The sequence below is a fragment of the Anomalospiza imberbis genome, chromosome 15 (assembly GCF_031753505.1).
Source record: "Anomalospiza imberbis isolate Cuckoo-Finch-1a 21T00152 chromosome 15, ASM3175350v1, whole genome shotgun sequence".
Lineage (NCBI taxonomy): Eukaryota > Metazoa > Chordata > Aves > Passeriformes > Viduidae > Anomalospiza > Anomalospiza imberbis.
Genome location: NC_089695.1, coordinates 6,630,820 through 6,702,908, shown reverse-complemented (window position 1 = coordinate 6,702,908; position 72,089 = coordinate 6,630,820). Strand labels below are relative to the sequence as shown.

Genomic DNA, 72,089 nt, shown 5'->3' with positions numbered 1-72,089 from the left:
ATGTGTTGATGCACCATAGGCACAGATGGTCTGAAGGGTACCTAATGTCTTGGGGCACATGGGAACTTATGGAATTGCAGATAATTAATAGTTTAAAATGTAAAATAAAACATTTAATTATCTGTCCCTGAAACAATGCAAAACTGATGTACTTTCCAATGAGAAGGTGTGTTTTGCAATGTTTTGAGTACATTCCTTTTAATATATAGGTACATTCTTAACTTCTGGATCTCTTATTTTGATATCATTTGTTTTTCTAACTTGCCAGAAATTAGATACATGCTTTTTTAAAAAATAAAAAGCACAAACCAAGAGTTATTTTTCATACCAATGTTTTGTTTCTTACATTATGAGTTCACACAAATATTTTTATAGATACCATCTTAAAACTGTACAATGTTTAATAACAGCTTAATTGAGAGATACAATATCTTTCTCAACTGCCACAAACTGAGAAGTGGCAAGAAGCGGAAATTACCTTATTTCTTTCTGGAAGATCGCTCTTGTACCCTAAATAATTCCTATTTCCTCCATTCCCCCATCACTGGAATGTTAGTTCCAGGAGGGAAGTATCAATATCATAATTTCAGTTTTCAAAGCTGACCTCCCAATGAGTCTGTGACTCCAGCAGGTCCACTGAAATGGGCTCCAAAGATACAGCAGCTAATAAAAAGAATGTCAGTGCCAACATTACCTCATTCACAGCATCTTGTGAGCCAGATGTTCCGTGCCCTGTCTCACACAGCCAACCAAGCCATGAGCAGGGAGATGTGGCTGAGCCTGGAGGCCAGATCAGATCCAATGACACAAGCATTTTTGCATTGATCCAGCAGACTAAATTTACTACTGATCTATGCCAGTTTTTATCCAATTTAGGATGAATCATTTTGCTCTGAACAGCTTACACTTACTCAGGATATTTCACTTGGCACATACAGGCATACCTGTGTGCCAGTGGAAATGATTTGAGCATATTCATTAACACAGGGTACAATTTTATCCCCAAAAAAATCAATTCACAGTAAGGTGACATAACCTTATTGAACTCAGTAGTAGTTTGCTGGGGCAACAAACAATTTTGGATGAGGAGAAGCTCCAGAAAATCTCTTCAGTTTGGCCAAATCGATGTGTCTTCGTAGCCAAAAAAGAAAAACAAACAAAACCCCAATGGTCAGGCCTGTTTTGTTCCTGCCGGCACACACAGATGAGCAGCCTTTCCAAAGGTGATTTTCCTTATCCTAGGGGACCCTCCAGACTGTCACAGCTGTCTTGATGTTTCTAATACAAGATCCTGGCTGCAGCCAGGGAATGCACTTGGGAGCAAAGAGCCAAGTGAAAGATCCAAGTTCAGCCTCTGCGACAAATCTTTTTTACTTGTCCCTATCCAGCTGTTGATGTGGAGGTGACTCTTCCCCTGAAATTCATCTTCTTTACTGCGTACAGAGATGCTGTCCCAGGACAATTTGAGACAAAACTGAATGACCCCTGATCCATGGGCAATAGGGAAGCTTTGTGAGACAAAGTGTGCAGTAACCATTTCTGAGTAACTGCCCCAGCATTTCCCAGCACTGTCAGGCACATTTCAGTGATTGGAGGAATGGAAATGTTAAAACTCCCCATGCTGAGAGCAGTCATAAGTTTTAATGGACAACAGATCTATTCCAGCTTGAGCAAAATATACAGATTATGTCACTATATTTTACCCTTCACCTTGCAGACTATCTCAATTAAAAAAAAACAAACAAACAAAAACAAAACCAAAAAAAAAACCACAAAAAAAACCAAAAACCCCACATTAGATAAGCAAGGTCCCTGAAAATTAATACTTTTTAAAAAATTCAACACCACAATGGTCTGTCGTTTCCTCAACAAAAGAAACCAAATAAATCAAAACCATCTGTTGCCTTTGGTCTTGCACTGCAAAAATGGTAGGTTTTCACTTCTGTGGAATATTCCTCGGGAAGGTAAGTTGTCCTTCCCACTCCTTTCTTTAGGCACTCAGCCAGTTCCAGGCTATCAGGCACCCAGCCTACACAGATTATGAATTTACGAACAAACACCATCTCCTTTCATTCTATGTAAATACAGATTTATTGCTTTTATGCCTGGGCTGCAGCTTTTTAAGCTACTGTCAGTTTTAATTTATGAAAGACAAACAAACATGCTCTGTGGGTTCATTTGCCTGTGTCACTGACTACCAATCACTCCTGAGGATGCCTCTGCAGGGCTCACCTTTGCCATTCCCAGCAGAAAATCTATAGATATAAAGTTTCGCAACAATGCTTGGAAATACTGCTCATTTTTAAGAGTCATATAAGCAAGGCAAGTAGTGCTTAAAGCCATTGATTGATAGAAGCTTTCATTTCAAGCTGAAACAGTGCACTGTAGGAACTCAACACATACCACTTTTTAGCAATTTCAGTAGAAGACAGACTTTGTTGCCAGGATTCAAGACTTCTAATATGAAAAAAAAAAAAAGCAGCAAAGCAAATCCTATCCTAAGCATAGGCTTGATATGAAAACACAGCAATTTGTGGCATAACAGGATAAAAACACTTGAATGGGTGATTTTTTCAGAATTATGAATGCATTTGAAAGTAGGTAGGAAATAAGATGAGGGTAATCATATACCTGACATTCAGTGCAGTGAATCATAAGGAAGCAATTTAGTTATGCTGGTGCACTGAGGAACAATGGATTAGAACTAAAGAACAATTGACTTGCTAAGAAAAATAATTGTAAGTTAATTCAACATACTATACACTTTCTATTAGCAAATAACACTTCATGTGTATGTAAAGATTTTTTTTCTTTTTTCCAGATCATAAATCCTGATTTATATCGATTGTACAATGTCTTCATTTCCCTCAATGACAACTGTCTACAACGTATCAATACAAATAATGCTACTGTGTAATTATGCAGTTAAATAAAACACTATACTTGGCCAAATGGCCTAATGCCGTGCAGCTACATCAGGACAGATATTATCACTAGCACTTAATGGATGTTGATTAACATAATGAAAGCAGGATATTAAATTGAAACAGTGTGCTGGGTTCCAGGAGGTCGTGCTAAAACAGCTGGTGAGGTTATGGTTTGGTTCCTTTGCATTATGATCACCACTTCATTTATGATAACAACACCACACATTAACATACACATTTTTGTGGTACCTTAAAGATCCATACATACATATAAAGGTCTAAGCATGACAACATTACAGTTCCAGTCAGAGATTAGCAGGACTCAAGAATTGAAGTTCTTTACCGTACACAGCATTTGCCTTCCAAGCCACCCTGCAACCTGTAACTTCTGAACTGAATTAAAAAACTTAAATGAAAAAAAAAAAAAAAAAAAAAAAAAAAAAAAAAAAAATCAGAGCCTTATTGTAGGCACACAGAATACTCAAATTATTTCATTCATACAAAGGATACAAAGGTTTTAAATGAAACATGTTCTCCCAACCAGATGTCTTCCACACAACTGTCAATTACAATTTAAACCTCAGCCAACACACAGGAGTATAAAGATCTTCCCTCATCTGCTTCCCCAGCTTCTCCTGAGCCTGCCCATCCTGCGCTGCACCAGGAACCTCAGGTGACCCAGCCTGCTCACCTGGAACAGGAACACTCCTGCCTGGCTAAATTTGAGATAAAATAGTAAAGTAGAACATGTACAGTGAGCCAAGTGCAGTGGAAAGTCACCAGGAGAAGAGTAAGAATGTAAATGGGGCTGAGGGGCCAGCAAGCAGAGGGGGCTGAATTAAGACCTGGGCAAGTGCAGTTGGAGACCTCATGGTCAGGGTTTCTCCTTGGAAGCTTTCCCCAAGCTCCATTACCTGTCTGCTGCCTTAATCAAAGCAGAAAGAGAAGCTCCCTGTACTCCTGACAGCATCTCATTACTTAAACATAAACTCAGTTTTACTCATGTGGGAAATAACAATGCAAAATTAAAGATCCTGGTAACACTCCTGATGAACTCTGCACTGAACCTGGGGAGGTGCACAGATTTCCACATGGAAGTGTTTGGCATCTGAAGCCAGTTTACACATCCATGGTTGAGGACCAGACTTTAAACTGCAACTGGCTGTTGCATATCTGTGGCCAAGTTCTTTTAACAAACAGAATTGTAGTTTCTTAATCAGATTTTTTTTTCCTATCATGACTCGGTGTTTGTATCAAACAGCTGTGTGTTTTGTCTCACAATACACAGGGGTATGCCATAAAAGAGAGAAACAACAGTGCCCACTGAATACCAGGCACTTGTTCAGCTGCATTTCTGATCTTAAGGACTTGTACAGGCAGATTTCTAGGAGAGGATTTTGGTAACTGGGACATCCTCAGAGAGATCAGCTGGAACCCAACCACATTATGCCAAGTACTTCTGGTGGACAGTAACATCATCTGACATATCCAAACTTTGTACAGGTGGTATTTGAAAGCTGAACTCAAAGAAACCTAAGCAATGCTATAAAGCACTTGGCACGCCTACAAAAATGCTCACTTGAAAAAAGACAGCACCATACATGCAGGAGTAAAGGAAAAATGCACTGATTGATATCACTAAAAACAATTGGTTGAGTTTGCAGCTATTTTTTAATCCTTGCTTTTACCAGAGATCATTAATCTCTCACACATTTCAAAGCATCACTCACTATCATACAAGCTTCCAGAGAAATCAAGGAACTAATCAAAGCAGATTAAATGGTGTTGCTTAAAATTGCTCTACATTTTAAAATAAGCCACAGTTATGGTGTAGTTTTTCAAGATGTCTAAAACTGTGAAAAGAAACTGAACAAGACACAACCACCCTAATATAATTCCTCTCATTTCAGAGAGTTATTTTCTTGGCATGTGTGTCATCTCCTCCTCTTCTATCCATCCCTGCCTGGATAATCAGCTTGCATTCTTTTGTTGGGGTTACAATTTTAAAAAAAGGTATTAGAATAGTTTTAATGCAGCTGAAGAGTTTGTGCCCAGCTTGTACAGGAAGTCACATATCATTAACCAGTCATAAAAATTAGTGGCCACAGCACTGATCACTTCATTCTGGCAGGCTAGCTCAAATGGGTGGGAGCCACTGGACCAGAAAGGGACTTGGTTTTGCTGATGTTTTTTTTTTCTCTTGCCAAGATAGTGAATCATGACCCAGATTATAATGAGAACACATCCAGATCATATAATTTCATTGATTTAATCTAAGATTTCTAGTGATATTTAATAGTCTTCCTCAGCCTTGCTCCTTCAAAAGAATAAAACAAAGTTTGTTTCTTATGGCAAGTACCACCACAGTACAGGCAAGCCAAAGTACTGGAAGCAGCTTGACTCTTTTCTGCCATAACTAAAATTGAATTCATGAAGAGAAAATCTAACAGAACAACAACCCTTCAACGAGCAAAACTGCAGTGTTTATGACTGTTGAAATATATTACTTCATTCTATAATTACTTAAGACAGCTAATTGAAATAACTCCATAAGCCAGCTTTCAGTAGACTACTTGCAAGTGAAATTACTTATGAATGTATAATTGAAAACTAAATTACAGTTTGATTTTAAACTGTTTAGTTTTTCACTTGACTTATGTGAAGATTTCAATATTGTCTCTGAAAGCAGCAAAGAACTGATTATACTGGCTTTCTTAACATGTTTGTATATTTATGTAGGAGCATGCATGTGTACAAACTCACATCCTTCATATATATACACCTCCTGAAAATTCAGGATAACTAAAAAACCGCTCAAGTGAAATTTTATTCAATGGTCACAAGCTCACAGACTTATTGTATTTACAAGAGAGTCTAAATGGATGTGAAAAAGAACACCAAGGTCCGTTGTCCTCTTTCAGACTTTTTGCTTTCTTATTCCACACTGTGAACTTCATATTCCCATATAGCTCTGATTTTCCTTGTGGGGAAAATTTCAAAAAAGCATTATCACCAGCAAAGCTGCAGGTCAAAGAGATGAAACAAATGTCCTCTTGTGGTACTTCACAGAAATCCTTTAGTCCATGCCCCTAGAAAATATGAAAGGGACATATTTCTACTTGAGCAGTTGATGCCCATGGAGAATAAAAACACTGAAAGTATTATTTCAGGTTCTGCTGTGGATTCTCAGAATTCAGCCTAAGCAGCAGTCTCCTACAGAACAGTTTATTTATATGTATATACTGAGAAGCTCTGAGTTGCAGAAAGGAAGTTAAAATACCTCCCTGTGTGCACCTCAAACTGTACCTGGTGGAACACAGCAAGCACATCTTTGATTCCACACAACTCAATCTATTTGTAAGCCAATATGAAAAGAAGAAATTAAAAAAAAACTTTATAAGAAACGCACCTGTGCAATCTCCAGAATAAGCATTAAAGAAATAATAAAGTGGGCTTTGACTCAGAAAACAAATAGATTTCTAAACAATAAGGGGTTTAATTGGAGGAAACATTTCATTTCCTCAACAAAGGAAGGAATTCGTGGGAGATGTCTAAGCAAGACCTCAGCAGCTGAATCAGAAAGGGCTTCATTATCTGCATTTCATATCTTGTTAGACTTGTATTTTACATTTTTAAGTCCTGCACCTGCAACAATCTTACAATCAGTGCAGTGATTAGTCCAGCTGTATTTATATTTCATGTAAAGTTCATTTTATTTCTCATTCCTTCTCTACATTCCAGCCTTGACAGTAAATTTACTTTGAGGAATATGACTGGGATTGGATTTGAGGCCTTCTGTTAAAATCAAACTACTAAAAAACCACATTCAGAAAAAGCTGAATTTGGAAATGAGACATGTTATGAACTGGCCTTGGGAATCCTCCCCTTACAAGAATGACAATGAAGAAATTGGCAAATCTATGAATAAGGATGGGGTGCAGGAGATAGTAGACAGCAGAGTCTATGAAATATTAAAGTCTACATCAGGAATAATTTTCACATTTTTAAATTCCCAGAAGAAAAAAAAATCCATGTTGGAACTCCTGGTCACTACTCCACTACATAGGAAAAATAATTTTAAACTATGTAGCTCCAGTATTTATTAAGGTATCCAACTGGCACAAAAAAAAAAAATTCTAATAGCAACCACTTGGTATCTCCTCCAAGACCAAGAGAGATGTGTCAATGGAGTGTAATTCCCTGCAGGTTCACTTGAGACTCCTGATCATCTCATTTTTTTGGTAACTCTCTTATTTCTCTCCTTGCTGGAAAGGGCAAGGCTTTGGCCAAACAACTGCACAGTATTTTTGCATATTTGTACTGAAAACGTATGATTAAATATTTCAGTACATCATTCTTCATCCTCATAAGTCAACAGCACCAACAACAAGGATCTGGACAAGGCTTCTGCCTTCAGCTGTATGCCTTGCTTAAATTATCCCTACTAATTTTCATATGAAAGCTAACATTGCAATAATTGTTAACTGGCTAGAATTGTTCATGCAGAAAGAGTAAATATCAGGAACTGGAAAGGCTGATTGATCTCTTCAAATGCCCCCAAAAGCAAATACTAAGGCCAACCTTCAACAGAATAGAAGGAATGGAAACTTTTCCAACATCAGAATTGTACTCAGCTATTTTTTCCACTTTATTTCCTGTTCTTCTCTTGCCTTCACAATTCATCTCTTCTGTAATTTGTCTCAGAATTACTGTCTACAATTGTTGGTGATATTAAAAATGAAAAATAGCAAAATAACAAGCTTCTGGCACATCACACTCTTCCTTTTCCCCTGAAGAGGAAAGAACAACCACACTTAATATCAATATAAGCTAATTTAAGACTAAATAAAAAGTAGCACAATACCCAATTCTTTAGCCACCTAAAGCAGAGCCTGTCATGACAGCAAAGTGATAAACCTGGGAATCAAATTTGTCATGATACAACTTCAATTCCAGTGTTGATTGCAGAAGACAGATCAAAAACTTGAAGAAAACTTCTGTTTAAAGAAAACTGAGTAAGCCACCACCAATCCATAAAAATGGAAAAAATAAATCTTTCCAGATACTAGTGCACTGGAAAATCAAGTGAATGCCTTTTTTATCATTGTTATTATTAAAAACTTGTTGTAGATGGAAGATGGAAATTGTTAGATCCTTTGGAGAACTCCCTTATGGCACAAGAACCTGTGATGAGCACAGCAGGGCTTTTTGAGGCCCCAGAACTTACAGGTCTCCCTAAGCAGCAGAGCCCATCTAGAACCTCTACTCCGAACTCTGTTCTGCTAGATTTCCTGTGTGACTTCAGAAACCTCTTCAGGACACAGGCTGAAGCACTTGGGCAATTTCCCTAAGTGTCTTTGGGGATCCACAAATCCTCACCCAGCTGTTTCAGTGGCTCCAGCTCCCAGCCTTCATCCAGAGCCATTTACATGCAGGAGGGTTGCTCCCAAAGGGAGCTCTGGTGACCATCTGGATCTGTGCACGCTCTTCTGTGTCAGGCAAGCCATCAATCCATGGCACATGTTCTTGCTGGTAAAATCCTTCTGTCTTCACTCAGGCTCCTCATTCCTTAGGTCAATAAAAACCAGAGCTAAGAGTCCTGGCCACACAGAACACCTGTAATGACCAACAGGCTGCAAGGGAGAGAGTGTCCTTATTCTAACACAGCAGCACAGGTAGCAATAAAAGAATACTGCTTGCAAGTCAAGTCTAAACCAGATTTCACTTAAACACAGTCATCTGTCGCAGCCACTTTTCCCAATCATTCTCATGGGAAAAGCTGTGGGTGAGGACAGATTATCCTGGAAAGCAAAGTCACAGAACTTCTGAAGTCAAGCCAATGATACAGCACAACTGCCTCCCTCTCTCTGGCAGTTCTTCAAACACACAACCAGGCTTCTTAAAGTTCCACTTGGACAGTTTACTCCAAGTGCTCCTCCAGTACAGCCAGTGCTCCTCCAATGACTTCCATTCAAGTATTTCAAAAAAAGGGGATCATGTGCCCTCAAGTGTCCCTAAGCAACTACATTCATGGGGCATGAGGTAGCACTTAAGGAACTTGAAAATGCATTCCTTAAAAAAATAGACCTTAGTACAAAAATGTATTTCTCAAGTTGTAGGCTTTATGTGCCTACGGTGAGGTTTGTACCTAGTATTTATTTTCTCCCCTGTAATTCAGCGTTAATTCACGTACAGAATTGTTCAGGGACATCTACTTCAGGCAAAGTCACTACACAGAAGCAAAGATCTGTGGAGACTAAATTTATTTTTTGATAAAATTATTCTAAATTCAAGATTAAACATTAACCAAGAACACATCAAGCAAGATACTTTGGTATTGCCTCTTCTCAAAGGGTACATCTGGATCTCATGACTAGTAGCATTACCTGAGTGCTCTTCAGAGACCTGCACTTCCTACTTTACTCTAAATAACTCCTTATCTTATTCAAAGCTGCTGAATCAAGGGGAAAAATCTTCAGGTTCCTGCCCAGGGAGATTTTCAATCAAGAGCTACTTGAGGAAATTCACTCTGTTCTGCTACTGCAAAGCCTATCTGCTACTCTCCAAGGAATCTGTACAACAAAATCCCCATTAACTGCATGTGTCAATGCTCACAGGTACTAAAATTCACTTAGCAGTTCTCCACTGTTAGTAGCTACAGTCTGCCTAAGCCAATCTGTAATTTTATTTTAAATGGTACTTCAGTAGGTGCAAAGTTCTCACCAGCTGTGCATTTTGGTCCCCCAAAGCCCTTCTGATCACAACTCCCAGCACACACTTTTACGAGTTAAGTTTCCCATCTTTAAGAAGGCAAGGGAAACTAAATCCTGGGGTGACACAAACCACTTTCTAGCACAAATGTGGTGTGACTACTGCTCCTGCCCTGCAGTGCAGTCCATCCGTGGGCTGAGCAGGGAAATGCCTGCCAGCAGCAGTGAGGGTGGCACTGCCCTGGCTTGGCACCCTCCCCGCCAGCACTGAGGCCACGTGCGCTCTGCCCAGCACTGCTCCTGATCTCCTCCAGGCTCCACACGAGACCTGCAGCCCAGGGACAGGTCCCTGTGCAGCTTTCCAGGTCAGCAGATCTCAGATGGTGAAGTGGCTGCTTGGCCCAGCCAAGTGACAGCAGGAGGCAGGCTGTGTGCCTGGCACAGCACGAGGGGTTTTGGGGTATGAAGATGTCAGCTACAATAAAATACCACTCAGGGCAGAGCAAGCCAAACTTGGCAAGCTCATGTTTCTGCTCCCAGACCCAGGTAGACTGTCCCATCAGCTGTGTTTGGCTGTTTCAAGCACAATCCAGGCTGGAAGTACCATCCTTGCTGGGGAGCAACATTTAGGAAGGCAAAGGAAGAGAGCCAGACTGAGGGCAGAGATCCCAGGCAGGCTTTGGTACTCCGTGCCTCTGGTTTAGGTGACCAAACTCTGCATGAGAGGATAGTCTACAGCATTGCTATTTCTACATCTGTGAGCACTAGGACTCTGCAGATGGGTATTTTATAAAATACACTCCTGGCCCCACTGGCAGGAGACCAGTTAACAAACCCTGCAAGAAAAGAGATGTAAAACCCTGATGATGCTTGAAATCATGCCAGAAGGAAACATATCTATCATTTCAAAGGCTTGCACTTGGGAGCGGGGAAGATGTTTGTTTGGACATATCATCAAAATTAAAGAAAATTTTAAAAAATAACAATCCAGAAGTTTTAGACACAAGATACCTGTGAAAAGCTAAAAAGGGTTTGTGGAGGAAGTTTTGTGGGTCTGGGGGTTCGGAGGATTTGGTTTGTTTGTCTGGTTTTGTTGTTGTTTGGTTGGGGTTTTTTAATTTTATGTCTTAGTTGTTGTGAGTTTTTTTCAAATACAGAACTACAAGGCTTTCTAGAATATATAAACAACTTAAAACATACTTATCATTGATTTTTTTAATTGTTACCATTAATTAGAAAACCTTGTTTTCTGGATTATGTGTTAAACAATCACACTAGTACTCCTAAAGGTATTTCCAATAATTAAATTTAAATAAACTATAATAAAGACTAATCTAAAGGAATACTCAATTTGTTCTCCATTTCCAAGCAATTACATTTAGTGGCTGGGAGTGGATAAGATCACTGACCAGTCAGAGAAACTCAGATTGCCCTCATTGCTTATCTCTGGATTTTGCCCGGCTCCAGCAGAAGGCTCCCGGCTGTTCTGGTGTGAGCCCAGGGATGCTCCTGCCAAGGGAGCAGCACCACTGGCTGCACAGAGCAGTTCTTTTTACAGAACAGCTCCAGGACAGTTGCACTGGCACAACGAACAGGCTGCAGCAGGCAAATGAGGACAAGTGGTCCAGGCAAGGAAAAAATTTCTTCACTGAGTGCTGTACCCAAGCCACATTTCCTCAAGTGGCACCCACAAGCTGCAGTGATAATCAGCCTAACATTTGTGCTGAATTGAAAGGGACAGTCCTGTCATACCCCAGTCCTTAGACAGTCTGTCTCCCCTGCCTCATGCCAGCTCTCACATTCAGCAGGCCAGGGAGCTTAAGCAGCCAAAATAAGCCAAGCCAAAACACAGAATGAAACCCCTACTCATTTTCAAAACCTCACTCTTATGTCACAGAAGCTCTCAACACAATAGGAGGGATGGGAACAAACATCCAAGGACACACATGGGAGAGTGATCTTCTGCACCACTCTACAGACTTATCAGAGCTGCCACCATCCTCACCATCTGACTTGTGTTCATGCTTTCGCTGCAGGCACGTGTGAGAGGGGAAGGTGGGTCTATCTGCTCTTCTCCATGACAGAACAGCTGGTGAAACAAATCTTTCCCTTCAAACCTGGAATATTCAATGCCAAACACCAGCTCAGTCAGATGGCAGTTCCTCACAATTCCATCAATAAGTATCACTAACCAGCCCTCTCCACAGTGTGCTCATGTAACTGAAGTACTGAGACCTAAAAAATACAGGGCCCTAATTTATTTGGGTACTTAAGCATGGGCCTAAGCTTACATCCATTTCTCTGAACACAAAAGGTAAGATACAGTAAAAAAAGGAAAGGCTTCAAGGTTATTTCATACAGACTACAAATCCCAAATAAGGTACAGTTATAATCAGATGCACCTGATCAGCCAATAACATTGATTTTTGTGCATTCTTGTATTCACATTTTCATAATTTACTTCCTCAGGAATTATACATACCCTTCATCATAAACCCAAAATTTACACTGCAGTGGTTGTGTAAACCTTGGAAACTCTCTCCTTATAGATGCTAGTCACAGGAATTTAGGTCTACTGAAACAGACCATTATGTAATTCTCCTAATCCTGCAGTGTCTTAAAATATCTTGCTGTACTATCACATCAAGTTCAGGCACACAATAGGCATCGGATATTTGTCCTGTGAATAAAATGGGAATAGAAAAACATTCTGTTATTATCGACTTAAATGTTTTATAATGTCTCTTCTCTTGAGACAAGCTGATTTTTTTTTCTGCACTGTAGAAAAAGAAATGGATTTGTGATTTGTTTTAATTTTCCTTTTGTTTTTAAAGACTATAAACTAGAAAATGTATGCATTTCCCAAGAACTATATTCTCTACTTATATGACATATATGTCTACACAAGCATGCTTGAGTAATTACAAGGTTCAGGTGAGGACTACGGAAGAAATACACAATAAGCTTTGGTCACCTCCTATTTAATTACCACAGGCTGTCCTGCAGCTTAGGAAGTTTTTCCATTTAAACAAAAAAGAACATTCGTGATCCTTATCAAATGTAGCCATATGGGAAGGCTGCTTGCAAATCATTATTGTTTTCAAAGAAGCAAGCAAGCTTTGCTGGGCTTAGTTGAATATGCATCCCATCACAATTCCTAGCATTGCTCTAATACCACATTAAGATTACATTGCACCTCTTATTAAAAATTCTTATCGAGATCATAAATACACAAAATGCATATAGAAGAGCACTTCAAACAACGAAAGCTGCTTTATGCATAGAGTAACTACAGGGTTTAATTAGGAAGACAAAAAGGTTGGGGCTTTTTGTCAGATATTTCTTGGACTCTGTCTCTTATTTGGTAGTCAGTGCTGGTGATTCCTGCAGCTTCAGAGAGGCTTCATATCAGAGTGCTCTTGGCAGTGGCCAAGGAGCTCCTGACTCCCAGTGGGGAACTCAGAATATTAATGAATCCTGAATGAAGCAGAAATGGCAAAGTCAGAGGGAGAGGGGAGCAGGCTGCAAGAGCAGAGTCTGACTCTGAGTAGTGGTCAGGCTGCTCATGAGCAGCACAGACCTGTACACACATTCTGGAGTGTCTGTGGCTGCACAGCTGAGCCTGCCTCCACACTGCAGCGGCTCTGCCTGGCTTCTGTGACTTGGCAAAGTATGAAGCTTCTTCACTGGAAAACCTCAGCACAGATGAGAGAAGCAGAAATATAGCCTTGTCTCTATATCCATGCCCTATACAATTAGGAAGAAAGTTTATCTGCTCTTACTTTGAACAGCAGTCAGAGGTCACTCTCTGGAGTCACTGTGACACAGATGTCACCAGAGATGCCACAGGCCCTCCTAGATCATTATGGGGTCAGTATGATCCACACACCTCCAAGGGGCTGAATCCTACAACAAAGATCTATTTTAGCTTCTGCAAAAGCAATCAGAAATATCTGACTATTATGATTTTCAGTATTCTTGCAGTTTTAATTTGAACAGATGTTATAATAGTTATTCTCCACAAAGTTCAGGAGCAAAACAAAACCAGGTCCTTCAAAGTGAAGCCTGCTGCATCCGGCAAACCCAAATGCTCCACCACCCACAGAAGACACAGCCATGAGATTTTACAGCCAGTGAGTGATTAAATTCTTTCGTTTTAGCCCGTGTGAAGATTTCACCTATTTAGAATGTATTTCTCTTGTTCTTTAGATTAATAGAATTGTTAGTCATGCATGCATATTCTTACCAACAGAACAAGACCATTTACTTTTATCTATCTCTGTCTCAGACTGAAAACTTAAAACACATTTACCACTGTAGACTACTCACTTAATTTCCATTGCAACCACAGTCCAAACAAATGTATAGATAATTTTTTGATTTGGAGCTCAAATGCTGTGATTTAAGTTTTTATACATATTGAAACACCTCAAAAATTAATTACTGAAGTTTCTCATTAATTTATTAGGGATGCTGTCAACAACAAATCCTATGTAGCAGCAATATTAAGAATAAAATTCCAAAGCCTGTAGATTATACCAAATTTAAGGGAGATAAAATAATGACTGACAACACAAGCAGCTTTAAAACAACTTCAATCATTTAACTGATTCCTCCAACAGATGGCAAAAACACTTCTGAGCACACGTTTACAAAATAATTGGTCTGGAAGCAGGCAAGTAAGAAAAGTGTACTAAATGGTACAATGATTTAGCACAGTAATTAGAAAAAGGATTTGGGGGCTTAGCAAGGAAAATAAATGACTGAAGCTATTGACACAAAGGAAAGCAGTAAGACAAAAGCAGTCATTAGTAGTACCAGACACCAGGCAGGTTATCCTACCAGCACACAGAACACAAGGTGCTCTCCAGCTGGCACCTACCATTCCCTGGTCTACAACAAACAAAACAGATGTTTATGTAACTGGAGTTACTTTTTCTACCTTCTTTCTTTCCTGAAATACACAATCTTTTTGACTCCCACCCCAGATCTCACCAGCATGTAATTTTTGGTGAGCATGTATTGAACCCATTTTCCTTTGGCCAGTTTGCAGTCACTCAAGTGCCAGGGCTACCGCAAAGCAGATGCTTTTGCAAGGTCCAAAAAAGAGTGATCAGGGCCGAGGAGGAGGGTTAACATCACTCAGCAGCTTCTCATTGCTTTTGTTCAACGTTCATTTCATTTTCACAGCACTTCTTAACAGGGGAATTCTATTAAAAGTAGTATTTGCCATTATATAGTCCAGAACCTTTCTCTCCTGAATGTGATTTAAAGCTACAACACAAAATAAGTGTCGATATAGATACACAGCATTACAAAATGACAATTTGAATTACTGATCTGAAAGACTTCTCAGCCCCACCATCAACCAGTCAGCCCAAGTGCCACAGCAGCTGGGTAATGCAGCCAAGGAAAATAAGGCAAGCAGCCAGCACTCATCTTTTCTGGCAGAGAAGAAAACCTTATGTAAATCTGTCTGACAGATAATGGCTAGGAATGCCAAAGGAAAGCTTTTATAATAATACATAATATTTCCATATTTTCTTGGAAATGTTGATCTTATGGCTTCACCACGACAGCAATTACCTGCTGACACAGAGCACAGTTTTTAAAAATTTTCTTGCAGACAAGAGATGCTTTAAATTTTATAGCCTGAAGACGATAAAGTGATTCATTATATAAAATTAATAGTAAAAAGAAATTTCATTTTGTAAGTACATTCCATACTTCAGCAAAAATAATTTGGATTCTTTAGCAAAGTAACATTTCAAAATGGATATTTCTTGAAAGCACTTGGATTATGGGCTTCTTGCAGAACCTTTGCAGTATTTATGCATAAATTGGGTCCTGGGAGAATGTACTTGCTTGATGTAAATCTGTGCTACAATTCCCATTCAAACATTTGGAAAGCTAAATGAGGAAGACAAGCTAATGGCACCTCTTGGGTTTCCAGGTTTGATGCCAACTGTGGCATCCTTCAGGGAGCTCTTAAAAAGTAACAGAAACCTCACAGCAGTCTGCAGCAAAATTTGGCACACACAGCTTAGGGAATAGAAGTCTTCAGGAAAAATGCTTGGGTTTTTTGCCCACACTGTTATGAGATATCTTCAAGTAAAAGATAAATGCTATTGACAAGCACTGTTTGTTCAAAGCAGTTTTCTTCAAAGCTGGTGTAATCTGTTAGCAACTCTTCTGAACAAGGGGGTGCATAAATGCAATTTCAGCCATGCAGTGAAGTACAGCAGTACAAATACCTGTTGGACATGCAGAAGCGTAGGCTGGGATCCTCTTCTTCTTCCCCCCAACACCCCACCAAGTATTTCACCCTCAGTATATATACACACAGTTCCTAGATAACTATAAATAACTTTCAGTTTGTAAGTAGTATTTTCACTAATTACCATAGCCTTACTAAAACAGCAGGAGGGAAAAAAGCAAAAAATAACCAGACAGTGGAAGTTATGAAACTAGAATAAACCCACTTCTTTCAGTTCCTGCTTAGCATCAAACTAGTCCTAGAGTGTTTTCATTCAATAATTGCAATAAGAAATGGAAAAAAAAAACCAAACCAGAAATCATCAAAGAACTCATTTTAAAGGAAACTGTATAATAATGCTCTAAGTTCTACTCTACCATGTATAATTTTTTAAAGGAAAAAAGAAAAATGGCTGCAAAACTGGAGGAAAAGAAGCTGATGCCTTTTTCCCTGGTCCTTGAATTATAAGCCAGACACAGTTAAGGGATAAAACCATCTTTACCTCGCTATTTAATAATGATCCTTATACCTGATATAGTGCATATACAATTGTATAGACCTTGCAAAATAGCATGTCTGACATGCTAAATATTCCCCATTGAGAAGCATAAATGTATGGCATGACATCTTCCTGTTCTAAAGTGTTATCCCAAGATGAGGCTTAATCCTGGTCCACAAGACATGTTCTAGAGAGAACCTTGGTTTCTCAAGACAGTGTAGGGCTTTCTGGCCTCCAGCTGTTTCTGGCTTAAAGCTGCAACACTTTAGAGTGTTTGCTCTTCTTGCCTAGCAGAATAGCAAGACTATGCTAAAATATCCAGCTCAAAGAATTACAATATGTATTCTAGAATACTGACAGTACATTAAAGTGTATATAAATTCAGAAAAGGCAAAAAATCATCATGGCATCATTGCCACTGATTAAAATATCATTTAAAGAAACTATATTAAAAGCAGCAAAGTACTGAGGCTTTCAAACCACAGAAGTAGAGTAGAAGGAAGGATTTGCAGGTAATAAAAATGAAATTGCAGCCTCCTCATTCACCTGGCACAAAGCTTGACTCATTCTGAAGGACCAGTTACTGGGTCTTGTGACAGTCCCAGTGAAGTCCTACAGCCAAAGTATTGTAAATGCCGTATTAGACTTGAGAAAATTAAAAATCTGCAAAATGGAAGGACTGTTACATCCAGATTCCTCTCTGCTACAGCATCCTTCTCAGTGTGAGTAAAGCACAAAATTTCATTTTTATTTTAAGCATTTCAAGGTCTATGAGAAGCCACTTTGCCCCTTACCATAGCTTCAGGTACTATACAAGCAACTAAAGCTTAACCATAGACTCCTTTTATCACTTCTAAATTGCAAGAATTAACAAGAACCTCCTTAGTAGTCTATCAAGGCAGAATAAAAAATGATCCAGCGTACTGTTACTTTATCAACTATTGTTTAGACCACAGGAAGGAAATGAAATATTTCTCCTTTCAATTAAACAAATAGTCAGTGATGTGGCAAAGTGGGAAGGTACTTGCTTGGTTTGTTTGGTTTGAATGTAATTGGTGTTTAAAGTACCTGTACTCATGGACTCTCCAGAGTCCTTTGTAGTTTTTCATACAAGCTTTCATCTTTGAAAGCCCATCCTTTCATAAATGGCAACTCTGCATAATGAAACCATGCTTTTTCAATTAAAAATTTCAATTAGCATTTAATAGAAAGAAAAGTCATTTTAATTACAGAACTGAAGTTTCAAGAGACTATCTCTATTACACAAAATTATGGTAACTAATGATTATTGCTAAGTATTATTATTTATAACATAAGTCAACTAACACATTTTTTGGCAGCAATACTGCAGTTTAAGCATTCAGTATCATGGTTAAGAGTGAAGTACTGCAGGATTAAAGTGAATGCTGGAATCTAATGTATTTTTATTAAATTGCAGCCCATAACCTTAGTATACATTCTGTCATTCTTTCTGTTAAGAACTATTTAAAATATCAGCTGCAGTTTTCTTTCAAGCATGAGCTTGAGCACAGTGGAAGTTCTCTTTCAATGTCACTCAAAATCAACAGCAGGAAAATAATATATTTATAAATAAAATGCAGAGGGGCTCAGCATTCAGTGCTGCAATTTCTAATTAATATAATTTTCATCAACTCTGCTGTAAAATTCAGTGATCAGAAGAATGTTTTTATGTGTTCCATATCCAAGGTACATGTGCCTGTTGCTCACTCTGCTGAAGCAGCAGTCTAATTAGAAGCTTCTGGATTTGGATGTACTGAGGCCTTTTTCAAAGCTGAGCAGTTATTCCTCAATAATTAAGAGGCAGGAATTGATCTCTCTCCATTCCACTTCTTCTTTCTGAAGAAACTTGCTGATGTGATTTCTCTGCATTTTTCTTCCTATCATTGATTAAATTTTGAAGTCCAAAATTTTAGAACTACCCATAACGAAATCTGAGGAAGTTTGTCTTAGGCTTTTTCTCCTTTTAACTTTTTCCATATGTTTCTTTTCTCCCAGAAAAGCAATCCTGTAATTTTCAACTCTCCCTTTAAATGCACTGGGAGATGACAGAGGAGGAAGTCTACAGGGACTCATCCCTATCACAACAACTTACTACGTCAGTGTTTTGAAGCAGGACGGAAAGATATTTTCAAAACTTAATTTCCTCTATTTTACAGGAAATTGTCTACCACAGGACAGCTGGCAATCCTTTGTAGGAAATGTTACAGGACAAAATGTTTGACCTTCACTTATAACATTTCATTTTGTTATTATATTTAGCATTTATAACTTTACAGAGAAATAAAAGCCAGATCTAGGACACAAAACTACACAGTGCTGATATCCTACAAGGATAATATCCCCTAAACTCCTGGATGCTCCTGTTTCCAACTGATCTTTGTGTATTGTCAATACTTGTGACCTTGGGGGCGGTGGGGGTGGAACCAAGACATTGATACTTGTCAAACCTCAGCCTAACTGACCCATTTGAATATTAATGAGGAAGAAGATGCCTTAGAGGGGAAATAGATCAATAATCTATGTAGGCATGTGGCCACAAAGCCTTCTGGAAAAAATACAGAGAACTAAACCAGAGCGGTTTGTTTCTCAGCGAGTTCCATTTAGAATTAAAAGCTCAGTGTTAAACTCTCTAATGCCAGAACACTTTTCGGCTCCTCCTTTTAACCAGCTTCTACAAGCAGAAATAGAGCCTTAGAAAAAGTTACCACTTGTCATTGTTTTCCCTTTCCTGTGTGCTCCCTCTCTTCATGAGAAACCTTTGATTCACGTTTCAGTGCTACTTCCACTTTGCCACCAAGAGCATTCTGTGCACCTTTTCTCTGGCAACACAACTCACAATCAAAGGTCAAATCAGTCTGAAAACTCTGCAATGGAGATTTGGTATCAGTTCTAATTTAGTTATAATGAATAGTGAAAATAATCAGAGCATACCTGCACTACTCCCCTAATATATGGTTGATATGGTTAAGTGTATCAATCAATATAAAGAACAAAGTTAAACCGACACTAAAAAGACAAAATCAGTTTTCCTTCAAAATTATAGCCTGAAAACTAACTGCAAGCCTAGGAAAAGAACTGGTTTTCACCAATTTACTCTGTATTAAAAACTCCTGGATTTCTCTGATTTATACTGTCAAAGAAATACAGACAATTCATTCATAATAAAAATCTTGAGAAAATTGAGTGTATTTTGCCTGAATAGTTCAAATAGCAAAAGTCAGAAGTTAGTATTTCAAAGTTGCTAAATCTGATTTTGAGTTAACATTTGTCATTTGGAATATATTTTTAGCCATGAATAAATTGTGAACTTCTGATAAATAAGGCCATGAAATGTTCCTTCCTCCCCAAAATATAAGCTTTTCAATGTTTAAGAGGAAAAATCAACCTGATCTGAACCAAAAAAAAAATTGTATGCAGATTACCACTCTTCCCTGTGGACTCTCCTTGACTTTAGATTTGCCACAATCATCTTCAAAGAAAATATAATTGGACGTTCTCCTGCCTCACAGACCTAGAATACACCAGACACAACTGTGCATAAAGACTTTGTTTAAGAGGTGACACCAGCTCATCTCAAAGGCATTGTACCTAGCTGTAAAAACAAGTTTAAATAATAATTTCACAGGGGAACTCAGAAACTTAGTTATAAAACATTCACTAGTGTGTTTGTTGATAGGATTATTATAACAGGTTAAATACTGTCAACATGCAGAATTGAATTGAGTATTTTCATATCATGAAGTGGAGGAAGACAAATAACCCATCACACCACACAGCAAACTCTGCATTCAGAAAAAATATTCCACAAAATGTTTAATTAGGGAATAAACTACAAATGCTTGAATTACTTGTTTAGTTTGTGACATTTCAAGCATCACTTGTTCATTACCATACCTCCCTCCGAACTGAGACTAAGCAAATACAAACCACTCCAAAACTTTTTTAAACATTACATGTATTGTTAAACATTAGAGAATTACCAAAGCTAAACAGTTCTATTTGGAGAACAGATTAGAGCAATAAAATTTGCTACAATATTCAAGTTTGGGGAAGAGTTAGATGCATGAGTAGTTTAGCAAGCTTGCTAAAGAAATTACTATACATTCAGCCATTAGAATTCTGTGCCTTACACAGGGCCCAAATACCACATTACTTGCTTCCATGTTTCCATCTGTCACGGTTTGACCCTGGTCCAATGCCAGGCACCCACAAAAGTCAATCACTTGCCCTCCCCTGCCACAGCTGGGCAGAGGAGAGAAAAAAAAAACATTAACAAAGGGTTCATGAGGTGAGATACGGACCGGGTGAAAACGCTTCAAGGGCAAAACAGGCTCAGCTTAGAGGTGCAAAATGAATTTATTACTAACAGAGTCAGAGGAGGATAATGAGAAATAAAAATAAGCCCTTAAAAACAATTTTTCTTCCCTTCCAAAATTGCTGTGCCGTGGGTCACTCTTCCACAGGGTGCAGTTCCCCAAGGCCAGGCTGCTCCAGCCTGGAAGCAGAGCCCTCTCTCCACTGGATCTCCCACTGGGTCACAGCCTCCAAGCATCCACCTGCTCTGGAATCATCTCCCCCAGGGGCTGTGGGTGGATCTCTGCATCCTCTGTGGATCCCCAGGGGCTGTGTGTGGATCTCTGCATCCCCCATGGATCCCCAGGGGCTGTGAGTGGATCTCTCCATCCCCCGTGGATCCCCATGGTCTGTGGGTGGATCTCTGCATCCCCCATGGATCCCCAGGGGCTGTGGGTGGATCTCTGCATCCCCCATGGATCCCCAGGGGCTGTGGGTGGATCTCTGCATCCCTGTGGATCCCCAGGGGCTGTGGGTGGATCTCTGCATCCCTGTGGATCCCCAGGGGCTGCAGGGGCTCAGCTGCTTCACCATGGTCCCACCAGGGCCTGCAGAGGAATCTCAGCTCCGGCCCCTGGAGCACCTCCTCCTTCCCCACTGACCATGGGGTCCCCACATTGTTTCCCTCACGTGTTCTCACCTCCCCCTCTTCTCTAGCTGGAATTAACCCTGCCCCCACTTGGTTTTGACTTTCTTCTCAAATATGCAATCACACAACCTCTCTCACTGGCCCAGCCCTGGCCAGCAGCATGTCCATCTTCAGAGCCATCAGAGATTGGCTCTGCTGGACATGCTGGAAGCTTCCAGCAGCTTCTCACAGAAGCCACCTCCATGGCCCCCCACTGCCAAAAACCAGGCCATGCAAAACCAACACACCTTCTGACACTGTTCTGATTTTTTTTTTGTCTTTTCACACTTTTTCAGGCTATCACCATATTTGATCAGATTCCAAAGAAATTAACTAAAATTATGGACAGAACTTTAGGAACACTCAGCATATGATTTTACTCAAAGCAGCTTTCCTTATTTAGGTTGTCAAATGAATCATTGGTGCCTCTGTTTAATTTAACCAATCCTGAAACCCACAAAAGGTTCAATTCAGCTCTTAAAAAGCTACTGACCACAATATTGGTACCAATTTGAACTAAGACAAACAACACAGATTGGGATCAGGCTGTAACAGAGGACAGTCTTTGCAATAGTACCGCTCTTGCCCACAGTGAGGTATCATTGTTATTCTTTCATTTCCTTCTCCTGGTAGCAAATCCCTGTAAGGAAACCTGGCTGCGCTTCATTTTCTACCATTTAGTATTTAGACAGCCTGGTTCCCTTTATTCTAAGGGCGTGATTGATTTTCTTCTAAACACTCCGTTACTCAATGGCCACACCTATGCTGAGATGCTCTAACATGCTCATGAATCAGTCATTACTCACACACCTTGCTTCAAGAACCAAAGGTAACTGCCAGCACAGGAGGGTTAGATCCACACTGAACAAGCCACTAAGCACACTTCCTAAGAATTGCAAATCACCTTATAGCAGCTGAGGATCAAATAAAATTTAACAGTTTTATTTATAAAATTTGATTACACCAGTACCATGGGTTTTATATGCTATTCCCCAGTCTTGAATCTACTGAAAAATATTCCTTCGGCTCAAATACAAGCTTCAAATCATGCAGTCATAAAAACAGGCAATATTTGTAATACAAGATAAAACCAAATTGCCTTTAAAAATCCCACAGTATTTTCCACAGAAATGAAACTGTTAGCTCTAATGTACTGGCCAAGATCCAGTCTGAGTAATTATGTTCTCTTACCTGAATTTCCCTTACAGTTATTCAATTTCACCACCTGTCCTAAAACACTGAACACTTAAGTGAATTCTGATCCTAGAAAACTGCAATAAAGCTTTCTGTTTCAGCCATGTTTCATAGGAAGAAAAAAACTCTATATATACACATATATATGTGCGTATGTGTACATAAATAAATATGCATGTTTTGCTGACCTCAAAGAAAACATCTACAATTTTTATCAGATTCCACAGGCTTCCTTAAAATATGTATCTGTCACCCTGCCAAAAGAAAGAGAAAAGACTTCATGTCAGATCCATCAGCCAGATTGCCTTAGAGGCAGGAAATCATGGTATCAATCTCAGGCCTCCGTGGCCATCAGATATGATCCAGTGTCCAGCAGTCTGCTTTGGAAAAAGGAGTCTGAAATTGGGAGAATCCCCGTTTTTGCAACAAGTGGAAAACTTGAGCATGGGGAAACAACTTCAATAAAAAGTTGAAATGTCATTGTAGGCACATTGTATTCACTAACCTCACAAAGTCTGGGAAATGTTTTCCATTTAAAATGACTCTGCTGACAAAAAGCATGGCTGGGGCTTGTGGGGCCACCAGGGCAGCTGCCTTCTGTACTTCCTGGTCACCAAGGTATTTGGAAGAAGCTGGGTTTCCTCCCCTCATCCCACCACTCCCTGCTATGTGTACACACACCCAGACACTGATTTAACCCTGCTGATCAGATAGCCCAGTTTTTTGCAAATTCTCATTACTAATCAACACAATCAGGATTTGGTCTCATTAGGCTGCTGCATTTCATCCCAAAGCTGTCTGCTGATTAATTGTGTATGTCAAACAAGGTGAGGTTTCTAAGGAAACACTGTAATTTCTATTAAATCAGTCGATGCAATTAAAAAATATTCATGCTTCTGAGAATACAAACCCATCAAGTTCATTCATTTTCAAGTACAGATTGTAATGTTCCTGTATCCTATTTTAACCTGGAATCCCAAAGGAAAAAGTGGGGTAAAAGAGCTGGGTCAATTTTGCTATTACACTAGGGCTGTCATTCAAATTGCTCATTCAAAAATACTGTCACATCCCTCGCAGGTTATCCTTACTGCCTATGGATATTCCAGGCTTTTGAGATGGCCTTGCCTCTCTAGAACACAAGTAGAGGCACCCAAGAGCCAAGCTGAATATTACAGCCTGCATCTAGGGGACAAAATCTGGGAGGATTACTCTGGCCATACCTAGCTGGAGAGGCATTGTTACATTTGTAGAGAAAATCAGACTAGAAATCTGATGGTGGAGAGTTGTTCAACAGGTTCAGGCCTAAACAGATGCCTGTGGCTAGAAATTATTTATAGATCAAAGTCAGTACTGAAGGATACTGCTCCCTCATCTGAAGTTATGTGTGTATACTTTTATTTCAAAATTTGCAATTTTAAAGTCCAGGATTATTACAACTAAAAATATTCAGCATTCATAAAACATAAAAGCTATACTCTTCCTTCTCTGCAAGTAAACCATCACTCCATGATCCCTCACATATGCCATAACAAAAAATAAATTATGAAAACTATTTACTTTTTGTAAAGTTATTATTAAATAATCTGATATTCATTATGTACACAAACACTTCTCGTAACCTAAACAATATCTAGTCCATGAATGTGCATATATAACACATATACATTTTACTCTGTTAGCTTTGAGCCCTTTCCCTCAAATTTCATGAAGAACCGAGTTAAACTTTCATAAATCCCAGCTTACTTTAGCAGTGCAACAAAAAAAAAAAAAACACAATTAAGACTTTTACAATTTGTAAGACAGAAGTATTTGACAACAAATTGAAGCATTACAGAAAAATTAAAATAAACAACAGTGAGGAGAATAAATAATATGGCCTGATTAGCTCCAAAGTTCATCATTGGAAATCCACTTAGAGGCAGAACTACACTACTCAATGAGCTACTTGCCACTGATGCACCTCTGACCTGCTTAACTCCAATGATGGCAGATTTCTGCTCATAAAGATGTGCAGTTTTTCCCAAAAATCGGAAGTCTTCAATCAAAGCACCCGAAGTGAAGAAAACTCATCAGAGACAACTTTAAAACAATCCGTGCAAAGACAATTTGTCACAAATGATTCTGCTTTGAACCTCAGTAACTTGCAAACTTTGCAAACATTTGCTTATGGTTGGTAGGTCCTGATGAAGTCACGAAAAAGCACAAAACCAACAAGAAATCGAAAACAGGACAAGTAATAAGGAACAGGCTGACCTAGAACTGAATGATGAATTGGCCTCTGAAGCATTTTAAGAGCCAAACATAATAACACCTTTAGGTTTCATTTCCCCCACCCCTCAAGGCCTGTAATATTTCCTCATTAAGTAGTGCAGCTGAGGAGCAGACTCAGCTCTCTTTCTCCCAGACAGAACTATATGTGACATAAGGAATCAATATGTGCACCAGAGCCACTCTTTCTCCAAAGCAGCCACACCAGAAAGAAGTAGTCTGAGCCAATGTACTGCAATTCACACATAAATTTTCTAAATGAAGAAGCTGTAACTTCAATCTGCAAAAATCACTGCAGAATACTATGTTAATTATAAATATCTGCAGAGCTTCACTTTCCTCCTCTTCTTTAAAGATTTCCTACCTTAAAACCATGAAACTTTAACAGCCTGTTTTGACAAGAGCAGAAAACAGGAGGGAATAGATCACTTGTCTGCAACAACATAAAACAGTATCCTAGTGATCTATAAAGGCCAATTGTCTGAAACATGTCTCCATACACACAAGCCACTTTCCATCTTGAGCCTCGCAAATGGCTCTTCCCTGTTTTGACATCCATAGGGCAGGTGTTTTAGTGAATTTTTCCTCCCTTTTTTTTTTTAAACCTCCAGTATAAAGCAGAAATTTTATTTCAGCTGTGTTTGCATCATTAGCTTTCTGGCAATCATATAAGCCTAAATTATCCAGGCAAGCAGTTTCATTTATTGAGACCTCTTGCTGGAAAAGAGCAGCAATCAAATCAGTCAGCCCAAATTATCCTTGACATTAACAAAGGGCTCTAGGATCATTCTAAGAAATTACTTTCCCCTATTAAGGAGCTGATTATGTTGTAGATGCCTCTGCCGCATCACAGCACAAAATGTTGTTTAAAATAAAGATGTTTATAAGAGCATGTAATTTTCATTGCCACTGTTTGTTATATTCAATGTTTTATTAAGGCATGCTAAATATACATTACATGTGTAAGGGTACGTGTGCACCAAGTGTATAAAAGCAGCAATGGCACAAGAGCTTGTGCTTCCTCCAGCCAAGCAGCCCTGTGGAGATGGAAAGCAGCAGCCAGGTCCCAGGCTGAGGGGCTTTCTGAGGGATGGCCAAGAAAGCTCACAGATTATTGCTCAGCATCACTGCAGGACTGAGGTCTTATCCTCTCAGAGGCCACATGAACTAGACTGAGTTTTCAGCCTTTCCCAGACAGTGGTGATTTCTCACTCATCTCTAGTGCCCTGTGCTCATCTTCTGAGATCTTTATCAGGCCAGATCTAACTGGGAACGTTTGAAAGCATAGAGAGCTCAAATGGGCAAGGAAGATATTGAGAGTTCTCCATGCTTGCCATTGATCAACTGTGAAGCAGGAGGGAAAAAAGAAGGCATCTTCACATTCTTAGTAATCAACAAAGTTTTATCTGAAAGTAAAAAGAAAAGCCTCCAGACTTTTAAATTTTGTAATCTAGGGCCCAGAGGACATTGCTGTTTCTGGGTGGTGAGGTAACAGGTTCTGTGTTCACAGCTCACTGATATGGCAGATAAAACCAAAACAAAATATTATCAAAAATTTTAAAAGTGCTTCACAATTATTTCAACTGTAGAAAGAAAAAATGCACAAAAAACTAAAGCTGTCAAATGGATAAGGGAAAAATTAGAAGAGAGGAAAATGTATTCAAGCTTCAAAAAGAATATTAAAAAATCCTACTGGGAGCAAAAATGTATTTAAAACTAAAGAAATAGCTTCTACTGAAAGCAACCCATAAAACACAGGATGTGGGAATTTCTCCCCCACCCAACACCTGCCCAGGTAAAGACAATGAGCTAGGACAGCAGCTTTGTGGTTAAAGAGAAAAACATTTCTGGTTCAGGGCCCAGATATGCCACAGGCAAAATACCTTATCTAAAATTATAGGCTCAAAATGAAAACATATTTTTACCAGACAGCTAAATCTGGACTAAATAATATATATAATGAACAGCTTTAAATGCTGGTCACAATTGAGTGAGAATTCCTAATTGTTGGTATTAAGCTCAAAATTAGCAAATATGTAAGATTTCACTGTGATTGCTGAAGTCACAATATTGAAGGTTGACATTGATTTTAGACATCCCTACCCTGCATTTGCTAGACAAGTTTCCTGCACACCCAGTGGTATGAAATCAGTTAGTACATATTCCTCTCTCCAGTTGCATGCTACTAAATACATTTTCCTGCATAAAAACTCAGGCATATTGTGCCAACAGTTTTCAGATGTTGTTTATAGTTCCTTTTCCCAAAATATGTGTCCTACTTCTAGACAAGCAGACTAAATTCCAGCCAAATATGGCTCATATAGAGTTAGAATTAGAGAATCATGTATAGATTGACTTGAGAGATTACACTGGTTTCTGGATCCCTCAGTACCTCTCAAACCAACCTCCATAAATCAGTGTCTTGTAAATCTTGCCCTGGCACAGCTCACTTTCTAGTACAGTATGTTCTATATCTACCCAAACCATTGTAAGATCACAGCAAAATCCACCGAGACAGGCATCTTACAAATAAAGTCATCATCAACCTGTCCCCAAAACTGAGTTTAGGTTAAAAAGCAGACCATGAGACCAGATGTCATTTACTTTATCTGGCTCAGCAGCAGCATCTTCTTCCTGTCACCCACTGAGTTAGATTCCCACAGGTGGAAAGCACATCAGATATCAGAAATGGTAACCATCCCTCACCATGCTGCTCCTTGGACTTGGAAATGACACTCAGGGAAGATACAGGCTTGAAAGCTTTAGATCTGGCCAGCTGTGACCAAGACACAGAGGCATCACACATTTCAGAATACCAGAGTCATTCAGTGATTGACATTGTAATGTCTGGAAAAGGGTTGAAAAGCAGAAATACAGGAAAACCTCTCCTATAGGTACCACAGTATGCTCATCAGTAGGGACACTAGCATTTACATATTTTAATCAATATAAACAGGCTAATTTATTTCAATTCCCTTCTGCATTGAGAGAGTGGGTAAAAGCTGATCTGTGACCCACAAATCCTCTTTTTCACCTTGGAAGCTTTGGTCATTGTTCAAATAAGTTTACTTCGTACACACGACTCTCCAAAGAAAATTCACAATGAATGACAGTCTAAAAAATCCCCATCACATCAAGAAGACAACATTACTGGGTTATTTTGTCTGCCTTATAAAATTTTTTTTACTGTTACCTCCCCACAAATACCAAATTCACTAGCACTAAAAAAAAAAACCAGAATATTCTGAAGAAGAGAAAAAAGCTGGTGTCAAGACTATAGTTCTTTTTATGATCTTCCATCTTGAGGGAAAGATTTAGTCAGCTAACTCTTTTCCCCCTCCTCCCCCTTACCTGGTGAGATTCTTAAACATATTCTGCAAAAAATCACTTGGTTCTTTAATCTCTCCAGAGAGAACATGCTGCATATGAGCATTTCTCTTGCTTGCTCCTTCCTTGCCAAGGGCATATAATTGTGTCTTTAAAGTGAAAATATGACTCACATCTCAAATGCAACTCAGATACATTACAGATATAGATATATCTGAATAAAAAAATATTTATTATTTTTCTACAGCAAGATTTGTAGATGGATTTCCCTGAAATTCAGATTAAAGTTGTTTTTCTGTTTCCTCTGTAGCTTAATAAACATATAATTTTGTCACTGAGAAGTTTTAGCTGGACAGAGGGAGGGCATCACTAAAGAGCAATGTTGGAAGCATTCTTGCAAGATGCAGGAAATCTTCTAAACTCACATAGAAAGCAGAGAAAATTAATCTAAATATTAAACTGTTATATAATCTATTCTAGAAAGTAAAAATACTGTTATTTGGAAAAAGCTTTTGCTATTTTTAAGTTGGTTTTTATTCCTACCAAACTTCAGAGTAAAGTGAGTTTTATTAGGAAGTTCCAATTGAGCAAAGTTTCTTAATGGCAAGTCTTAAATTTCATAGTCACTCCTACAAATAAATTGAACTAAATATTTCAAAGCTATGCTAGAATTCAGTTTTATATTCTAAAGGAAAGAAGTTAAAAATAAAAAAGCAACAAAGAGTCATCTCTTCTAAGCCCTACTGAGAGATCTGAAGAGGCTGTGTCTGCCTAAGGAACTTTGCAGGGACTCCCAGTCCCACCCTCCTGCTCCAACACAACACCACCGATCAGAAACGACTGAAGCACACTCATCTCAGAGCCAAATGGAAGAGCCTTCTTTTTTAATATCAGGTGTTTTAATGAAGGCCAAGCTTTTGCTCCCTATCTCTTCTGCCTTCAGCAGAAGCACACCACTGACTAACACAAACTCACCAACATGAGTTTCACAGCTTGTATGACAAACCTGCATGGAAAAAACATTAGGGGCAAACTTAATAAAAATGAAAATCTGCCTTTTTGGAAGAATTTTCATACAAATATTACAGATGATCATGTGTACAAGGCAACTTCTATAAACTGAAATTGACTGAATTAATATGGTTGTAACTTTCACTAATATCTAATTACAATAAAAGAAAAATAAAACATTTTAAATTACTGGAAATATTTCCAGCAGTTTCCAAAAGGCATGGAAGAACATACTGTAAACAAAGAACCTGAAAGGGATGTTCTGAAATCCTATTTCAGAACAGATTCTCAGTCTGTGAGCAAAGACTGACAGAGGCAAAGTCACCCCTGATTTATCGCTGTACTGAGTGAAGAAATAAGCTTTAGTATTTGATTCTTATCCTTTGCATGGTTAGTTCAGCTGAACTTGCCACTCTCAAGTGTGTATTTTATTGCAGAGAATCTTGGTTTAATTAGTCTCAGGTCACAAAATGTGCCACTTCAAAAGCCCATCTGAAGAGCAGGCACTTCATGGCAAAGCAAAGTAGTTGAACATAAGATTTCTTTTAAAGAAAACATGATTTTACATGTCCACTTATACTAAAAGTTTTTGTCTTTGACTGGCAGAACATGGCACAAAGCCCTCAAGAAATTATTTACTGAACAGAGCAACAACCAACTACTCAAAATTTCAGTCAAAGCTCAAAGCTTAGATGTTTTATAATCATCGTCTTCTCTCAAGATAATTCACATGATACTTTTTATATGGTGAGGCAGTTCAAGTCAGTTTCTCTTGCTTGTTTCTTCTTATTAGGAGTTACTTTTAGATATAGCAATATGAAAATAACTCAAAAATTACGCTATTTCCCTCTGAGTGCTTTTACTCAACAAGCAGCAGTAGATTAGGCTGGACTGCTGATCAGTTATGAGTTCATTCAGGTTTTAAATCTTTTAAAAAGCCTAACACAGATTTTCTGTTTCTAACCAAAACCCAGAAGTCCCAGTGGCTTAGGTTCTTGCAAAGAAACACTCAGATATTGCTGGAAAATACAAACTGAAAGTCAAGAAACATCCTATTTCACTGGCAGATATTGCTCCCAAGAGCTTCACCACGCTGCTTTCATGGTGGCACTAGCACGCTCTCCATGTCAGACCCCAAACCTGTGTGAGGAGGAGAGGAGAGCCCTTCCAGCCACTGCTCACAGCAGTCCTGCCCTGCAGACACAGGGGTTGCACTGGAATTGCAGGGGACAGCTGGAACCGGAGCAGGTCCAGCTGCCAAGGAGCAGGAAAGGGCTGGACATGAGCAGTGGCCTGAGAGTGTTCCAAGGGCAGTGCCAGGAATGAGAGGAACAGCTAAAAACCAAAAAAGCAGTGAGCCGAGTGCTCCCCCTGCACTGAGGAAGGTCCTTTCCGTGGTGCAACTCCTGATTTCCAGTCTCCTATTTATCTCCTGTCCCATTTACCATCCTCTGTGTTTAGCTAAATCAAAAGGATGCAAAACGTCACGAACCCAGAAGGACTTCAGCATTTACCTGTGAATGAGTGGGGATGAAATAAAAAAATATAAAAATGGAGGCATTCAGAGCTTTGAAGAAGGCACTATCAAAGCCTGGGAAAACATTATCAGGGCAGATGAGAGAGATGGATCTCGGTGTAAATTTCATAAGAGTAGCAAGTTTTAATATGTATCAGGTGAAAGTACAGAACAGGACAAAGCAGAAAGGTAAAGCCAGAGAAGGATCAGGTCAGATGACACTCTCAATATTAAAATTGATGCATTACCTTCCTACCAATTTGCAGACACTAATTCAGGTATTATCGTAGCAAAGGAAAATGGAGGCTTTTTTTCGTGTTATGTGATTATAAGCTGCAGAAATAAGCAATTATTTTTACAGTGACTTTTGGATGCAAATATTCCTAGGAAATAGCTGTGGGAGAACAATTTTGCTATTTGAGGGGGCTATTTGAACTGTGCTGACATTCTGAATAACTAGTCCAGTGTATATGGAAAAACTAAGATAATGAAGGCATTTTGTTTTGATTCAAAACATTGTTTGAACTTGCTGTTTTGTTCACCACAAAGTAAAACTGAGATTTCTGAAATAAAACAATTAAGAACTCAATTAAAAAAAAAAAAAAAAAGATATCTGAACTTCACAGATCCCCTTTGTTTTATTTCTTTTAAAGGAAATTTCAACAAAGCCCATAATTCCTACACACCTTTAACAGGACTTCAGTGAATTCTCATAATAGAAAGACTAAATTACAAAAGTGGTAGGAAAGAATTTGAAGGGATAGAGATGAAATACTTGAATTAATAATTATTGTGAGAAAAATGTGCCAGTAATTCTATGTTCCCTGTGGATGATAAAACCAAGGCTACCAGCAGGTCAACCCCATCTCCTTGTTGTTTTTTCCCAATTCTCCTCTGATGTAACACATAGTTTTCAGGATGGAGCAAAATGACTTGTTAGCTTTCTTTAAAGGACAGCCTCATACGAAATCATCAGAAGGAACATTGTAATTTGTGGTTCAGTGCTTCCAAGTTACTTTCTAATTTAATATAATAATTTCATGTAAGTTCATATTTTATTTTCTAGAGTTCCTAGCTCCCTCCTTGGAATGAAATAGTCTTAAACTGTCTTCTTTATTTTCTCTACTCTAGCTGTACTTTTGACAGGCTCAGATTTTGATAGCAAGTTATACAAATTTTCACTTGGCTCTCCTTTTGCAACTAAGATATCTTGGATACTTTTAGTGAAGCTAATCATGTAATTGCTGAAACAGAAAAAAGCAGGAAGTTCAATAAAATAGAATTCAAAGCTTATGCCAGGCGTCTACAAAGGCAGAAAAGTTACAACCCCCCACCCTGGCATTGCAAGCCTTTGAACTTGCAGCCTTTCAGAGATCAGCTTCTGTGCTTATGCCTCAATTCAGCTGGGCAATGAATAAAAAGAAAATGCATTGGAGCAGATAAGAGCCCAAGCAGCTATTGAGTGAGAGTGTCCTAGAAAAGGGAAAGCCAGAAGTAAAGTCCCTTACATCTGAAAAAAATCAAACACTGTATTTCTCCTTTCCTTTTATCTTTTAAGACTCCACGTGCCAAGCCCTACTTCAGATTCTTAATATATTTAACTATTGGGAGAGCTAACAGAATAAGAGAAGAATGATTTGGAATAATTTCACTGATACAAAGAACCCCATGAACCAAGCAAGTTTTCCCTTCATGCCATGAATTCCCTAAAGTTACTATTCATTATCAACCTCTTCTGAAAACACAAATTCACTTCCTGAAGAGTTCATCACTGATTCCACTGCCAAGAGCAGATTTGTCACCAAGTTCTTGGGACAAATGGCATCTCTCCAGAGAACATGGCCAAGGTCTCCATCAGCCCATTATCAATGAAAACACCTCGAGTTTGACTCATCAGGGGTAGGGCGAGGCCACATGAATGGACACAAAACTGAAAATATAAACAATCCATTACGCTGATTAATTTTTATTTCATTTGCAGAATACAAACTTCAGCCCTTTCTCATTTCAAGCATGTTCTCCTTCTCACTTTGTAGTGTTTAACTTGCATAATTAATTAGCTTCAACTAGGAGAAAGAACTATGCAAAAATACTTGAAAAGAGGGATAAGGACAAAAAAGCTGGATGCACAGTTTTCAGGACTTCAAAGCAACAATGTTTTCTTGCAGACTGCACAGCAGGGATTGCCTGAGGTAAGATAACTTCACTTGTGCAACAGAGACTCAGCCTAAGCATTAATAAAAGGGCTGACTTGCAAAATGAAAAAAAGGTTTGATTTTAGTCTAAAAATTAATTACAGCCAATAAGAGAAGCATGAAGACTAACATGTTGAGCTTTAAAAGTGAAAATCCTTTAAGGTAAGGCTCTTACTAAAAACCAGTAACCTGGAGTAAAACATGACAAAAGCCAGCTTTCTTTTCTGTGATCAGCATTCAAGTACAAAGTTTTAAGAAATATCTCCATCACTTTGCACTTTATATAGGACACGTACAACAGCACTACAAAGTTTTAAATGCCTTTTCATTGCATCCTCAAGAAATACAGCTGATGGCAACACAAATAATGGCACAGAATAGCCTATCATTATTTTATAGTCAGTAAATTATTTTCAAGTCAGTAAAAAGTGTGTGTTGAATAAGATCCCAGCTCTTAGAAACTTGCAGTGTGCTGAAATTTTGCAGTTTCCTTCTCAAATATTCTTCATAAACATGAGCCAAGACAGAAAACCAAAGACCTTTCCAAGTTATACCTGAGCATTTTCTGAACAAAGGAATAACAGGCTGTACTTAGCACTCACCAGTTCTCTCCATGTTAATAAAATGTAAATTTTTTACTCACTTTTCTGTAAAACAGTGAATAAAAATATCATTAGTGTTAATGAAGCATCTTTTAAAAGCATCACCTGTCCCGATGAAGCCGCAAGCTGCTATTTACCAGATGGCTCATCTCTTAGCAGGTACTAAATAACACAAAGACCCTTCTATGTCTTCTAGGTACCAACTAACATCTAAAACATTACTACTCATTTCTTATTGCACTCTCTGAAACTAAGAAGTGACGGAAAATACAATTCTTCAAAGTGGTGAACATAAAACGCAAAAAAAACCCAAAATAACAAACCCAGTAATAAAAACTGTTTAAGACCATGGGAGCATACAAAATATGGCAAGGTTAACAGAAGAATTGGCTCTAAGCAAATTCAGTCTGGAAGTTAAACTAAGTCCAAGTACAAGCAGAATGAGGTTCTAGAAAAATCTCCCATGAACAACAGTAGGAATAAAGAGAGTAAAAAAATAAATAGTAAAAATACCATTTTGCAGCTATATTTCTCAAAACTTGAAACTGGTTGTTCATTTTGGTTACGTGTATACTGTAAAACTGTATACCACTGAGAGGATTCCATTATTATTTTTATTTCAGTTAAACTCAAACTGTCAAAATCTTCAATATTTCTTCTAGTAAGATAGGACAGTACATTAAAGCAAATCCAATTAGAGTACCTTGAAGCAAGTGTGAAATTTTTACAGCGTTATTTAATAATTAATCTTAAATATCCCAGCAGGGGAAAAACATTTTTTATTTCCTGACATTTTTCCACTTTTCTGAAACTTCAGCATCACAATTTTGTGTCAAACAATAAAGCCTCCTAAACCCTTAATGCAGGCCTGCAGGCACATTCTTGCACCCAACATAACTTCAGTACTCTGCATATTAATGGCAGTAACTGCATTTCTGTGTATTTCTACAAAAGCCCATAAAAGACAAGCCTGCCTTTTCCACCTCATTGCAATTTCTAGCCCGAGAAGATGAGATGATATAATCCTCTTTCTCCCACACAACCTCTATTTTTTTTACTTAGTATTTTGTCTTGTCTTTTCCTCAGTGAGGTATCTGACAGACCAAAAGAGAATTCTTCCCCTACATAAAGTAACTTCAATTTCAAGTTACACTCCAATATCAAGGCTGAATTTAATCTTTTCTTCAATTCTTCAACAGTAGGCAATACTGTCTAGTGTTTCAGCTTTTCTACAAGTTTTTCGCTTTGAAGTCTTGAACTATCAACATAAACAACTGAAAACAGTGAAATTCCCAGAGACTTCAGCATGTGAGAAGACAAAATTGATACTGAAACAAGTTCATATTGCAAATTCAAGGTGAGCTACTGATCTGAAATATGCTCACACTGCAAAGGCAAGGTGAATTACTGATCTGAGCCACTTATGCAAGGCTGCAAGAGGGCTGTGCTTCAGCTGAACAACTGAGTCTCTGTGCAGACCTGAGCAGAGCACACTGATTCCCAAAAACGAGCCATGCCTGGTACCTAAAGCCCATCTGAGAGTGCAGTGCATGCAGCAAGCCCAGGCAACCTGCAGAGCCAGCACAGCACCCCACTGCTCCAACTTTTGTAAGGTATGGCAGCTCATTCTTGTGCTATTTACCATCAAACCAGTCCATAACAAAAATGCTTTTTTTCATCTGCCAAATGACAACCACTTGTATTCCTAAAACAAAGAATTCGATTCCCTCAAAGGCAAATAATTTGATAACAGAAACCATCTGTCTGAATTTTCTGTCCAAGCACTCAGACAGCTCTTGCACAGCTTTAGCAGTTTCACAAGTATGAAGAAAGGAAGGTAGTGGGTTGTTTTTGGCTTTTTTTCCTTAAGTATAAGTTTGATAATAAACCTGAGGCACACAAGCCCAGCTTTATTCTTTGGAGTCCAAAAGAGCAGATAGCCAGTCCTAGACACGGAGACCAGAGAATCTGGTTCCAAAATCACTTAAGCAGTCATCTAGAGAAAATGAAGAGCTCTCAAAGCTGTGAGAGCTGGCTGGCTGTGCTGCTAGCCTTTGGGAAAATGTAGCATGGATTACCTAAAGGGTGATCAAGCTGACAGGACATTTGCATATTTTAACTCTGAAGTTTGCCATCAAGATGGTTTTCCAAATAGAAGAAATGTAAAGTTTTTACACATGAAGCCTTTAGTTCTTTCTCTCAATCTTGCAAATGTTGTTTTTGTCAAAAGCTTTCAAAACCTACATAAGAATAATTCTGAGCTCATAACACCTATTTAGAAAGTAACACACTCTTACTGTTCACATTTGTTACATTTTCACTGTATCTCAACAAATACAGCAAAATTTTCTTATTCCTTCTCATGGCAACATAGCAAGAAGCTGAGTCACAGTACCATGATGTGAACTAGTTCCTTCCTCAGGACAAACTCTGAAACACCACTCCCCCTTTTGGTTCTGCAAGCAGACAGCAGTGGTAATTGCTTATTAAATAATTCTAATTAAAACCAAGCAGGTTCATCCTGGATTCCCTCACCTTAGCTCTGATTAGTGGCTCTACACAGACTGTACATCTTTGCTGAAATGATCAAAAGAGAAAATCCCTTTAAGCAGTTACAAAGTACATTCTCCACTCAGAGGCATAAAACCCACTTATATTTCACTTAAATCCTACCTCTAGCATGCAACTTCTGCTGTGTCATTTCTTCTGGCTCTTGCATGTAGTACTTTAGTGCATCTGTCACTGCCAACACCTGCAAGTATGAAAGAATTAAAACAAAAATGCCCTCATTCTGCAATAGTTAAATATGGGAAGAAACCTGTACAATATGCATGCTACCAAAACCAGGTACACTTCTTAGAGGCATTCAGGTCTTCCTTTAAAAAGCTGACTTTTCTCTCAAAACTGAAGAGGATTCTCTTGTCCTCAAAATACACACAGACTAACACATTCCAGATGCAAGCAGACAAATAACTTTTCAGCTCTAACTAGTGGGTAAACACACACCATTTTGTCAAGCCTTCTTATATCAAGTAGTTTTTTTTTAAGACAAACCACAGCATTCCACACACTCTTGTGACTTTTTCCTCTCAGATTAATCTTTCACATTTATCCCTTTCATGCATTCTGCTACAGAAGCAGATTTCTCATTTAAGATATATTGCCTTGTAAGATATATTGCATTTACTCAAATGCTTTCCTTCATTTGGCAAATTGCTAGAATTCCAGGGGAAAAAAATCAAATCACTCACAAAAAAATACAACAGCTGGTCTAAACATGAAGCACTAAGGCACCCTATCACATTCTAAAAATAGAGGCATTTCATTATAATTATTGCATATTTTCTGCAGTGGAAATATATTGGGTGTACCATTAGTTACAACACATGGAGTCAGACTGGAAACTCTGAACCAATGCAGAGACCTGCCTCTGTCAGTGAGGCAAACCAATCTCAATTCTACATTGCAAGTAATCTTTCAGCAACACTGGCAAGGATGGGATTTTCATCTAAAAATTCACACCTATCTCAAGCAAATAGTCTAGAACAACAGAGGATTATAGGAAATAAAAAACAACCATCTATCTAATTAGACCCAAGAGTCTTTATAGTTTTACACAGGTATTTTTCTAGTTCAGTTTGCAAACCTTATTCCTATCTGCAAAACACATCAGTGTGCTGTGAACATAGCCTGACTGAGAAGGCAGCCAGGGTAGCTTCTTCCTTCTTCTTGGAACATCTTCTGGTCTTTGAGAAAGAACACGTTGCGCATCATGTAGATGCAATGCACACACAAAGCCTTGTCTGAGTGGAAGCAAGGAGGAAAAGAAAAATACACACCAAAAAGATAAAAATGTAGAATGGCCTTTATAAACACCCATCATCATTTACCTGCTCTTGTAAGGCAACACAACAGAATCTGGATCAGGCCCAAAGAGGAGCTATTCTTACACAGGCATTTTTTCCCCCTAAATCAGTATTTTCTGCAGGATATTACTGAAAGTGAAAGCAACCAAATGAAAAGCATCAGATTGATGTATTAAATTATTTCTTAAATTTACATTAAAGTAGTTAAGGAAGCAGAAGATTCTGAATTTTCTGTATTGTCCTTCAACAGTCTTTTATAGCAAAGACAAATTTAAGGAATGTGGAATGACAAACTAGAAGAAAGTACAATTTTCTCTCAGAACAAGAGTATCAGCAGAGCTGTTACTCAGCCATACCAGCTTACTTCTCTTCTTCTCTATCCCTGACACAGAGTATTTCACTTTGCAAGCAAACACAAGGCAGAATCAGTTTTAAAACAAACAAAACCCCCCACAAACTTTTTTTTTTCTCAAGTTTTTACTCAAATGACTCCATAGTAGTAAGTCACTTCATACAAGTCTTTGACACCTGCCATAAACTAAATGCTAAAATACACTTGGATCAAAAAAACTCTGGCACAAATAACATTGCATTTTGCAGTGAAGAACTCCCCTTCCTAAGACTGGGATCTCTCATCACCACATAAGAGCTGGGGTTGGTTATACAAGAAACCTCACATGGAAAAAAGAACATGAGAACATTCCCCCCAAGACTAGACAGGGAGATTAAGTGTGTCTGAATTGACAGGAACATACTAATTTATGCCACATACATTGATCCATTTTTCAGTATTCCAAAATTCAGCTAGTAGGACATAGACACTGGATATACCTCTTACAAAGAGGTGTGGTCTACATTTTAAAAAAAAGCTTGAGACAGATGTCAAGACAAAAAGCTATTAATCTCATTAGATATGTTCTTTAAATAGTTAATATATAACAAGCTGTTATATCCATATCCATAACCATATCAAATGTAGAAAAGATCTGAATAAAATGTGAGGCTTTTAAATAGCAAAAACAAACTATTTCACTTTTGTTTCATTTGTTGATTGAGTTGCAACATGACTCGTGTGTACATAAATCTGAAGTTATTTGATTTGAATAGTGAAACTTAACAATGCTAAAAATCTGAAAGACTGTGTTTAATGAGTTTAATGAGCTTCTTTGAAGCTCACAGTGGCTGCTTTTCATGAATTGTTAATTCCTTACATTATTTAGAATACCCTCTCCACATATTAGAAAGCAGCACTGGTCATGTAATAACAATTTATATTGATTAAAATGTCTACATTACCATTCTTATAACTTATGTGACAATGTATATTCTAAGTATTTCTAGCTACTTTAGAGATTCTATAAATACTCCATACACATCCTTTCCTTGAAATGACCAAATCATCATCCTGTTGCCATAGCAGCAAGTTGGTTTTTGAAGCCCAGACCAGGGAGGTGGCTGTGACTGAGTCCAGGTAGGTAAATTAGCTCATCCACCCATCTGCTTCTGCCATGGCACAGAAGGGAAAAGCCTGAAGAGTTTCTGTTCCTCCCACACCTCCTCCTGCATCTCAGTCTGATATTTCACATGTCTACAGACTAAAAAACCAGCATGATCTGGTTCACTTCAGTTCCTCCACTTCCAGCTCTCTCAAAGATCCCAATCAGTTGAAAAAATAACCCCAAACACACAAAAAGAATGGAGCTCCCCAGTCCCTTATAATTCAAAGCATGTGTTTCTAAGCAAGAATATATGTATGGTTTTCACGACAATATGCAATGAACCTGTGAAATAACACCATGGGGTAATAGGCAGCATCCTGCTATTGATGGTTCAACTCCAAAATCATTTGACTCAGGCATTCTGGAAGGCCAGCAGAACAAGTAGGTTTAAGTAACTTTTAATAACACCTATAAACTGCTGTAAATCAATATACTTGGCCAAAGCAGCAAAGATGTAAAGCCATTCAGTACTTGCATAGGACTGAACTATTAGGCATACATTTGACATGGACTCTGTTCTGGCAGATGTTCTTTCCACAGAAAGGAATCTGTTTCGAGATCAAATCTTACTGTACCAAGCATACCCAAACATCAAAATAGATGGTGATTCCTGTAAATAATTTCAGCAATAATTTTCCCGGAAATGCTTCAACTAATGCCTTTGCTCAAAAATCATCACTAACATCAGACTCATACTGACAGACTTTTTGTCTTAATACAGTGAGCCAGTTCACCTATTTTGATCATTTTTATTCACAGTCTCCCAAGTCACTAAGATTTAAAATTAATAAGGAGTTTCACTAAGGCAATCTGATGTCCCTGCAGAGTGCAATGAGAGCTTTTAGACAAGAGGGGCCCTCACAGCTCTCCTAGAAGCAGCAGCACAAGTGAGAGCTGGGACACATTTGCACAAAACCTGCTCTCTTTGATGTGCCTTGCATTGGAAACACCAAATCAAAGTCTCCCAGACATAGAACTTAATTTTCAAAACCATAATCAGTTTTTGTTGATGTGTTGTTGCATCTTCATTTTCTGATACGAAAGAGGGTCATGAACATGTCCAACTCAGCACAATGTTTCAGTACAAACTTAAGTTTCACATGGGTTTTTACAGACAAATGTTCTTTCAGTGGCCTTTTCAGATGGCTGTTCACACCTTTCCCCTAAAAACACATCAACTGGGAGTGATAAAGCTAAATGTGTGAGAAAGCAAAACAAATGTGTTGAATTAGACACAGGACAATTCAGTCTCAGCTTTCACTTCTTGCTGCCCACACTAATGGTCATTATCCCTCTTGCCTGATGAAAAGCATTTATCCAATCCATCAAAAAGTTTTTTCTTTGCCTCCAGAACACAATCATGCCGTCTTCTCATTTAGCAAATAGAAAATGTTGCCACTAGTGAAATATTATTACTAAGTAAAATTAATTATGCAATAATCAATAACAATATTTTAAAAGAAGATGTAAGTTTTAAGCATTTATATAATTTCTTCAGGTTTCCCCAGTGGTCTTTATGTAATGTGGAATAAAACCAGAGTGAGTTTATCTTAATCAAGTGGAATAAAAAAAAGTATCAAATGACTTTAAAGTTAAACAATTTTCATACACAGCACATGATTAAATAACTGACATCAAGTTAAAAAGGGAAAAAAACAGCAAAGTATAAAAGCTCACAATGGGTTTGCTGTAAGAATGCACAATATGCTTCTTAGAGATTCAAGAGGCAAGGCTGGCAAAAAATCCACTTGAAGAAAACAAACTTAATGAGGCCATGCAAATAAAGCAGCCAGCAGTGCCACAGGTTCAGTGTCTCCAACTACTTCCATATTTTCATCTGGATGGAGTAATCAGCTGGATGAATAAGAAACAGAATCTTCATTGGAAATCAGGTTCCTTTTTCTTGTCAAAGGGACAGGAAAGGAAAAGGGAACCAATGTTTTCTGGAGAGAAGACTGCACAGAGCAAAATGAACAACATTCAAGCCTCAACACCAGGTAAGTTCTCAATGCAGAACACACTTAAAAAAAAATATTTGCTTCTGTATAATTTTCAGTTTGCTTTGTTTCTGTGAATGAGCTCACCTGCTTTCCATGTGTATAGCAGATTCTAATAATACTTAGTAACTATTTGTATTAAGAAAAAATATCTATGCTTATACTATACAAGAGTTAACAAATTCCAAGAAAGCCACTATGATCTCTTCATTGAGCTAATCCATCCCAAAAAAACTCCTAACCAACATATCTTCAACATTGTTTTGCATTAAATAACAGTTGCCCAGGTCCTCCATCTCCTAAGACTGTATACAGCTATTAATTTTTAACTCTGCTTGCAAAAAGGACTTGCACATTTTATTAGCTAAAACTTCACTGTAATACTCAGATCTGATTTTCAGATAAAGTCTAGCTCATAGAAAACCAGAAATATGTGCATGTATGTACTAAAGAATAAATCTCTGGAAAATTATATCTCCACTCCCCTTGTTCTCCTTTAAGTGTTTGGGTTCTCCCGCCTCCTTGGGGCTGATACACACAACAAGAAAAGCATATCCCAAACAGCCCACAGCCTCAGTTGCAGAAAGAGAAGTGTTGGAGAGTGATTTAATTACTGTGAAGATGCTTGGTCCCATTAGGGTGACCCAGAGTACACAAGGAATTTGCGCTGTCAATACAGATAAGAAAATTCATCAGCTCTCAATCAGTTAAGATTTCACCTTTGACTTAAATTTCCTTCTACTCTGTTATCACAACCAAGCATTTTATTCTACAGGAGGTCTAAACCATTCATGCAAATTTAATTTATGGCAATTTAAACTGTGTCAGAAAGTTAATAATGTAGGAATAATGCATGTGTCTCTCACTGAGTTCAATCAGTGCCCATTAATGTGTCTGTTATTTTGCCTTTTTGTTATTCATGCGTTCTAATCTGAAACCACATTTACATTGAGTGGAAACAAACTTGCCCAGCTCATCAGAGCTCAAAGTAAAAACCTAACTTGCCCAAAAGACATATTTTACTGAAGTGATTATATTTTTCTTAATAGAAGTAAATTACAAAAGTTCCCACATAGATGTAACAATTACAAATATTTGCAAGTGCACTTTGATTCCGCCTGCCAAAAAACCTAAATATTATTCAATTGTTTATTTCAGCAAACTCACTGAAATACAGTGCATTGCAAAAAGAAAAGTATTAGCATTAATAATTGCTAACAAAGAAGAAGAAAGTCTCACTAAACGTATTTTAACAGTGGGAAGAGAAACAGAGTATTTCAGTGCACAATTGAGTTTTCAGAGTTTCTTCTAACCCACAATGCCAGAAGCAGCAGATTAACCTACTTTCTGTGGGCACAAGACTAGAATCTATTGCTGAGTGCAGCTGTCAGAACCACCTGCAAATCTTTGGCTTCAGTCAAGTCTCAGAAGTAAGCCAAAGGGTGATTTCAGGATGCTGCAGTGTCCATTTGAATTTGTTTGCAAAAAACAAAGTGAAAACATGACCAGTATAAACTAGGAAGGTTGGAAGCTGCTAACCATGTCTGCCTAGAGGCTTTAATTAGACCAAGCTGATATAATTTGTGCTTGTCATATTTTTCCAGACTATGCAATGATGTCAGTTTGACCTTTGTTTTCATGTTAGCCTAAAATTGCCTTTCCCACCTGAATTTGAGCATGTTTGGGTTAGCCGGGGAGCAAGCTGCTACTGCCAAGAGGCAACGGCAAGCAAAACCAATTGTGTGGGGAAAATCTAGGTCTCACAGGTAAAGGACAAATTAAGCTAGGGACTTCCAGCTGCCAGCAAGCTACCTTCAAACAGTTCAAATGAGTACTGCAAAGTTCAGGTGCTTATCCAGACTCTTCCAGATATGCCTCAAATTGAAACTTAGAACAGTAATTATGCTAACATTTCCTGAAAGTAATATCTTCAAACTCACCATTCTCTGCTTCAATGAGAGAAACCCCACTGGGTTTAGCTATGGACTATCCAGACTACACAAGAAACACAAGTTTCCTTTACAGCACTTGTGCATTCATTCAAAAGACCTCCAAAGACTATTTTGTTTCCACTGCTTTGCCCACTGACAACTCAATACAACAGCCACCAGGCTGAATGGACATGTTCCACAAAGCCTTCCTCAGCAGACAGGACCTGTTCCTGGGAAAATTGTGCATTCTGGGGGCACACAGAGAAACAGTCATTTTTTCTTTTCTGAATCAAGAGTTCATGAAACCTGAGCAAAGCAAAGGTTGGCAGGTTCACAAACATAGTCTGAGTAATCGCAGAACATTCTGATAAGAAGAGCTCCAATAGTCAAAGCTCAAAAGTTGGGGGAACTAATAAGTTGTCTTAAAGTTTCCCAGCTAAAGTGAAAATGCTGGAAAAAATATCCAGGATGACAACTAACTTTATAACTACATAGAAGTATTAGAATGGCTCAGAAAGTAACATTAGAAATACTTCCATTAGTTGTTTGTAACATCCCACATTACTGTAGAAATGAAGATTGTTTCAATGGCTAAGCCTCAGCTATTTAAAAACCATGTTGAACCCTGCCCATTTCTTGCCTTGTGGAGTTGTATGTATGACAGGACACAGCTCAAGGTGCTTACCCGGTAGCTGTAAATGATTCTGCATCTATGTTACACCAGTTGTGCCATGACAGCCCCCTCAGATGAGATGAGCTGCTGAGAAGCTGCTTTCCCTCTGTGCAGCTCTGCTCTGTGTGACAGAGCCCTGAACACAGGTTTGTGATCAGCCTTGTGCTGCAGACACTGCGCCAGCCTTAGGTACCAGCTGAGAGCTAAGAACCAGCACAACAGCTGCTCCTAGTACATATCAAAGTGAGCCATCCTTTTAAAAAAACTCTTCAGGAACTTCCCACTAAGAAAATGAAGGCTTGTGTGCTCAGACACAAAGAGCATTCACACAATCCAGTCTGCCAGCTCCAGTTTGTGAGCAAGCTTTCAACAGGCAACAGCTCTGAAAACCTACATGTCTGTTACTGTAAGGACAACCTGACTTTAGTATTACAAACCATTACAGCTCAGCAACCACATATCACATGTACAGATAATGATCTGGATCTTCATGGGAGAACCACAAAGGGACCATGGAGAGAGCTGATCCCAGCTCTGGACACGTGGGATGCACAGCCCTGCGGTCCCACAGGACCCAGCCCAGGCTCTCGGGGGCAGTGAAAGCTCCGTGCTGAGCCAAGGTCAAAGCCACTGCCCTGTCCAGCCCAGCAGCCTCCTCCCAACAACCTGAGGATTCAGAGTCTCAGATTCCAAGCACTGCCTCTGTTGCCCTGGCTCTGGAGTAGGACTGCAAATTCAGTACTAAAGAAGCCCCTAACTGGGCACCAAACCCTAATCCACATCAAGTAATTTGGATATGGTTCTACCCCAATCCATAAAGACACCATGCTGCAGTCTTCTACTGCTGCCATGAAGAAAGCTCAACATTTAAGCCAGAGCAGAAACAAGCTATTCAGCTTTTGATTATTCTTGTTTGTCATCGCTAACTTTTTAAAACAACAGGTTTATGGGCAATAAAGTTTAAGACATAACTTCTACTCAGGATTCACACTGTGTCTCACAGGGCCATACTTCAATATTTTTAAAGCTGATTCACCTTGCTTCTGAGGCATTTGTCTTCATTTACTCTAATGGGATGGAGAAGATCTTCATCTGATGCATTTTATTTTTACAGATAAATTTGAAGTGTAAAAACAATTTATAATCTGAAAGATGTTAGGAGCTTTCTTATTTGTAACACAAGCACAAAATCCTACCTGAGATTTGTGTTAGTATGCACGCATGAAATTGGTTGGCTTGTGGTTCTTTAAAGTTTATTTTACAACTTCAAAAAAACCCCAACTGAAAATAATATTTTTAAAATAATTAATTTTGTATTTTGCTTACTTGTAAAGTGATTGTCAATTTAGGCACAGAAAAATATTATGTTATTAAAACTACTGAGAGCTGTCTTGGGTGAAATAACTCATCTCTTAGCCTGTGATCAAGGCAAGTTAATCCACTAAGCACCATGAAAAAGGCTGCTTCTGCTCCTTACATTGCATCAGAGTAGGAAGAGGTCTGATAAAGAATGGATGAATAGGCAGAACAAATAATTTTTCATTCAACTTGCTTTTAGCAGCAGAGAGTAATTAATTTAGATAAATTATATCAAGTGTCCTGCATTTTATATGAGATTTTCATTACAGTAATGATGCTTTGATTAAGGCTCCCTCTAACACGGATTATCTACAGGAGGAAATTAGCACTTTCGTTCCCATTTTCTCTTCACAACAATCCTTGGCTATCATCAGCTCAGAGGCATTGCCCAAAGCAATCTCTGCTCTGACTCTGAGCCCATGGAGAATCTGTAACATTATTACTGATGTAGAATCACAGAGCAGGGTACTCCCACTGACATCTCTGCAAAGATTCCTACCCAAAGAAACTAGAAACTAAGACCTTTAGTAATGCCACAGTCACACAGGCATCACGGTCATAAGAGCTGGTTTGGATGTCACAGGTTTCTTACTTTGAATACTTAGACAAAATAACACTCTTGCTGAATCAAGACCTGAACTCCATTCCTGGAACAATACCTGTAGAGGAGATGGAGGTTTGGTTACAAGAGCCCACTTATTTTCTGGTTATTTCTCCATATGATTTCAGTGTACAATGACAGATCCTTGGTATGCTAATGAAAACACAGAGCAGCCAACCTCTCTGTGCTTGCTATGGAGGTATTTCCACAGCCAGGTTCCAAATATACAAAGCTTTATGAAACCAGAGTCAATGAATTCAGTCATTGACTGCAAACCCAGTCAGAACAAAGTCACTCTGAACATGCCACCCAAAACCATCAAGTCAGGCCATCAGATTACTGTCTAAAATTCCAGAATGACACAGTAGCCAGCACTCTCTCCTTCTTTGAAAGGGGGAATCATGAGTTTTCAGGTATGCCACCCAACTGAGAGAGTTACTAGAATCCCAGATTACCTGTTTGAGGAACAGGGAAAGCAGGTATAGAATAATATTTTAAAGTATGATATTTAGTCGGTATTTCAAGCTAGTTTTCCAGAGGCCTACCCGAGTTTGGTTTTGCCAGAGTATCACAACCTATAAACCCTGATCATTTACAGTGGCATTTTCTGTCAAGATTCATGGCACAAGGAAAGAAGTTTCTTTCACTTTTGATTTCCTGGCCACCTGAAAGCAGAATTTACCTCCATTCAATAATGTTTGAAACTTATTTTCTTCATAATTAATTTCATTTTTTTACCTTTTTACTAGATCCTCTTCTGACAAGAAAAGGAAAGCTTGTTCCAGCAACAGTCAAACAACAAGCAGCTAAATTGCAAATGTCATTTCCACATCATTGAAATTAACACGTTTCAAAATGTAAACCACCAGCTAATCTAAAATAATTTAATACAGGAGGGTAAAAAGCAATGTTTTTGAATTGATTGCATCTTCAATTCTGGGGTTTTTTTCCTCACCAGTAAAGTGAGAAAAGCCACATTTTAAATAAATAAATAAATCAAAGCTACAGTGCCATTAAGAAAGCTTTTAATCTCTCAGAAGGATAAAGGGCTATTTTTGCCCTCTACATTTTAAAGGAAAAATGCATTTATTTGGTCACAAACTACTCTATCAAGCTCAATGATTCCAATCGCAGTTCACATTAGAAGAAATAAACATAATATCCAAAACTGGCTGCTCCACCCAGTTCTGCATTTGCTAAAAGACCTAAAGAACATCTTGCCTTGAAAAACATTGTGCATTCATAAAATAGAAAAGTGAAACAAAAATCATCAAACTAAACAATAATCTAGATCAATCAGATGAGCTAAGAAACAACTTAGGCCAGAAAAATAAAACAAAACAAGCTTTAACATACTTAGTTGCTTAAACAGTCACAAGAAATAGAGTGCAAAATGGTCGGGTTTTTCTTGCTATAAACAAGGAGGGCCTCATTCATCAAGATGTACCACTGCTCCCATGCAGAGCAAAGGCTGCTTGTCCCAGTTTAATTTGAGGGAAAAGGAAGAGAAATTACTTTTTTCTTGCAAATAACCCTAGAACTTTCAGCACCATTCATCACTTCAGTATGGTGAGATTTTCAAACAAGAAGATCAGGTGTATCAGTAGGAAGCAAGAACTTACACCCCTAAATTTCTACCTGCTTTTAACTGAACTGGTTGTCACATTTAATTTTAATGCCCGTCACTCAAATCACTAATTTAGAATTTGATCACAATACTATATGAGAGTTGCCACATTTCTCTTATCAGCTTTTTACAAATACTCTATGTGTTAAAGAAATAATTCCCACATCACTCAAAATAACTCAAGATGACAAAAATTCTGCTAGACCATTGCAAACCAGATGATTATGAACATACTTCTCACTCTCTCCCTGATCCCAAACACAGCTCATGTAACTGTTGGGTTTTTTCTTTTAGAGGTCCTTCAGAGACTACAACTTCAAAAGCATTTATGGGAATAAAATTCTGCAGCATGTCCCAGAGCTCCTCAGACAGGCTACTACATGACTATGCACACACACAACAGAAGGAGGATATCACCTACATTAAACAAAAATGAAACCAACAAAAATATAGAAACTTCAATATATGCATCATATTAATAAAAATTCTTAGAGATCTAGTAGTTATGATCAGAATTAGGTTAGCAATGACTATTTCCCCTGTGTTGGTTTTGAACTTTATTTTAAAACAATATATATGTGCCTCGATGTGTGAGGTGAAGGATTCTAGTCACCAAGAACAATGAACAAGCACAAGGCCAAGTATAAGCCATTTGTGAATCCTATTCCCAGTTTTGACCAAAGCTAGTTAGGAATTTTCCGGCAGAAAATTAGATGAAACCTAAATCCTTGTAACTTGGGGACTCAAATATGTTTGATTGGAGAAGGAAGAAAAAAACCCACAGTGTCTTTTGCTTCCTGTGTTTTCAATAAACTTCTTTTATTTGATACCAAGAGAATTGCAGGGAGAGAATTTATCTTGAAAAGATGGAAATTCTATTTAAATTATGGAAAAAAAGTTGAAAGAACATTCCCCATCCCAAAATCCTGGGGCTTCCAAATGCTGAATCAGTTAAACCAAAAACTCACAGATTGAGATTTCTCAAAATGTTTTTAGTTTTTTCTCTAGTCTTAATTCCATTACTACTTTTTAGTTTCTTCAAAACTGGCTACCTTCTCTGTACCAATTTTTAATTCCCTGCCTTCCCCACCTACCTCTTGTTAGAGACAATGAGGTTAAATTTCTATTAACATTAAACAAAACTGCTTTATGGGCTGTAATAACAATTAAATCACAATAAAACCCTTCTTGTATTTGTGCGGTGGAAAAGCACTAATAGTCAGAGTTGTACTTCTGAAAAATACCACTATGGCATGTTCAGGTAATAAGAAGTGGAGAAGTATCACCTTCCCCTTAGATCAGCCTCAAAATTGATTTCACATACTCTAAACATCTGAATGTTCAGGGTTCATAATTAGCCCAGTAGCCCTGAAACTGATAATTTGATTTATCAGTTGCCACAACATTCTTCCTACTAAGAGAACGAGGGGACATACGTCTTCAAATGTCCACCTCCCCTATTTATAGGGGGAATACAGTTCATCTTTGCAGGTTACCCTGGAATGAACCAAATGTCAGCTCTCAGAGGTATAAACTTCCTCAGAGTACCAAACTGACAACAAAAAACTATATACCAGTTTCTTACACAGATAATTTATAGTACAACTTGTCCCTGATGCCTTACCAACAATGTTGTCAGAGAAAAAATTTTAAATAATTTTTAAAAATAATTTAAGCTATTGCTTTATCTGTCATCACATTCTAAGAATAAAGGAACTGGGGAAAGCTGTTACTAAATATTGAAGACTGAGTGAAGTATCAGTTTGCTCCTCCAGAGACTGCCAGAGATTGACCAGACTGATCCTATGCTGATACAAGAGAAGACTTGACACTCTTCCTCCTTTATCCATAAGCTATTAATTACTGGAGCCTGAAATCATTATACTTTGCCTCTCTTAATTTTAGTCAAAAATAAAACCTTAACTTGGGCATGTCAGATTCTTTCAGTTATCTATCTTTCTTCATGAAAAAGAAAAAAAAAGCTTAGCACTTTCAAGGTAAGAGTAACTTCACTCATCATTAGTGTTCAGTTTGCAATGTTTTTTGATAAAACAGACAATGTTTTATCATCCGGTAACACCTTCCCCCTGGGAGCAGCACACATACCAGGTGTGTCCTGGTGTGGGACTGTGTTCATAAATAGCTTGAGCAGCATGGACTAGGGTGTGGAGACAGATGTGATTAGAGGAGATGGGGCACTGCTAGCAATTCCCCCTGTTGCCCCCTAGCCTGGCAGAGCATTACCAGTTGCATTTGGAAACCCCACAAAGACCAAGTGCAACCACTAAAAGAAGTTCCTTGGTCTCTGGCTGGGCATGGCAGGCCCCTTGGATGTACCTACACAGACCAATTCCATGTAGCTGGTGTTTTGACTATGTCTGTCAGTGTGAGCCCTTGAAGTGTTCTTCAACCCATGTGTGACACTTCTGAAACAGCAGGGACAATCTAAGCTTTGATATTAGATAGTTATCTGCAAATGTTGAAATGCAAAAACATTTTTACCTTGCTCTCACTGTACCCCTGTTCCATTCCCCAAGATTTGGTAATAAAATGTAGATCACTGTAGGTCAGGTCTGTTCCAGGAATAAACACTGGATTTAACATTAACACAGGTTGGACTATTGGAAACCCTATTTTAATTTTATGGGCCTCTTAATTTGAACCTATATAGAAAGAGTAGACTGAAAGGATTAAAAACTCATTAAATCTCAACTACCATTCCCCTACCACCTGCAAACATATAAACAGAAGAAGTCACTTGTTGGCCTTCAATAATCTTCCCACCATCAACATATTCTCAAAGCTAATCATAAGGTACATTATAGGTCAATCACCCTTTAATTCTGTCTCCAGAGAGAACAGATCCTTCATCAAATACCAGGCAGTAACCTTTCAAAAGGTGAGCCTGAATTCATAAATCAGGCAATAAAAAAAAAAAAAGTAGTTAAAAAAATAGTTTTTAAAGAAGCTGGGCATCAGCCTAACTCCATTTAGTCACTCCACACACAGCTTCCTCTCTGAGCTGCCGCAGAAATTAGTACAATCCAGCTCAAAGCTAATATTCTCTAAGTTGCTGACTACTGACAAACATTTCCTTGCCTGCTTTTAGACAATGAAAAATCACACATATTCAAGTCTTCTGTTACTGAGCCCTATACCAGATGCTGCCCTAGTGATTTTAAATAGATTCTCCCTTCTGCAAGCACAGAACCAAACATAGGCTTGGGCTTGCTTCATAATAAACTCCCTGAGTTGCTGTGTCTGCACATGTGTGCCAGAACATTCAACCAGAACCTGCAGTATCTCTGCTTTCTTCTGCCAAGGACCCCTAGGGAAGAGTCTAGCTCTTTGCTCAATCATGTCAAATCATTTTGACATTTATGAAGACCTGATATCTTTTAAAGAAACACTATTAAGTGTTTCACTATTAACACCAAACAATATTTCCTTATCTTTATCAAGAACTTTCATTAGGAAGGGAAAAAAAACCCAGAAGAAAAATGTTGAGCTTTCATCAAATTTATTAGAAAATTAATAGACCTAAAGTTAAGTCTAATCATCTTCACCTACATTGTTTTGGACATGAAAAACATGCTGATAATTTTCAGCAATTAGCAGTGCTTTTCTCTCTCCACATCTTTTGCCAGTGCTTCCCAAAAGACACCAGATTTCACATCTTATTTCCGCTGAACCACTCCACTTCAGGTGAGATGTTCCATGGCTGCTTTTTGTTGGCTGTCTACAGTAAGACACACCAAGCAAGAGAGATAACCGTCCACTCCTTTGTAAGTAACATACATGGTTTTTCTCTCACCTGACAAACAGCAACAAATTAAACCTACCAATCTACTAATAAAGTTATTTTTTACAAATTCTAAGCCAAAATAAGAATAAGATTTAATCTACAAGGGGTCTGCATATCAAGGAATCATTATAAGTTGAAAATACCTCCAGATCAAGTTCAATCTTCGCTCAAAATTATGAAAAAGCATCAGTCTGCCTTCAGCACCGCACAATAAATACAGACAACTGGCCAAAGGTGGGACTGTAACACCCCACAGCAGAGCACCAGAAGGAGGGCACTGCCAGGGTTAAGGAACTTCAGATGGCAAAACTTCTTTAAGCAAGTTCTCCAAATGGCCCCAATGGGCCAACCTCTAAATGCCACAGAAAAAAAGAAAAAAAATCATCTTCAATTACATAAAAATGAAAAAGAAATGCATTTTGTTAACCTCAGCATGTACTTTTAAGTGAACTAGAACTTGAGCCCAGGAAGTTGCCCAGAGTCACACAGAACACACGAGGTAAAAGTTCTTTAAGTCCTAAAAAAAGCCTTGCCGCAAGCCTAACCTCCTTTCCTTCAGTCTCCTTTTTTCCTCCCTTTAGTCACTGAGACATGAGCTGAACTTCAATTCAAACTTAAAAATACTTCAGGCAAGAAAATTACAGAGTTTGCAAGTTAAGGCTACATTCAGATGGTTATACTTGACTAAAAGTCCTATTTGTCAAACTGGCCAAAACTTAGGGACAGGAAGCAGAATAAGGTACAATCGTCATATACAGTTTCCTAGAGCCATCTAAAAAAAAAAAAATTACAATATAGGACCTAAGCACAGAATGAAAAATATCATGCCTGAGGCTTTCTTTGCTGTGCAAAGTTAGAATTGATATCTACAAAAAAGAGTCCCACAAAGTCTCATAGTTGCTTTTAACATGTGAACAGCTGTGCAACCTGAACCCACAGGAACAGAACTGCAACGGGGTAACTAACATGATTTACAGAATTCTGCAGGAGCTGCTTGTAAAGAACAATACAGAATTTTGCATTGCAAAGGCTGTTGGAAAGCTAATGAAAGTGTATTAACTGTCAGAAAGCAATCAGCAATTCCACAAGACAGAAACAATAACACAATGAAGATAAGTCAAGGGGTTCACAAGACAAAACCAAGTAATCTCACAAGATGGTTATGTTAGCACGTGTTGATCACTTCCAACAAACACACCAAGTCCAACAGCAACCACACATCCCAGAAAATGCAGACTGCTAGAATTCAGGGAAAATAGAAGGTACAACTTGACAGACTAAGCAGGAATAGTTTAAGCATTTAGAAACTACCAAAAAAGCAAAAGCAAATTCTTCCAAAGGTTCTGCTATAGTAATATCAATTGTATAGATAACTCATGAAGTAAATCACCTCAGTCAATTGCTTATTTCCTACCAGCTGCAGCTAGAAAAATTTTCTACAAAAAAGACAGAGCAGTCTCTGAAGATGAAAATCAGAATAAGTCAAAGAAAGTTAAACATATCTATTTTAAAAGGCCATTACAAGTCCTTTTCTTTACAGCATCCCTGAAAAGTCAGACAAATTTTTATTAAAATCACCATTTTCCCAATAATTATTTTAAAAACCCTGTACTCTCATTTTATATTTGTGACCTAAAGTGCCCAGACCCTTAGGAAGTGTTTTATAAGAACTAATAGATTGCATAAACGAGCCATAATGGCTCTCATTAACTGGTCATTACAGCCACATTCCATCACTTACCAGATTATACGGCTTTTTTTTTTCTCCTTACTAAAAGACAGATACACCCTCCTGAGAACTGCCATGATCAAGTGTTATCACAATGAAACAGAAAACATTTTTTAAAACCTACACATCCATTTACAAAGAAAACGCTGATATATAATTGCATTAAGTTATGATTTAAGCACACAAATTTACCAAGTAGCATTAAGTAAAAAAAAAAAAAAAAAAAAAGATGCCTCCATCATATTTTTTCATAGCAGCTTAAGTTTTAAAGGTGCTTCAAACAGAAGCAAGGCGAGTTTTAGGTACACCCTCTTCCAGCTCCCTCAGCAGGCACACTGACCACCCCAGCAGCTGCCAGCTCTGCTCTCTGACCTCCCACAGACCAGCCCAAAGCCCAGCTGCCCTTTTAATCCTGAGCCACTTTTGTGGCCACAAAAAGACTCATGTTTCCAATGGTGAGAGGAGTTCTAACCAACTCTTCTCCATGAGAGGATGAGTAGAGAAAAAAGGGTACTGGCTTCTGTCACTCACAGCTCTGGATTTATTTCAAAGCTGAAGGGCTGAGTGCAGATCCTGCTCTCCCCAGGCCAACAAGGTTTGCATTGTTTCTATCTGGACCTTGACTCCTTCCTTTCCTGCAGTGTTGGCAGTTTCATTTACAGGTGACTGACAATGAGCAAAAATCAAAGCCTGCATCTGAAAGCAGCTATCTGCACTGGAGCAATACCGAGTCTGCCTTCAGCTGGCCAGTGCTGCATCAGCATTCAGACACAGGAAACCACCCTTCAGTCCACCAACACCGAAACCCCTCTTTTGACAGAAAAGAAAGTACCATAGCATCTCTCCAACAACGTGAAGCACCATGAATTACAGGAGTTGACTAGTTTCATACAGGTCTCAGACCTGAAATTTTAATGTCCAGTTCATGGACATTTGCTTAGTTCATTGCCCTTTGTTAGATCCAGACTATCATTTTCCTTTAGCTCAGATTTAGTGTAATTCTTTGCATGACTGTGGGAGAAGTTTAAAATTCCATTTCAATGATGGGCCTGGATACACTTGGACTACAAACACAGAGGGGCACTGTAGTTTCCCAATTTAAAAGGTATAAGAGTATTTCCTTCTCAAGGGATCTGTGTGAAGCCTGTTTCATTTGTGTTTTGCAAGACATTTCAGCCCCAGCCTGATAGAGGTAGCACTAATCTACACACTAAAAAGCACATTTTTCTCTGTGTTTGTTCAGTAACAACGCAGAATTCTGTTTTCATCATTCAAAGATACGAACAGACAGAATCAAGTAAAGAAGTCATCCATATTTTCTGGTGGAAGCATTCCTATAGGGAGGATCTTTTAAAAAGAGAGAAACATTTCATAAGAAAGAAAATTAAAAAGAAAACCTATTTAGTAAAGATCAGCTATTAAGAAGAACTCAGTTAAGAACTGTTGCAGCTTTAAGTGGCTCAACATAGAACAAACTGCCTGCTGTAGCACACCAAGTAAAGCCTGACCATTTCTTTTGCTCATTTTCTATGAAGGGAAAACCAAATCCATACAGAGTGATTGAAGAGGTCTTCTAGAAAAACAAGTTTCTTGAACAGGTTTATTTGGACTTGCCTGTTGAGCCCTCCTCTATAACATAGTTTATGCTGAAAGCATATTTCTGCTGTGGAAGAAGAAGGAGATTAAGAATATCAAGCTTGCTAACACTTTAATGAAAAATTACCTACTCAGGCTTGTTAGATCTTTTTCCCTTCAATTGAGCTGTGCATTGGGATAATTCCTTGCATAGCTTCCAAAAAAGCTTTTAGTCAGCAGCACTTCTATCCACCTTAGGGTAAGAAAAACCTCCTGCCTCCATCTCCCATGGAGCTTTAAAAGCAGGTCTGATTTCTCTTCATGTGGAGAGCTGCCATTTAACTTTCACTAAAGGCCAGACCAGGGTTAGATCTGAATCTGTGGCTAGTCAAGGAAAAAAAACAACACAGGAATGAATAATGCCAGCCTGAGGGAAGTGCTAAACAATAAAAACACTGCATCATGCAGCTTCCTTGCCTTCTTCCCAGTGCACCAGCCTCTCTGGAGTTCGCTACACTGCAGATCTTTGTTATTGTATCACTTCTTCCCATACTCTCATTCAAGAGGTTATCTGTGGCTTTAGAAGCAAGTGACCACAGGTTATCACTTGTGTTGCTCTGATGCATGAGAGCAAAGGCTAAGGTGTATTGTCATATCAGCTCATTCCACAAAACCACTCTCCCTCTCAAGAGAGGTGACATTTGTGTGACTTGGAAACAAACATCTCCAGGATCCCACTGAAAGCTAATCACTAGTGAGAAGAAATAAAGGTGGCCTAGACCAGTTAAGCCAGCTCACCTTAGGGCCAGATGCATGGTAGGGAAAGTGGACCTGTAACCACACAGAATTCCAGCTGGTTTTAATCACTGCAGGTTCACACTGTCAGATTCCCTTTGCATGCCTAGATCAACTACAGATTAAGGGTGCAAGGGGCCAGATGATTAGATCCTCATTTCATTCCAAAATTGCATCCCCATTTTATCTCAAAATTAAGTCAGGTCCATGCTTACACCCTTCAGGTTTTGAAATTCTTTAAGTGATATACTGATATGAGAGCAAGGGTGATGATCTTTCGCTGCATGATTTACATCCAGACAGGACTGCTATCCCTTATACTCATCTCTGAATTCACTCACTTTCCTGCAGCCACATAAATTGATTCCCTCTACTGAACTGAATAGAGTTACTGCTCTGCAGTTCCCAGCCACAGGTTTTATCTCCCAAATTTCCCTGGTGTATTGAGTGTTCTGCTGAAATATGCAACATCAACTAAATATTTATTTTGCAGAGCTGTGTCTAAGAGAGATTTTGAGGGTCTGTCCAGCCTCCTCATCCCCCAAAAGAGATTGGGTGAAAGAAACATTATCCATGGATATGAAGTTTTAGAGTCAGGGAAGTCTTAGATCCAATCATAGCTGCTAAGATTTTAATCCTAATGTAACCCTGAGATATATACATCTATTAAGATATATGAGATACATATATATTTAGAGAGAGAGCTAAAGAATCACATCATTTCAGTAGTACATAAAACCCAGCAAAGTCTATTTTATTGTAAAAGAACATAGGCAGGAAACTACTTGCAAATACAGTGTTAAAATGTCAGGTTAGTCCTGTTTCTCTTAAAATTGGTCACAAAATTTTCCTTTTCTTATCTTCCAGAAAATAATTACATTTTCCAAAGTGTTTTCTAAATTTCAGACCTTCACTCTTCCACGTCCTTCTGATAAAGGCTGAAAGATTAATAATCACCAAACCCTAGAACAGGAATGGGCCAAATCCTTCTCAGCCATCCTTCCATGGAACAATTTCTGTTCGACAGAAGTTAAAGTAAGTTGTGAACTTGGTGAACACGGGGGTCATGCTGCACAAGGGAAAACGAAGTTAAGGCTGCTTTAGTGATGGCACTCGAGCCCTAAAAGCTGCAGGAGTTTGGGTGCTGAGGCGGGGAGAGCATCCCTGCTGCAGCTTCGCCTCCCCACGCTCAGCCAGCGGCTCCGCCTGCCGCACCGCCGCTGCCTCCCCTCCTCGCCAGCGGATTGCTGCGCCGAGTCCTGCGGATTAACGGGTTGGGAGGAAATACTGAGGGATGCAAGACTTAAAGGCTGAAGAAAAGAAGTGAAAAAAATAAATTCTCTTTTCATCTGCTGCCATCCCCTCTCCGTCGCCCTTAACCCACAGGCTCCCAGCTGCAGATGGCAGCGGCTGGGAATTGCTTCTCGCAGACAGCGCAAGATTGCCATCTGCAGGGCTCGGCCCGGACCACGCTCGGAGCCAAAGAAAAATGAGCACGAAACGCATTGTATTTTCCATGAAAATTCACTCGATTTTCTCCTCTTTTCCTTCTCAATCCTCCGAGTCAGAACATTAATATACTGTTCTCAAGTAGAGGAAAAGTTAAGGGCTCTGCGCTGTGGCACAGAGAGATTAAGTAGACATGATAATATTCTCCTACATGTTCATACCCCAGTTCTTATAATTTTCTTATAGCTCCTGGAGATTGCGATATGCTCTTACCTTTTAATTTTTATTCTAGTTTTACTTTCCCCGTTCATATTTTGGTAATAAAGCAGAAGCTGAGAACATATCCACCAGGACTCTCATACATGGCAGACAAGATAATAATAAAATTGACTTGGTCCACACTGACTTTCAGAAGGAAAAGAGGTTTTTATTACTAGTTTTATCTTGGACTGACTGAAATGATTTTGACAAAAACTATCAGCATGCCTGCTTCTGCAGACAAAAGCCTATATACCAGTGCACACACAGGGAATACCAATTCCACCTAAGCAGGAAGGGAGAAGAGACACTAGAGAATTGCTTCATATAGGCTCTGTTTACTTTGAGTGGACATAAGTTTGGAAAAATCCTTTTATCATTACACTTTTCTCTGTAAGACACTGTAGAAAAAATTGGTAAAGTGATGACCAATATGTGAATTGGTAGGAGGCATGTAGGAATCAAGATGGTCAATTCTACACACCTCATACACAAGGAATAGTTAAATGCTGAACACTTGTCTGCTTCAGGGACCAAGAAGCAAGCTGGAGGAAAAGCTCTTCACAGCAGCAAATCTAATCCTTAAGACAAGAGCTACATTAAGTCATGGCTCGGAGCATATACTGAAGCTCAAGAAAAACAAATGCTACAGGGATACCAATACCCTCTACAAACCAAGCACCACAAATGTAAGATTTTCAGAACTAAACTAACTACATTTAACATGATCCAACTCTGTAAGGGTGAGCAAGTACACTGCTAATGCATTAACCAATTTCAAACTCAGCCTGAAGCAAAACCAAACCAACAGCTGGTGCTTTTGGATTTACAACAGTACTGTGACTTTCTGGAGAACTACATTTTCTGTATTTCTATGCTTTATGAAGAGAAGTCAATCAAGCCACAAAACTTACTCCTGGCTACCTCATGAAAAATCCAAAAGCTTGGCAAGTAAATGAAAGCACCTTCATAAGGAACTAAGCACTATAGTGCATAGGCACATCTTCTGAAGTCAAATATGGGACAAAGACATTTAGCTGACTATATTTTCTATTTCCTTTTTCACTGGTTTTTCAACTTCTAACCAACCATGAGGGATTTCAGTAGTTTACCTGGAACACTGTAATCACCCTACTGGTTTGCTCAACAACAAATCAAGTACCAGAAACCAGTGATACATGAGCAACATGACCAATAGGATGATAACATGATTTTAAGAAAACAAAGCAAATCAAGTGTACTTCAGTATAACACTTTAACTAGTTTAGATTAAGCCACTTCAAGGACAGATAGAGAGATGCAATTCTAGATTTGGAAAGGGGCTGTGAGAAAGTGGTGAAAAGCTCAGTGAAGACTCCCTGATTGCCATCCTACATTAACTTATTCTATAGCTTGCTCATTTTCAAACAGATAAATAAACACTACCATGGACAGGAACAGGACAGGCCTTCCTGAACACTCAAAGCTTCAGCTGGAATAAGGGGTGACTCTGACCCTTTTCAGTCTTTACAGTTTTATCTAGAAATAAAAGCAGGGAAGATTTCTCTTAGAATGCAGGGGGGGGGGGAAAGGGTTCTCACCAGCAGAGTAGGAGCCTTTCTTAAAGAAAAAACCATGAACTGAGCAGTGTCAGTGTCAAAAGAAATCATCAATGTGAAACCAGATTGGCAAGAAGTCACCTGAAGTGAGCTCTGTGTTAGCATATAAGCCACTGTTTATTCTATATGAGTAAAGACTTATTCCTGTTCTTCCCCAGCCACCATCCACAGTCTGAAGCAGAAAGGACAAACACTAATCAAAGGCACCAAGCAGAAATAAGGTGAAAAGAGAAGCATGGAGTGATTGCTACTAGGAATAGCAAACAGATTCAGAACACATTAATAGGAGACAAGCCTGATCAGAGTCAGGCACACAAATAATGCAATGAAGTCACAGATGGGCAGAAAACCCATTCCACAGACACAACAGCAGATGGACAGAACAAGTGACAGCACAGAGCCCTGGAACTAGAAAAGTCATGATACTTTGTTTGAGCTATCAAAATAAAAAAATACTACTGTCTTTTCTTAAAAAAAAAAAAAAAAAACAAGGTAATATTATGCTCAGAGGGATTGAGAAAATTGTAAGAGGGAAGAAATGTGGGGATTTTTTGACTTGAAAGGAGAAAAAAATGGAGACCTGAACTGCAATCCCTGTGCCTTTAACAACTTCGTCCTTCTTCAAAATGCTGGGAGTTGTCAATAGCAAGCAACATCTTATGAGAGGAGAAGCAAACATTAGTACTTTGTTCTCTAGTAAAGAGGGCAAAGCATGCAAGAGTTCTTAAAGAGATTGGATTGAAATACCTTGGCTTATTCTCAAGTATTAGCTGGGACCAGGCTTCCCTGCAGTCATCATGAATAAGATGATTCTAAGCTCAAATGGAGCACATGGCCCAGATTGCTTGTGAATATCTGAGAGACAAGCCCAGAACCTGGGGTGTGCACCAGCTGTGGGCTCCCAGCACAGCCTCCCCTAGCAGCTATCATGCAGTCCTCCTTCACCCATAAAGGAGAGCTAACAGCTCCAGTCAACCAGCATAATATGTGATTCATAGAACTTCAATAACTCTTTAATTTCCAGTGTTTGTCAGAAAAACATGTCAAAATACCCAGGAATAATAGGAGCACAGGCTGAGACACAGACTGGGTAATAGTTAATACTTTGACAAAAGCATGACCCTCCTTTCACCCTAGATAACTCCCAAGTATTTTTGGTAAAACTGTCTTAAATAATAATGCATAAGGAAAATGTTTATTTCTTCTCCTACTTTTCTCTTTTTACCAGGAAGGAAGCAAAAATATTGCGCACACACAGAGCTCTATTTCTAGTTTTCTTTTAGAATATCAAGGACCTTTGCTCTTTTCTCAAGAGCCATAGCTGGAAATAATGAGGAGGGATCAAGGGCCACAGCAGTTAGTTCCAGCTGGTAAAGCAGTCCCATGAATGTCAAATCTGTGCAAGGCCTGTGTTCCTTACTCACAAAGGGTGCAAAACAGATTTATGAACTTTGCAGTCCCAAGAGAAGATCTCACCTGCTTCTGCTTGACAATTGCTTTTATTTCCTCAGCACTGGCTTGCTTGGCCTCTCAGTTCCTATTACCAACTGCTCCCTATATCTCAGACTGCAAAGTACAGGGAAAAACAAAAAAAAAAAAAAAAAAGAAATCAAATGTCCCTAGCTGCAGGCAGCCAGCTGCCTTTCTTCTCCACATCCAAGGCTTCTGATCACCACCATTTTTCATTAAATGTATTGACATTCCTGCTCAGCTGAGGTTAAATTGTATTGCCATCAAAGAACCTCACACCTGCCTCCTCATACATCCCGGAAGAGAGACTGAGGAAATATTATATCCCATCATAAAGCCATCTCTGGACACATTCTGAGAGTGCTCATTGTACTGAGGCACCCAACACTGCACACAGAACTCAGGGTGGGGTCACATCAGTGCAGTGGAGAGTGGGACAAGATACATGTTATAACTTCAAATCATGTCTGCTTCCAGAAAAACATACTGTCTTCAAGACACATCCATTTTCTCCATATAAAAGAAAATTGTAATATGCAAAATTCTGATGAAAAGCCGTATTATTAGGATGCTTAAAGCAACATCTTCTAGACAACCTGCATAATTGGGAACAAGGCCCAAAAGGCACAGATGCCTTCCTAAAATTATATTCAACCCAAAGTTTTGCTCAATGTCAAGTTTGATCATAATTAATACTTTCTGGCACTGCAGGCTGAGAAATCCAAATTATCTTGAGTAACTAAGAGTCAAACTGACCTCAGCTACATGGCTAGAGCTGCCAAGTGACCCTGGCCACACATGCAAATAATTCCCACAATCAGAGATCAAAGTCTACTACACCTTCCAAGGAAGGGGAGATGGTCAGCAATAAATCATTCATCCTACAACAGAGCACAGGTGATCAGCTGCCTTGCTGCAGTGTATTTTCTTGCAACCATTCTACCTGTTGTCCTAGATTTTATTAGTCTAAATACCATGACAACCTTGTAGCCTTGTACTGACAAAAATCCTTTCTACCACATCAGCATTTTACATAATGTATTTTTAATTCAGAGTATAATATCAAATCATTTGGGAAAACCCTGCTCAGCTTTAATCTTTTCTGTGAATAATTAGCAACTTGACAACAAAGGACACTCAGGTCTCTCTGGATTGACATGTATTCCAGCATCAAGACATCTGCATTTTCACCAAGGGCCTTGGTAATACCCCGTTCACCAAATTTCTGTTTTTTCAAGCTGAAAAGGAAAGTGAAGTTTCAAGGAAGAATCCAGGCCCAGTTTAAACCATGTTAATTTCCCACTATATTTGGCTTCCTGACATCCAACTGTAATACTCCTGACACAGAAACAGAGCTGGCAATATCTACCAGGTGGCAAAGTTTATAGAAAACATTCAGTTAACTGCTGTTGATTTTAGGACATTGTGCAGACAACTGCACTTACATGAACGGCAGGTATTCTTGCCAGACATCACCAGGGCACAGCTTGGAAAAGTGCATGCTGAATACTTTAGTGCATGCTGAAGACTTGGCATATCTGAATGGCATCTCTAGAGAATGCAGCATTGATGGGAATTCAAAAGCTCCCACTTGCTCCTCCTTACATGAAGTTTGGATTGAAAAAGATGTCTGTGACTCTTGATGGGGATGCCTTACACCTATTTTATAGAAATGAGATGCCATTTTTCTTCCTTGTCTAGCAAAAAGGGAAAGCTCCATCTTCTAGTGTTGTCCAAGAAAATTGCATGAACCACAGTTACCATATAAACTACATAGTAAACAAACTCTCATGGTTGGGGCAAACAATCCAAACTTCTGCCAAGTGCTTGAGGACTTGTGGTCCCAGAAAGACACAAAGTTCAAGAGAAGTCTCTGAAGGCTCACCAAACAGTTCTGAGTTTAACACCTATCACCTTTAACACATTTTATCAATGTATTCTTTGAGAAATCCAAATTCCTACTTTGCAGGTAGGTACCATCCTACAGAAAATATCCCTGGCCTGAAAAGCTTGAATTGAGTCATTAGTCTCTTACAAAGGTCAAGCCTGAAAATACTCATTTTACTATTTTTAGAATTTCATTTTTCCTGGAGAAAAAAGACAGAACCAGAATCAGTCCTGGATAAAGAAGAGGTTCAGAATCACTGCCATGCAGGCTCTTGTAACACAGCCATGGCAGGGAAGTAGTGAAAGTGTTTTGGTTGACTGGCTTTGGATGGGGTTTCAAACTCAGAGCCATTTCATGATGTGATAAAAACAAATCCATAGCAGCTCTTAGGACAAGGCTTCTGAAAATCAGGTATAATTTATAACAGCTGTCCATACAGAAAATACAAAGGAAAAAAATTCAAAATCCCTCTCCAATGTGGTATAAAGATAGGAAAAAGGAGTTCATTTTTTTCCTTCTATACTAGCATGAAGGAGTACTGAAAACACAGCAGTAATAACATGCTACAATGCAAATTGGTAAGCAATTACTGTGCTTGGGATACACCATTGATATGTCTGAATTCCCTCCTTCACCCCTCTGGAAGAAGGCTAAGCTTTAAATAATAATTTCTTAGGCATTAACAGAACATGGATTCTAAAAACTCCTAGAGGTACTAATAACTTTTCAGATTGTTTCAAGAAAGATCAGGAACACTTCATCCCCCTTCATCCCATTCTTCAGCTGGGGTGCCATACAGCCACTGCTCAACAGGCAATAAGGGGAGACATGAAAAATATAATTCCAGGCAATTATTACACATACCTGAGGCAAGGGAAATGGAATTACCAGAGTTAGAATTTGATCAAGTTACAAAGATGCCACCACTGGTAAATGTTTTGTGATAAATAACAGTCTGAAGCTCATTCTCTTCAGCACCAGCTCCCTGAAAATGCAGGGCAAGATACTAAAAGAGAATTATAATTGCAAATAGCAGCAGTTACTTGAAAAATGGGAAGAGGGAACATGCCATGGGTCACAGTGACAATTCACATTTATTGTGTAATTTAGAAGTTTGAAGACTAAAAATTATAGAAAGGTGTCTTTTTTTAATACCCTTTAGTATGTTTTCAAAAAGTACATATAAACAGAATCAAGCTCCCCGTTCTTGAGTATCTTCTTTAACTTGTGATAGCATAAATTGATTCAAAAGTATTTAAATGAAGAAAGAGCTATCTAGATTTGAAGCAGCAATATTAAATCATTTGACACACCACACTGCGTTTCTGTAGGTGTCTTGCAATGGTTGATAGATGACACATGAACTTAATTTTTAGACAAATAAGAGTACAATGCAAACACAGAAAGAAAGGGGAACTAACAGTTTGGTAGCCTTTGTTGTTGCCTTGGCCATGTGTCAGACAACCTTTGTGAAGTGCCTGAACTGCTCATGTTACACCTCCAGCCTCAATCTTCTTTTCCAGTAGTGCATCGATCAGCATTAGACCTGTAAAGAGGCACTGGTGTTTCTTTTGAGTCTCCAAAAAAAAACCAAAACTTATGAAGTGAATGAAGTGAACTTGTCAAGGCTTTTGTGTTATAAACCTTAATGCTAGTTGCTCCAAATGCTTTCACTTTTCTTTCCACACTCATCTAGTGTTGTGCGCCTACTTCCTCATTTACACTTTCAAAAAAGGAAATCCTTTGTCAGTCTCTACTGTGTACAGGCATTTCTAGGCCTTCAATAATTCATCAACTGACATAATTAACATAAAATACCAGGAATTCAGGAAAAAAAACATGAGAAAATTTGCACAAAAAAAAAAATCACTTACAGACCTTCCTCCCCTTCTCTCCTCCATAATTTGATATATAATGTGGTTGGCTTGTGTCTTTGACACACTTAAGATAAATGCTTGCTAAACATAATTACTAGCTGTTTTCAAACCTCTTTGACCCATACAAAAAGCTGAAATTTTAACTACAATCCTTTGCTGCTCAGGAATTGCATTTCACTCTTTGCATAAAATAAGCACTCAAAATTGTTCACCATTGCAATTTCCCTTTGGAGTGCCTAAAATTAGCAATATGTCCAATGTCCATCTGAAAGGGCTTAGCTTAACATACAGTACCTCTTTTCAGAGCAAGGGGCTTCACCTGAATTACAGGTTAAAAGAATATGGACTAACTAAATGGAAGGTAATTTTTGGTGGTGGTTTAGTGTAGGATTAAGTTAAGCCTTCAGTGAAATTACAGCGAATTTGCACTTAAGTATCAGATCAGAATTTCATCTTCTACTGAATTCAAATGAAAGCTTTTGTTTCCAAAGACAAGCAATCACACTGACATGCCACAGATTCATTAGGTCAGCACCTCTCCTACTCCTTCTGATACTGTTTTCATTACCAAGATCTTTTCACTAAATACATAACATGTGGACATACAAATAATGTATTCATTCCCAAATACCTTGAACATTTTAAGTTCCTTAATTCTGTAGTTATTAGTCAGTGATTTTTTTCTTGCCTTGTCCCTAGCTTTTAGAGTTCTGAAAATCAAACACAGGATTTTTACTACATATCCTACTACTTTTACTGCTGAAATAATGAAACCTTATATAAGTTAATAATTTCATGATAAAAGTTTATTTCACTATATCTTCCAGAAAAGCCATTCAAGACAAAAATATGCAGTCAATTATCCAATAGAATAAAGTGGTAATGCTAATTAGCAAGTTAATGTTCAATTAGATTTAACAAAAATACTGCTGGGAACTTGAGAAGAGCCATAATACTGATGGCTCCTTATTAATAGAATGATAACATACAACAAAGCAAAACCTGCCAGCAATGAGATGTCAGACTATAAAAGAGTCCCAAGAACAGATGACTTTTCCTGAGATTTAAGCTTCCTACAATCCTCACAGCTCCTTAGGGAGCCATGTCAATTATACCATCATCAATGCAAATGGCATTTTAAAGAGTCTCTGCAATGAGCAGGGAATACAAATGCTGATCAGAGGTGCTGGTGTTCAGCACATTTCTCCCAAAAGCTCTGGCACCTCTTGTGTGTCTGCTCACTTGGTTCTGATCGTGTCATTTTCTGATGAGCCACTGGTGCCCCCTCTGCTTTTGCCAGTCAAACACCAGCCATTAAAAAAGGCTCATTTTCCTCCATCAGAGCAGTGTGGAATGCAGCAGTGGCAGCAGCAAGATGAACTCCTGGACAGTGTGTGATTCTGTGAAGCCTGCTGGCTTTTGTGCTTGATAGGCTGTTCTTATAAAGATAAAATGTTTTCTAAGGAACTACCATAAATAGAAAAGTAACAAAAAAAGGAGTGATGGGGCATGAAAACACCTAATACTGCTACATGGTATGAGCAGGAAATGAAATTTTGCCTGAAATTTAAGTACCGCTATTCTAGAAAAAAAAATAAAAAGAAATTAAAAAAAAAAAAAAAAAAAAAGAAAAAAAAGAAAAAAAAAATCCCAGATGCTCATTTTCAAAGGGCATTTGATCTGCATCCTCTTGATGCTCTACTCAGCATATAACAGGGCTCTTCTGGGAATAGATGCAAACAAGAAGTAGCCTTACAAGTCAAAAGGAAAACACAGTATTAATGAAAGAAACTAGCATATAAATCTGAAAATTAATTAGAACCCAGCCAGTCACCACACTGCAAAACCATTCACATGTGATATATCCACTTCACATTTACATATCAAGCAAAAGCCAAAGAAACTCTACATTTCCTGTGTCAAGGAGTCGTAATGTTTACCCCACATGTTACAGTAATTCCTTTTGCCTTCATCAAAATCTTGTATTTTTTTTTAATAACATAGTTTTAGAAAGTAGTTAACAGGACTAGAAGCTATTTTCTAAATTACTTATATGTAATAATTGATTTTTCTTTTCCCTAAAGGTTGTTTCTAACACTGGTTCACCAATGGACAAAGTTGAAGGCATTGTGATAAAACACGAATTTGCACAAGAGAATCAAGAGCAAAACCAGAAATATGGGAGACAGGTGGACTAAGTATTGAATCAGTTTTACCTAAAGCAGAGAGGCTTTGGAGCTGTGCAGTGTTAGGAGATACACATATATAACCAATTCTAACACTGGCTTTTTATCCCTTTTGAGCTGAGCTTTAGTCACACTTTGGTGTATCTGAAGACTGTTTAGGCTTGAAAGCAATGGTGGGGAGAGAGGGAAGACAAAAAACTCGAGGGACTTACATCCAAACATACTCCCAGAGCAAGTGTCACGTGCAAGATGAGGTGTGAGGTTTCTCTTTATTGGGAAGGACATTAAGCAGTTCTAGTTCAAGCACTATTGAACAAAAATAGAATATGGCACAGGAAGGTGAACTTTCAAGGGATGTTTTATCTTGCAGAAAGCCATCCCATGCACAACTTTTCACAACACAGAAGAAGGTGTTCGTTCTTTACCCACATAACACATTAAGTTAATGTAACTGTCTAGGAACAAATTGTAAGCCCTTTAGTTTTTTTCCTTTTTTTTTTTTCCTAGCATGTTCAGCTAGTCAGTGAAGTAGCTTAGTTTAAAAATGCTTATGCCTTCTCATAACTCTGCCTCTTGGAAAAAAAACTATGAAACGAATACAGTGGTAATCTCCCTTCCATAAGGAATTCTGTCCTTCTGGGAAATACAACGTTTTCCAAACATGAACTGAGCACCATTTTTGATTTTGTTAAGAGCTCCTCTGCTTTCAGCACTGAGGTCTGATGCCTCCATCCATCAGCAGCACTGATTAAACAGAATGAGCATCAAGGGTCGCACTTCCCATGCAGCAGAAGAAAACTCAGTTTACAGCAAACTCACATGGCATTTTCCCCCTGTCTGCCCAGCCCCAAAGGCAAACTCTCCAACCCCTCTGGCACACACTTAACTGTTAAACTCACCAATTCCTACATGAAACTAAGGCATTGTTCTCTTCTGCACAGTGTGACAGCAATGGTCACTGCTCACAGAGTTACACACCAAAGCTTCACTTGGATGTCCAGGTGGAGACGTGCCAGGGCAGCCTCAGTCAGATTCACCAGTTCATACATATCTGTACCTTACAGAAATATTTTAGTTCCCACACAAAGGATTTTATTAGATTGTGATACCATTAGGTATAGAATCATTTTTATGTATACACACCAATACAATATTTGTCATTACCAAATGCAAGTTAATTTGGGGAGGTTTTAGAGTATCTACATAATATTTCTAAAGGAGTTTAATCTCTTCATCTGGATTTGTAAAGGAAGAAAACAGGTTGAAATTGTACCCAGCTCTCCAATTTGTATTACTGCATTTATAAACATGGAAGACTATTCTACAATAATTCCCATTTTTCGATAACCCAAGTGCAAAAACTTCACCAGAAGCCATATGAAGTGAACTTTCAAAGTCCTCCATGGAGCACAAATCCCTGATGCAGATAACTGATTTTAAATTAGTTTTTAAATTAGTGAGATAATCCCTATTTTTAATTTGGTATTTCACTAAAGGTTTCCATCGATCTCAGTTTTCCAAGTGCACTTGAAAGCTTCTAAATAACAGCAGTAGGCCGATTTTTAATTTTGCTTTCACACCACTTGATTGGATTCAAATTCTGTGAGGCAAAATGATATTTGGCAGCAAATGACACAAGATGCCACTTGGCATGGTATTCTGATTTTTAAGCAGAAACTGTTGGAACACTTAAAATCATTTTTTTATCTTATTATACAATATCTGAAATACAGGTCTAATTTATTAACGACTCCAATGTCAAACAGAGGAAGCCAGCACACTAAAACCTCCTTTTTCTGTAGATTGGAAGGACATTGATTCGATGAACTGGGGGAAAGTTCAAAATATTGTAGGTCTTAATTTTCAGACATATTACCCTGCTACATAATCAAGAAACACTACAGACCTTTGTACAGAATTTACAATCCAAGGACACATGATGGTCAGTTCAGGAGCTACATTCATATTTACAGACCACTGCAACCTCAAAACAGAATCTGATCTTTGGTTACATCATGGACACCATTTAAATCAGGATATTTGACTTCATTATATTCAGCCCACATAAATACTTATTCTATCTCAGTTGAGCTGCAGTACCACTGAGTACTACAAATATTTTCATGCTTCCCCCATCCACATCCCACTCTTTGTTACCCTCTCTCACCTCAGTGACTTGCCCATTTGTATGGCAATTTCCTCTAATAGCTTTACTCAGCTTCCAAACTGTGCAAAATGCCGAACAAAGCAGAACAAGTAATTTAAGCACCTTTAAGAGGACTACAGAGCCCTTTAGCAAGCATTAGATAAGCTTCTGAACAAACAGTATTTATTTTGCAAATTATTCCTAAGGTCACTGAATTCCACAACATCCAGAAGCAAATCCAACAAAGAGGAATGCACAAGGAACTCCTCTACTGTTGAGGAAAACCGCACCTAGTTGGGATACACAACCAGACTTAGACGAATGAGGTTTAATGCTTTAAAGCAGCACTAATTCCTACTAATGTTTGCTTCTGGTAATCAAGAAGCTTATCAGAAAGAGAGAAAAAAAGAACAGAGCAGTGACAATACCTCTCCCAGACTTCCTCTGGTACCCCAGGGAAGGATCCATCACTAGAGACTCATATTACACAAGGTAGGACTGTTGAACATCTCTTGATATTCACACATAGCACAGCCATCAGGGGTACAGCTTTTCACATCTGTTTTTAGCCAGCATAGACTCAATATTATTGAAGAGGAGACCTTTAAAAAGCAGTAATGGAGTGGGGCTCTGAAGATCCAGAAGGACCCACAATTAGTGCATTCCTCTGGTTCATCAGGGATGTAGACAATACTCGCTTCAATCCCTACTTCAGAAATGCCTAAATTGCCAAGGCTTCAAGGCAAGTTCCCCATAACTGAAGTACAGGAGTAGGAAATATGCACTAATGATGGTTGGGGCCCAACCTCCAAGTTCTGACCAGAAGCAATATGTCAACCTTTTCAAACCCAACTTTCTGTTGAAATTGGCTTACCCTAAGAAAAGCATTCTGTCAAAAATATCTTAACCAGCTCTCATTCAACAGTTAAGCATTTAGTCTCACAGAGGCAGATTTTTTTTGTTCTATTTCCCTTCCATATCGTTTCAGTAAGAACACCCCTGGTTCACTCAGGCAGTTCAAGAATCACTAACATGCCTTCCACAGCTGCCTCAATTCAGCCACACATCTGAGCATAAAGCATGTTCACATAAAAGAGTGAGAAACAAGAGCCTGGCACTTGTTGAGTTTATAGACAAAAAGTAAGATTCTTTTTTGATAGCTGACAAATCTGTCAAGAAACAGATTTAGGAGCTTGAACATCACAAAACAAGCAGTAAGAATGAAAACACACCATCCGTTCAGACTTGCCAAACATCAGCTTCATTCGTGATTCTAAGTTAGAAATCTTTGATAGTTTGGGGCTGTGGAAGTGTCCAGACTGTAGTGAAACACTGACTCATAGAAACAAAGCACAAAACAAATAACACCCAAACAACAAACCCTTGTGCCTCCAAGTGACTGGAGTCCCATTGCAACTCGTCCTGCAAGGTGTGAAACAGGAGCTGTTTTCCATATAAGAACCTCTCAAAGTTACACTGCAATGTTTGCTGCTGCAACGAAAATCCTTAGCCTGCTCCTTGCATTCAAAAGGGATGTAACAGTATTTTTCATCCACTCAAGGGTTTACCCAAGAGTATTGACAAGTCCCTTAGGTTCATCTCCTATAATTACCCTTTTGAACACTGACCAGAAATCCTGGCTCAGACACACTGTGCTGCACATTAAAGAGAAACATGGAATAATTGTGGATGGAACAAGTGCAAAACAGTCCCTATGTTATTTTATGTTTATTTACTCTAGAGCAAGGGCCTGTCTGCTTCTGTGTCTCAGGAAAAATCCTACAAAGTCCACAATAATCAAACCAAGAAACAGCACACTTGAGTTTTATCATTTTTCCTAGAGCACCATCAAAAAGACACAAACAAAACATAGCCATTCACACACTTATAGAGCTTGTGCCAGAAGGAGCTTTCAAAATGTTACATTTCAGAGTGCTAAAATGATTGTTCACAGAAAGAAAGCCAAGCAACAGAGGCACAGATGAGCCAGCACTGGAGCTGGGGAGGAACTCAGTGTTTCATTACATTCCCACTCTGACTTTAGCCTCAAAAGACTTTTTGTCCTCAGTCCAGCTCCCACTGCTGCCAGCCTCTCCACTGATTTCAGCAAAAGGTTGATTGGGCCTCAGGGCTTAAGTTCCAGACATGCTGGATGTGTGTTGACTTCAGCTGTCGTAGTGAATGCTCAGCAACACAGGTGGAAGAGCAAGTCCTCTGCATGCAAAACAATTCTGGTCACACCATCACCTCACAGAGGTCACAAAAGCATAGAAAGACAACCCTGAGAAGGATGGGGCCAGAGAACTTCAACTTGAACAAATCAGTCAAGAAGACTAAACACAGGCTGCAGACTTGTAGGAGGTTTCAGAAATAAGTATACATCTAGTAAAATTCTTCTCTATAAAGTGAATAATTCAGTAAACTTTAAACTATAAACCAAAGCATTCTATAAACTGAAACATTATGAATGAAGATGTGGGAATTTCAACATACCTTAAAAGCTAATGCAGTTCTGCATGACTTGCAGTAAAGCCTCTTCTTTCTTCCTTTCTAGCTTATTATATAGGTATAATAAGCTGGAACTTACATTTTCTTCTCCAGCCAAAGATGTCCATCTTCTATTGAAATTCTTGTTTCCATTAAAGCACAAGTCATTTAGGTACTTCAAATGTGCTTCTGCAATATTTTGTTTGCATATATCCACAACACATTGACCAGTGTGTCAGTTTTCTCCTTCAAATACTATTTTTAATACCTGAGAAGTTACATGAAAGCAGGCAGGAGGCCATCTAGAACATGGTAGGCACTACAAAAAACATTTCTTCCCCATTTAAGTGTAGGAGTTGGATGGCCACAACATCATGGTGAGAGTAACACCATACCACCTCAGAAGGCTGCAAGCTTCTGCCCTTAACTGCTCTTCAGCCCAACCTTTTATACCCTCCTGTTCATGCATGGCACCTGTGTGCCCTCTGCTCCCTTTGGTGGTTGCTCAGTGCCCCTGGGCACTCCATGGCTCATTGCTGTCAGTGCTGCTCACCTGCTTCTCACAGCTGTGCCACTGGGGATGAGGCTGGGCTGCAGCCCCATCCCAGTCACCACAAACTGTGTGCCTACATTTAAGTACCTCACAGACTCAAACCACAATATTTAACGGCTGGGAGGATATGCAGGGAGTTCAGTTCTCTGAACCTACTGGGAAAAAGTAGCTTCCAATAACTACCTGTTGTGAATAAGCAATTTCATCACACAGAGAAAATACTTGAGATTTTCTCAACAGATCAGTAGTCCTCTCTTCAAAGACTTTTATTTTTAAATATAATAAATAAATAAAGTCTTTATCTTCCTTTCTAAATCTTTTTTTGCCTGCCCATCAGGAATAGCCTTTACAATTACAAAGTAAACACTGTGATGAGTTAGAGCTTAGAACCTCCCTGGAGTACTTTATGAAATCTACTGGCTTTCAGTAGTGTCTCAGAGATCTTCCAAAGAAGAGTGAAAAAAAAATAAAAAAGAAAGAGAAGCAAAGCATGCTTCTGATGAAAGACGCTGGATGAGGATTTAGGGATTCACCAAAAGAGCTGCCATCTCCCCTTCACTCATAGATAACCTTTGACTAGTTACCAGCTATGAAAGCTGGGAGTTCTTACATTATGTCTAGTCAATGCCTGCTGCAGTGATGAGTACAGGTACTATTAGAAGGGTGGGACTGCAGGCACCTGGCTGGATCCTAGGGTGTTCATACCTTTCTATGCCCAGGGAAGAACTGAATATACGTGCCCAAACAGTTTCCTTCAGTAAATTCTTCATTGGCACAAATTGTGCCATTAGCATTTGGACAGGCTGCTGCTTAGCAGAGAAGCAGCAATGCCGATTTTGGGTAAAGGTCAGGGTGAAAGGAAATAAAAAGGTAGAGCTGAAAATCTTGGCAAGGCAGAAATTCTCACACATTTTCAGCAGCAGGATGGGCCTTCCCAACAATGCAAAGCATCTCTTGACTGAGGCACACAGGTCCAAGAAGATTCATCAGCACAGCAAGAAAGAGGTTGAAAAGAAATCTTGGACCATGAGAGACAAAAGCAATTGAGAGTACACCATCCTGACTACCTAGTCCTGCCAGAGGACAGAGAAGTTTAGCACCACAGGACCTTAGAAATTACAGGTTATATTGTTTGTAGCTCACATTAAAAACACTCAGATTATTTCTATTAGCTAGTTTTTCAACTTATTTTTTTCTTAAGTAAATCAAGACA

General features: G+C 38.7%; 1 long non-coding RNA gene across 2 annotated transcripts; it reads right to left on the bottom strand.

The window, feature by feature from the left end:
* Positions 1-35,551: 35,551 nt before the first annotated feature.
* On the bottom strand, positions 35,552-70,657 carry LOC137482954 (uncharacterized). 2 transcript variants are annotated; one of them, XR_011004287.1, is made up of 4 exons: positions 70,330-70,657; positions 50,631-50,874; positions 37,398-37,502; positions 35,552-36,259 (listed from the first exon to the last, which is right to left on the bottom strand). It is a non-coding gene; the product is annotated as an uncharacterized lncRNA (long non-coding RNA). The 2 variants fall into 2 exon arrangements; XR_011004286.1 differs by lacking the exon at positions 50,631-50,874.
* Between the last annotated feature and the right edge of the window lie 1,432 nt (positions 70,658-72,089).